The sequence below is a fragment of the Pongo abelii genome, chromosome 1 (assembly GCF_028885655.2).
Source record: "Pongo abelii isolate AG06213 chromosome 1, NHGRI_mPonAbe1-v2.0_pri, whole genome shotgun sequence".
NCBI lineage: Eukaryota > Metazoa > Chordata > Mammalia > Primates > Hominidae > Pongo > Pongo abelii.
The window spans coordinates 117353444-117425532 of record NC_071985.2 but is presented as its reverse complement, the minus strand read 5'-3'; the positions used below and the strand labels follow the sequence as shown (position 1 = coordinate 117425532).

The 72089-nt window shown below is 44.4% G+C and overlaps 1 protein-coding gene across 5 annotated transcripts; it reads right to left on the bottom strand.

Annotated features, from left to right (window-relative positions):
* Positions 1 to 13381: 13381 nt before the first annotated feature.
* Positions 13382 to 65946, bottom strand: NGF (nerve growth factor). 5 transcript variants are annotated; one of them, XM_002810389.6, is made up of 3 exons: positions 65656 to 65946; positions 21076 to 21199; positions 13382 to 14272 (listed from the first exon to the last, which is right to left on the bottom strand). In XM_002810389.6, the coding sequence occupies exon 3, from the start codon at positions 14258 to 14260 to the stop codon at positions 13535 to 13537; it is 726 nt and encodes a 241-aa protein (XP_002810435.4). In that variant the 5' UTR covers positions 14261 to 14272; positions 21076 to 21199; positions 65656 to 65946; the 3' UTR covers positions 13382 to 13534. The 5 variants fall into 5 exon arrangements, with proteins under 5 accessions (XP_002810435.4, XP_024109876.2, XP_024109877.2 ...); XM_024254108.3 differs by lacking the exon at positions 21076 to 21199 and adding an exon at positions 62593 to 62707 and having other exon boundaries at positions 65656 to 65711; XM_024254109.3 differs by lacking the exon at positions 65656 to 65946 and adding an exon at positions 62593 to 62709.
* Positions 65947 to 72089: the final 6143 nt, after the last annotated feature.

The following is a 72089-nucleotide window of genomic DNA, read 5'->3' as shown; positions in this document are numbered from 1 at the left end:
TAGTGTTGGAAGTTCTGGCCAGGGCAATTAGGCAGGAGAAGGAAATCAAGGGTATTCAATTAGGAAAAGAGGAAGTCAAATTGTCCCTGTTTGCAGATGACATGATTGTATATCTAGAAAACCCCATTGTCTCAGCCCAAAATCTCCTTAAGCTGATAAGCAACTTCAGCAAAGTCTCAGGATACAAAATCAATGTACAAAAATCACAAGCATTCTTATACACCAATAACAGACAAACAGAGAGCCAAATCATGAGTGAACTCCCATTCACAATTGCTTCAAAGAGAATAAAATACCTAGGAATCCAACTTACAAGGGATGTGAAGGACCTCTTCAAGGAGAACTACAAACCACTGCTCAAGGAAATCAAAGAGGATACAAACAAATGGAAGACCATTCCATGCTCATGGGTAGGAATAATCAATGTCGTGAAAATGGCCATCCTTCCCAAGGTAATTTACAGATTCAATGCCATCTCCATCAAGCTACCAATGACTTTCTTCACAGAATTGGAAAAAACTACTTTAAAGTTCATATGGAACCAAAAAAGAGCCCGCATCACCAAGTCAATCCTAAGCCAAAAGAACAAAGCTGGAGGCATCACACTACCTGACTTCAAACTATACTACAAGGCTACAGTAACCAAAACAGCATGGTACTGGTACCAAAACAGAGATATAGATCAATGGAACAGAACAGAGCCCTCAGAAATAATGCCACATATCTACAACTATCTGATCTTTGACAAACCTGAGAAAAACAAGCAATGGGGAAAGGATTCCCTATTTAATAAATGGTGCTGGGAAAACTGGCTAGCCATATGTAGAAAGCTGAAACTGGATCCCTTCCTTACACCTTATACAAAAATCAATTCAAGATGGATTAAAGACTTAAATGTTAGACCTAAAACCATAAAAACCCTAGAAGAAAACCTAGGCATTACCATTCAGGACATAGGCACGGGCAAGGACTTCATGTCTAAAACACCAAAAGCAATGGCAACAAAAGCCAAAATTGACAAATGGGATCTAATTAAACTAAAGAGCTTCTGCACAGCAAAAGAAACTACCATCAGAGTGAACAGGCAACCTACAAAATGGGAGAAAATTTTCGCAACCTACTCATCTGACAAAGGGCTAATATCCAGAATCTACAATGAAATCCAGCAAATTTACAAGAAAAAAACAAACAACCCCATCAAAAAGTGGGCAAAGGACATGAACAGACAATTCTCAAAAGAAAACATTTATGCAGCCAAAAAACACATGAAAAAATGCTCACCATCACTGGCCATCAGAGAAATGCAAATCAAAACCACAATGAGATACCATCTTAGGTCAGTTAGAATGGCAATCATTAAAAAGTCAGGAAACAGCAGGTGCTGGAGAGGATGTGGAGAAATAGGAACACTTTTACACTGTTGGTGGGACTGTAAACTAGTTCAACCCTTGTGGAAGTCAGTGTGGTGATTCCTCAGGGATATAGAACTAGAAATTCCATTCGACCCAGCCATCCCATTGCTGGGTATATACCCAAAGGACTATAAATCATGCTGCTATAAAGACACATGCACACGTATGTTTATTGCGGCATTATTCACAATAGCAAAGACTTGGAACCAACCCAAATGTCCAACAATGATAGACTGGATTAAGAAAATGTGGCACATATACACCATGGAATACTATGCAGCCATAAAAAATGATGAGTTCATGTCCTTTGTAGGGACTTGGATGAAATTGGAAATCATCATTCTCAGTAAACTATCGCAAGGACAAAAAACCAAACACCGCATATTCTCACTCATAGGTCGGAATTGAACAATGAGAACACATGGACACAGGAAGGGGAACATCACACTTTGGGGACTGTTGTGGGGTGGGGGGAGGGGGGAGGGATAGCATTAGGAGATATACCTAATGCTAGATGACGAGTTAGTGGGTGCAGCGCACCAGCATGGCAGATGTATACATATGTAACTTACCTGCACATTGCGCACATGTACCATAAAACCTGAAGTATAAAAAAAAAAAAAAAAAAAAAAAAAAACCAGGGAAAGTAGAGATAAAAAAAAAAAGAGTTATGTGACAGTCATGCTCAAAAGTCATGGGTCATGGGTCAGAGTTAATCTGGAGGCAGGTCTTGGTGACAAGCCAAGCAGCTCTCTTCTGTAGCCTTATCTCCCTGTGAGCTTCCTCTCTGCATTCTGTTCTAGCCATGCTGGCCTCTTTTCAGCTTCTGGTACTTGCTGGGCTCCCTTATGTACCAGTTTTTTTTGCAGAAGGCCATTTCTTCTACTTGGAAATTGCTTCACTTCAGTCCCGTCCTTAACTAGCTGATCGTGTTCATTTCTCATCTCACACATCACTTTCTCCTCCTCAATAAGGTCAGAACCCCCTATCGTGGTGCTCAGGACCCTATGTGCTTCTTTTGGCTACAACTTCTCTTATTGTGGGTTGTTTTCCTCTTTCACTAGATTATAATTCCCATGTCTGATTTTTCTTTCTAGTGTATTCCCAGCGCCTATGCAGCCCTTGACTTGGATGACCAAGTGAATGAATAATAAATCTGAAGTCCAAGTTAAGCAAATGCAAAGCCTGGAAGTGTGTGGGAGGCTTCCTGGGGTCCAAAGCTGACAGGAGCAAGCAAACAAGGTAAGGAAGTTCATGTTCAGGCAAAATGAGTTTGCAGTGACTTCCTTGGACCAAGGTCACATGCAATAGTATTTCATTTAGAAGCCCCAGGTTGGCCAAATCCTTCTTAAACTCACAATTATCTGATAGTTGAGAGGATTGATCAGTATGTTGGAATACTAGATTAAGATTCAGAAAGAATACAACATCAGTGATCATTTAAGTACTGAACATCTCTTATTAGTCCCATACTCTAACCTCTAGGGGGAGCTCAAGGACTCCCCCCTCCTCACAAAATGCCCCAAATTGAAGTGGTAGAGTTCTTGGTGGGAAGGACAGGCAAATAGACATGGAGCTGGACTGAGCAAACAGTCTTTTATTCATCCCCTGTTTTAGATTTGCTTTTTTCCTTTCCTCTTCCTTCCCTGTTGAGTTTGCCATCATATAGGCTTATTCAAATAAGGGCATAAAAGTCCTACAAAGATGCTCTACTCTGAGTTGCCAGGGTGGGAGATATCATAGGGATTTGGGGCTAATGCTAGAATTAGGAGTAAAGATTGAGCTTCTGCCTGGTACATTCTTTGTGCCTTTATTCCTTAAGCTGTCATCATGATGGGAGGCAAGAGGTAGAAGATACGGCTACCACATGGATAAGCCAGGCAATGTGCTAGACTTGGGAATGCCATGATGAGCTAGACATAGTTCCTGCCCACAAAGACCTTAACTCTCACCATTTAGTCAGCCAGATTTCTGTGTTTAAGCTAAATAATTACTGGCAAGATGCAAGATAGAAGAGTCCTGGTTAAATAATACAGTAGTAAAAAATAAACACAACGCAACAAAACAAAAAACCAAGGGGCTATAATTTACCATCATCTCAAAATGAAAACGTAGTGTGATGTGGCTACCGAAAAAGTTTGTGTAATTTTAGGCTCCATTAATAGAAATATACTCTGTGGATCAAAGGAGTTAATAGTCCCATTGTAATTAGTGTTTGGTCAGTCCACATCTAGAGTATTGTGTTTCCTTCTGGACACCACATTTTAAGAGGAACATGGAGAAATTAGAGTGTGTCCAGAGAAGGCTGGCCATGATGGGAAGGGGCCTGAAAACTCCATCATCCAGGGATAATCGAAGGACTCAGGAATGCTTAGCCTGGGAAATAAAACACTTAGGTGGGGACATAATAGCTATTTTCAAAGATTTGTCACATAGAAAAGGGCATGAGCCAACTCCATGTATTGTTCCAGAAACAGCACTTTGGGTGAAAGGTGGAAATGTTGAGGAAAGATGTTTATTTCAGCATGAGGAAAAACTCACTGTAGCATCCAGGGTGTCCAACAGTGAGCCAAGATGGTCTCTTCTCTTAGCACTTTGCTTTCTGGTCTCCTTTTCTACCTCTCCTTCTTGGGGTTGGAACTTGTGATCCATAGGTTACCTTTCCTTTCTCTAGTTCTTCTTGGTTTCCTTAATGGAATGAAGCCATAGAGTTAACTTCTGTGTGAGAGAAAGGTAATGTTGTCAACTAACAATATTCTGGGCACTTTACAGAGATGATATTAAACCCTGAGGCAAAGGGTCATCTCCATTTTACAGATAAAGAAGCACAGCTTAGGTAACTTGCTCTGGGCCACATAGTTATTAATTAGGGGAGCTAGGATTTGAACCAAGGAATTCTGCTCTTGTATCTTATTCTCCTAATCTCTCTGCCATACTTACCTCTCCCCCACCAAAATATAAATTCATAAAAATTCAAAAAACAACAAACAGGTGAATTTGTAGTTTGAGCCAATATGGCCTAATGGAGTAGATGGAATAGGATTTTTTAATTTTTTATTTTTTACCCTCAGCCAATAAGGGGCAGAAATAAATACGTAGCTTGTGTGGGTGTGTTGAGGGCCAGTAGTGCTCACTGTGTTTTCCTGAACCTGCCATTACTTGCCACCTGAACTCTGCAGTTAAAAGAAAATAGCACTGAGATTTACCCCATGCTCCAGATGGTCTGCATATGTCAATGGGTTGAGCCTGTCTTCCTCAGTGGCACAGCAAGGATTCCAATTTAAATATCACCTTCTTTTTCTGACACTCTCCCCTCATTCCACTGGAATCTGGATATTCCATTTTAATTGTGTTTTTATTGCTTTACATAAGACAAAGCTTTCATAATGAAGAAAAATATTGAAAAGCCTCTTTCTCTTAAAAACCTTTGTGACTCACCAAATACACACAAACCACAGTGAATAAAGCCATGATTAAAATCTATGTAGAATAAATCTCTCAATGAATAGAGTTTTGCTTTTTGTTACCACGAGTCATCCAAGCCCTTTGATGTATGTTGGGCCCTCTTGCTCATAGACCTCAGTCCTGTCATCACTTTCCCCAGCCATGAATCTTATCCTGTGTGATTACTCAATGGGGAAGAAGTCTTGTCTGAGAGGAGGCCGAGGGAAGGCTTCCCGGAACATGAGTAGAAAAATCAGGAAAATGACCCAAGTGAAAGGTAAGCCCAGAAGAAGAAAATCAGCAGCAAACTGATAGCTTTCCCAGCTGGAATCCCTGCCTGCACGTGCTGAATCCAGAGGCTGCTGGAGAAACTGAGCAAGACTGATTTAGGGGGAGTTTTGCCCAGATTTTGGTCTTCTGGCTCTTGCTCTGTGTAGAATCATGTTGTAAAATAAAAGTAAACAAAACAAAACAAAACAAAACAAAAAAAACTTCAAACAGTCTCTGAAACAACATATTTTCCAGAGATAAACTTATATTTACTACCTGAGGCTGCGTATCTGTGGCACCAGATACCTAAATGTAAACCAAAGAGCTTCACTGGGTGATCTGAATATGCGATTTCTGGTGTACACAGACAACATTTACTTTGATTTTATTGCTTAGAGCGACTATTAATTCAGAGAACTTGTTGGCCATCTGTTCTGATAAACTTTTGGTGGTTTGAATTCTTTGCAACATTTTTTTCCAGCTAAGCTTCTCTTGTGACAATCATAAGCCTCATTTTTATTGTGTTCATGATCTTTTGCTCAAAATAGTGATATTTTTATTTAATGGATAAAAGAGAGATTGTGATCACAGCAACAACTGTTATAGGCTGAGAAAGGAGCCAGCTTAAGAAAGAAGGAATAGAACTGGTTGTTATTTTTAAAGGACATTCTTCAAATACGACAAACTGTAAATAAACTGTATATTGCCCTTTGAGGGTAAAAGCCTGAGGTGGAAACTCCACATATGGCCATCAGGAGGCCTGGTTTGGGGTTTTCAAATGCTTCAAATGACTCCTGACATGGTTTGACTATGGAATTCATCTACTTAAAGCTGAAGGAAGACAAATTCTGAAACTGATGGGAGCTACTTGTTTTACACATTGAACTGTGACATTTTTCATTTTTACAACCATTGCTGATGTAAGTGTTATGTAAACTCTCCTGGGTGCAGTCAAAGCAGCCCCTCCGGGAAGCTTTAGGACAGTCCAAGATGTCTGACACTGAGGAGGAGGACTCTCTCTTTTGCTTTCAAGAAGAAGAAGAAACTGAGGATAAGAGAAGAGAGAACGCTTGCTCAGATTTATTTCAAGAGGGAAAAATTCCACCTCAGGCCTCCAATGCTGTGCTTTGCTTGCCACCAAGTCTTTTTTCTACAAATAGCACCAAGGCTGGTGCTATGTAGCAGGTGTCTTGCTCTTTCTGCCTCTCTGTCAAATATACCTTCAAGGTCTGACACACCCTCTCCTTCCTACCCATGTCTCCACCTCCAGCTTCCTTCTGGGATAGGTTCCTACCTTCTTGGGACTTGGTTGTCATCCACACCACGTTTTCCCCAGTATGATGTTAGCCAGACAGGCCTCTTTCTGACTTCTCCTTACCAAAGGCAGAGGTTGGAATCCCACCGGTGGAGCTCAAGCCAGGACTGCTCTGTCCAAGGCTAGTTGGCCTGAGAACCAAAGAAATGAGCCTTGTCAGAGTTCCTAAGCAAGAACAGGTCGAGACCACTGGGGAGCCACGTGTGGTGTAGGACCTCGCTGTTCAAAGTGCGGTCCCCAGAGCAGCACTGTGTACGTCATCTAAGGGTTTGTTAGACATGCAGGATCTTAGTCCCCCATCCATCACCTACTGAATCAGACCTGATTCACGTGAACCTGAAAGTTTGAGAAACACTTCCATAGAGATCCCAGGGCAGGATTACGGTTAGGGGTGCAGAGCCAGCTGAGAGTTTGGAACTCAGTAGGTTTGAGACAGGAGTGGGAGCAGGTCATCAATAAGCAGGTGGAGGCCAAGATGTGTGTGTGGGTGGGCTGGGTGATTGTTGCCTACACCAGAGGGTGTTGGGGCTGCCTCTATGTGCTGTGGGTATGTGGTCTATGGGTATATCCAGACTGAAAGTTAAAAGTAACACCCAATCCTCTATTCAGTCTCCAACTGGGATGTAAGAGCCCAGAGGACAGGGGCCCCATCTTACTCCTGTGTCTACTCTGGGCTTAGCATGGCATCTTGCACATCACAGATGTGCAGTCAGTGTCTGCTGAACTGAATAAGGTCCCCTTGGCCTATCCTGTCAATCACATAGCTTGGGGTGATTGTAGTGGAGTCACCATTGATTCTGTACTTCCCTCAGGAGTCTCCTGGTGACATAATGACATTTTGATATTTTCTTCAGGAAAAAAGCACCCTGCTGGATTAGATAGGGTCCAGCATCACAATCCTTGAGAGTCCAAACAATGCCCCCAGAGACCCAGGCCTCTGTCTGGTGTCAACTAGTCAATGTGCCATTTCTGCAAAAAGGAAAATGGACCTGCTGTTTCTTGCTGTTATTGTCTGAAAAGTCAGTGCCCAGATGCCAAGCCCAGAGCCTTGCTGTGCACTCGGGAAACCGTTATTGCCAGCCTCTGCAGACCCTCAGGAATGAGCTCTGCTTGCAACAGCCTTCTCCTGGCAAGAGTTAACACTAAGGTGCAGCTGAAGGAATGTGAAGACTGGAGAGCCAGCTTAGGGGATTGCTATTGCAATCAGAAGACAGCCCATGTCAGAGTTCCAAAGCCCTTTGAAGGGATGCCAGCTCAGACACATGTTTCCAATTATCATATGCAATCTCGAGACAGTGTGCAAGTTGCACTTTCATTATGTCAAAGTGAAAGGAATGGTGGGGGCGAGATAAAGGGGGAGAGGCTGCTAAGCTGGAGGCTGCACTTAGCTGTGGCACCAAATGTTAGCCAAGGCGCCGGGCTGGCCTCTCCAACCCAAGTCTCCCCCTGGAGCCAGGGGTGCATGGTACCTACTCTGAGAGCCTTTTTTTCTTCTTGTTTTGGGGATCGAGGAAACCCAGCTGATATGGCTGGAGGAGGCCCCATCTTCAGGAAGATATTTGATCAGCTCTTTGGTGTTTGGTCTTAACAGAGACAAGATTTTGTGAAAACCATATGGGGACTTTAACTGTGTCTTCCTACAGGATTTCACAGGGTTATTCTCTGAATTTTTCTAAGGTCTGTAATTGCAGGAGAAGCTAACTCCTCTGCCAGTTGTAGCTCAGAACGAAGTGAGAGAATAGACAGAGACTCTCACTTCTATTAGCAGTCTCTCTCATTGGGGCTGAGCAGCCTCTTGGTTGGATTTTACCTTGTTCGTAATTCTGGAGTAAGTCTCAGCACAGGACAGTAATTTCACTCAACTTATTTTCCGCAGGTAGTTTGAAGTTGTTTCCTCCAGGAAGTCTTTCCTGGCTTACTCTTTTCATTGGATTACTTCTTACTACTGTAGCCATTGTTTAGAATGTTCATTGGATGGATTTGTATGTTGCACTGTGTTTTTAAGTCAGTGGGTGGGTGCATGTGAGTGTAGAATGTGCACTTCTTGGCTGCTTCTTAGCTTCCAGGGGTTATTCACACATATACACACACACATATGCACACACACTATCCTTGTGTGTGTATATTTGTATATTGTGTCTATTTCTGTGCATATATGTATATGTAGCTGTGTGTACTGTATATTTACATATGTTTCATATACAATGATTTATTATGTACCAAACATTGGACCGAATGCCTTACAATACAATGAAATAGGTTCTCTTATTTTCACCTACATTTTACATATAAGAAAACTGCAGTGCAGAGAGAGAAGTAATTTGTCCAGTGTCACTCAGCCAAGCCATGGGTGAGGCCAGGCTTTATCCCTGATGGTCTGATCTTGCTCTTGACACCAGCCTCTGAAAATTACCCAGATGCATCACATGCCTCAGGGAGGACCCTGTTTTCAACTGAGACCATTAACGCATTTATGGCTAACACAAGGTAGGTGCAGGGGATAGGAGGAGATAGGGTGGGGATGGAGAAAAAGATGGAAACTAAGTTCTGTCTTCCCTTCCTTAGGACATTGATCGCCTGCCACATGCAAGACTGGGTCCAGGTGCTGAAGAAACACAGAAGTGCAGCATCCTTGACTTTAAGGAGCAGCCCTGGGTTGGAGGGATTCTCTGCAGGCTGCTGTGGTGGAGGGAAGATTTGCCCAACTTACTCTTGGCCCTGGACTCCCTGAGCCATCTTCACACACCCAGGTGAACTTTGGGAAGGTAACAGCTTTTTAGTTGCAAACCCAAGTGAATTAGAGCAAAACAGATACCACGTGCTTGACACGTGGAAACTTTCAGAGCCAATGGTTTGTAAACTTGCCAAGAGCTGGGGGAGTAAACACATCCCAGAGAACTGTGGAGCACTTCTCTGGCATTGATGCACATAAGCAGAAAGCACAGCCTTCCCCAACGCTTGCCTTAAGATAGTCTTTTGTTTTAGAACCCAGAGGCTTGCCTGAGCTAATCCACATAAAGTGCTTAGTGCGATGCCTTGCACATACCAAGCTCTTAATAAATGCTAAGGTCACTATTAGCATTGCTTGTCATGGAATAAACCTAGGGTACATCTATAAAACTGTCCATAATCTTTCTTGCCTTGTGGAAAGTTGTTCCGCCCTATTCCAATATCAGCTAATCTACTTTTCAAAACGAAAATTTGTTATACACTTCTTAAGTGCTAGGTAGTTTTGTATATTTATGTGTATTATCTCATTAAATTATCTCTCAGCCCTCTGAGAAAAGCACTATTATCATCCATATTTCACAGATGAAGAAATTGTCAGAGTTTCCATATGTCAATTGTCAGAGATGTCAAGCAACTTGCTTAAGGTTACACAGCCTTAGCAGAAGTATTTGTTTGACTCCAAGCCTACCACTATGCTGGAATCACTAGAATCCAGGTGGCCTATCTGAACCCGGATTCAGGCATCTGAAGCTGAATAGCTGCCATTCTTGCTTTTAACCTCCTGGTAAAAGCACGCTATGCCTGATCTATCTATCTATCTATCTATCTATCTATCTATCTATCTATCCATCTATCTATCTATCATCTATCTATCTATCATGGCCTGGCTATGCCACATCTATATTCCATGATGTTCACTGACCAGAAGGTTTCCCTTATCCAATCCATACATGTGCCAATAAACAAACATTTAGTAAGCACCAACATAGTTGCTTCTCTCCTATAATCAACACAGGAATTGTTAAGTTTGGAATAAATTACTTTTCCTAACACTTGCATAGGACTTGACTGTTTGCTTTCAAATACTTGGTTTTGCCTCATGCTCACAACTCTGGGATATAGGAATGATTATTTTCATTTCACAGCTGCAAGAACCAAGCTCAAAGAGGAACTGTTGCTTGCCAAAGTTTCACAGATAGAAATGGGGGAGCTGGGGCCAGAACCCAGCTCTGCTGACACCAAGCCCAGAGTTTGTACCATGACACTGGGCTGCTCCCTCGGCGCTGGGTTTGGCTGGTGACCTCAACTCTGAGCACCCGTTGCCTCCCACTGTTCCGTTCAGGCCTGTGCGAGAAAGACTCCCAGGCCTCTGGGTTCTCCATAGCCCACACTTCCATTCGGCTCCGCTTCTCTTGCCCAGCTGTCTCTCCTCCAAGGAGCGGACAGGGCGGACACGAGACCCGGGTGCCCTTTTGTCCTCTACTCCAGCTCTGGGCGGATCCTCCTCCCATGATGTGGATGATGCTGAGGAGAAAGTAACACTCCTGTTTCACGGAAATGAAAATAGCTGCTGGGTTGTTGCTGAAACTCTGTCCCCATGGTGGGCTTTCTATTAGCAGGGGAGGGGGTCAGGCTGGGGAGGCTGGCGCTCTGGTTGGTGGAGGGCGTCAGAGGGACAACTGAGTGTACCCCAGAGTCAGGCACCCTGCGGTCTCCCAGGCCAGGGCCTGAGCCTTGCTAGGAGGGCGGACAGCCAGGGCGGGCGCTAGTTTTCTTGGGCGTGATGGAGGACGCCTTCCACCAAAGGAAGTTGCCGAGAGGAGACGGATCTGCTCTCACCTTTTGGGCTTTTGGGGAACCCACGCAGAAAAATCTCAGTGAGGCACAGGAAGGAAAATTTTGCAATATATGTGCTGCTGCCGCTCCTCAGCAGAGTATAGTGGGCGGTTTGAAGCTGTTTTCTCGGTGTTCAAGTGGCTGGGGCCCTGGCGACCCCGGTCAGCCTTTCTGGGGCAGCCCAGGTGGGTCTGAAAGCCAGGGCTCCCCCCCGTGTGTGGGAGCAGAGCCCAGGCTGCGGAAACCACCGGGCGCGGGGTTGTTTTTGGAAGGCTCCGACTCCGATCAGCCAAACTGATATCCCTTATATTGTGTGAAAACATTGGCTCCCACGCTGGGACTCCAGTGTTTCCGCCTAAAGCAGATTTTGCCTTTGGGAAGGTGGCGGTGTTCCTGGGATGAGGGGCCCTCCTCTTACCGGACACGGAGGAGAGCAGCCCACATGGAAGTGAGGGCCTCAGCCTCTGTGCTCCCTCAGAGGGTCCTCCCTCTCGGCGGCCCAGGGGAGCCAAAGACATTTTTTAGATGTCCCAGTGTCTTGCAGTGCCGCGGGCAGCACTCCAGCACCCTCTTTGTTGGTGTAGCTGCCCAGAAGCCAACCTTCCTGATGGGGAGCTTCCTGAAGGCCTCCCTCTCCACTCCTCTCCCCACATCCCAGGCCCGAAGTCCAGTCCTAAGAGAAAAAAAGGCACCCAGAAACTTTGTAGGGGCACCTAGGACGGCTGAGACCACTGGCATTGGACCCCAGTAAAAAGTCACAGACACAGGTCACTGAGAGGGCTCCCTCCCTGAGGCCTTTATCTCACTTAGAATCTCAGCACAGAATGTTCTAGCTGGTGTTTCTTGAACATAAATCTTTATGTCAATTGCAGTGGCTCTGATAGAAAAAACAGGGCACATTTCATCATGCTTCTACACTAATCAAATGGCTCTCATGCCAAAGCTCCCTACGTTTCTAATTTGCCCTATTTGGATGGGGTTGGGGGTGGGGCTGGACAGCGAGAGTTACAGAGGGAATGAATAAGACCATTTGCTCTTTTCTCGGATGGACAATTTGGGCCTGTTCTCTTGAAAACCAGTGTAGGCATTTCATCCTTGGGGGGAGACAGGATGGATAGGAGGGGAAATTTTCTGTCTTAATATAAGTGCTCTGTCTGGGGGAATATTGTGGCTTCAGGGAAAATACAAAATGAAAGTTGCAGGGGAAGGGGTCGTGTGAGGCTGGGTGGAGCCCTGCTCCAGGCTGAACCCTGGAGTCCCTCTGTCACCTTCACTCCTGTCTAAGATGCTCTGAATGGAGTCAGTGTTTATGAGCACATTCAAAAAGCCCCACAAGAACCACCCAGATTGCTAATTTTCCTGGAGGCTGGAGAGTGCTGGTAAAGATGAGAGATCACACCTTCCTCCTCCTCCTGCTCTGTCCTCCCCTCCCCTTCTTCACATCTGCCTCTGGCCTTCTCTTTGTCATCCTTGTTTCATTTCCCCTGTTTGGGAGAAGCAGAAAGCCATTGTTCCCTGCCGGCCCACCTGTCCTCCACATCTCCAGGTTTATTTGGTTCTCACTCCATTTACTTAGTCTTTCTGCCCCACCCTCTTCTCTGCAGGTCCCACGGCCCCAGTCACCTTTGGTCACTTATGGAAATCATCCAATTAAGAATAAAAACGTTTTCAGAAGTTCTTTCCCATCTCTGGCTTCCCTGGCTGTGGGCCGATGGTGGGGCCCCTGGAAGTTGCTACTGTGGCTGTTAGTGGGTTGCAAGTGTCAGAGGCACTAATGTTTTCTTGGGGTAATGAAGTCTTTCTGCAGGAGGCTGCTGAGGGATAAAACAAGTACTAAGGCCAGCTGAACATGAAGCCAGATCTACGTTGACAGGCCTCGTGAGATTACTCTGTTACAACTCTTCCAGACAGCACATCTCCCTCTATAAATGAGCAGCTCACAGATCTTTGGTGCAAGCCTCTTCCTGTTTATCGAGTGCCCCCAGGACTGAGACTGTGCCTCCGAGGCCAGGGCAGCCCCATGCCCAGTGGTGATCTGCATCCTGATGAGACTCCACTAACTTCCCCAAGGGAGGAGACCAGGGCCCATGCTTCCAGGCTGTGGGCAGGTAATCCAATGATTAGGTAGCTTTGGCTCTGGAATGTGGAACAAAGTTGCAATCCAGTAGGCTTCCTTTGCTAATCATGCCTGGCTTAGGCTAATATCTGAAACCAGTTAGCCTTTCCTGAAGTTGCAGCACTGGCTGGGGGTGGGGTAAGGGTTACAGGTGGGCCTTAGAAGGAGCCAGGGGGTGCTTCGGACAATTCCCCCTGCATCTTCCTGAGACTTGCAGGTGATTTTACTGAGAAAAATAACCAACATCAGCACACAGGATGCTTCCAAAAATTTAATAAATAATGATTCTTTAAAACTGTATAAACTATAAATTACCATGCAGTCCTTATAATTTAAAATAATTTACAGGTTGAGGTAGGGAGGGGCCCAGGAGAGTGCAGAAGGGGCAGGGGGAGGGAGCGTGTCGGCAGGTCAGGCTCTTCTCACAGCCTTCCTGCTGAGCACACACACACAGGCCGTGTCGATCCGGATAAACCGCCAGGCAGCCTGCTTGCCATCCATGGTCAGCGCCTTGACAAAGGTGTGAGTTGTGGTACAATATGAGTTCCAGTGCTTTGAGTCAATGCCCCGGCACCCGCTGTCAACGGGATTTGGGTCCCGGCACTTGGTCTCAAAAAAGTACTGTTTGAATACACTGTTGTTAATGTTCACCTCTCCCAACACCATCACCTCCTTGCCCTTGATGTCTGTGGCGGTGGTCTTATCCCCAACCCACACGCTGACACTGTCACACACCGAGAATTCGCCCCTGTGGAAGATGGGGTGGGATGATGACCGCTTGCTCCTGTGAGTCCTGTTGAAGCGGGCAGCACCACCGACCTCGAAGTCCAGATCCTGAGTGTCTGCAGCTTCAGGTGGGGGCTGGGTGCTAAACAGCACACGGGGTGAACGGAGTCGCCGCTTTTTAAACAGCCTGGGGTCCACAGTAATGTTGCAGGTCTGCCCTGCCACACGTGCAGCTATCGCCGCTGCCGGGGTGCTGCGGGCTCTGCGAAGGGCGGTGTCAAGGGAATGCTGAAGTTTAGTCCAGTGGGCTTGGGGGATGGTGTGTCCTGCAGGGACATTGCTCTCTGAGTGTGGTTCCGCCTGTATGCCGATCAGAAAAGCTGTGATCAGAGTGTAGAACAACATGGACATTACGCTACGCACCTGGAATGAAAAAGAAATGAGGGTGACTTCATGGATTACTAAACGCAGTCAAAAGGCAGTTTCTGGGTCCCTCAGAGTTGACCTCCCAAGGGGATCACAAAGAGGTTTAATTCAAACTGGGGCACTTCTGAGAGGGAAAGGGTGTGCTAGCAATGGTTACACTGGGACAACAGGCGTAAACCGGGGCTGACTCAGGCAGTATGGATGTGTGGTCACCCCATCCGAGCTTCTCCAGGAAGTGACAGAGCCCCTGAAATTTTGCCCAGTAGTTCGATATGAGTTTGGAAACATCACTTACAGAGTCCTCTGAGTTCTCTGATGCTTAAGGTGGCTGAGGGAGGTGGTAAGTGTCCATGTGTGTACCAGGGAGGCCGGTGGGGAGAGTTTGACACCTCTCCCTGGCACTTGTGCCTTGATGTGATGGTGCTGTACTGCCCAACAGTTTTGAATCCTCTGGGAAAGCACTGGGAAGATCTGCTGGGGACATGTCTTGAAGCCTCAGCACTGGGTACCCCCTTTCAGACAGTGCACTGGGTCAGCTCTAAGATCTGGTGACTCGGAGCCCTTGTTATGAATTCATAAAGCATCATGTTTGGCAAAAACCTTGTGGCTCTGGGACCATCTTAGTCCAGGCACCTTTTCAGACACTACCCCACATATATAAATGTGGACCATATAATAGTTCCTCTTTGTGTGATGTTTTTAAAATGTGTTCACTTCTATCTTCTCATGAGTCTGTGAGTTCAATTAGGATTTATCATATTTATTTCACATATAAGGAAACTGATTCACAGAAAATGAACTAACACTAAAGCATTGAAGTCACAAATGAAAACTGAACCAGAAATAGAATCCAAAGTTGACCCCTTACTAAGCTAGTGTCCTTCCATCCACCCTTCCTTCTTTTCTCCCTCCCTTTCTCTTTCACTCTTAAGCATGTCTTTTCTTTTTATTGTTTGTTCTTATGTGACTATAGATCAAATGGTATGGATCTATCTGTCCCCAAGAGGACTCCATACTGCACTGCAGTTACCCCACAAATAATCCCCCAACTTGGTCAAGTAATTGTGGAATTAGTTCTGCTCCTGGAGGGCCTCTCACTGGCCTCTGTGGAGCTCCTGTGCATACTTGTAGATGTGTAGCAAACGTCAGCTTCCATAGATCTTCTTGGTAGGATTAGAAATATCGCCTGTAAGAGTGCTCTACAAACTTCCAATTCTATCCTTTCTCCCATCTCTCCTTCCCACTCTTATAGGTCATTCTGCTCCCTTTCCACACAGATGCCACCTAGTCCTCGAAGCCTTCTCAGATCACTCCAATCAAAAATGATCTTTTGCCATTCTGCACTTCAGAATAGCATAATTGTATGTGCATATGTGTGTGTTCATGTGAGTGTGAGTGTGTGTGTTCTCTCCTACTAAATCAGTGTAATGATAAGAACTCTGCATTGGGTCTGGGGGTTAGAAAATCTTGTTTGGATTCCTACTCCACTACTTGTTAGCAGAAGAAACCCATTTAATTTCCCAGAGCCTTAGCGTTCCCATTGATCAGAGGTGGGCAAAAAACACTATCTCCCAGAGTAGTTGTTAGGATGAAGTAGGTTCTCACAAAATTTGTGTAAATCATGAGTTATTTCTGTCTCCTTGTGGTCAAGGACTTTGTCTTTTGTGCTTTCTACTGCTGGTTTTACCTCTCTCAGACCTCCTTCAGAGCCATTTTTATTGTCTCACCCTGACTGTGAGATACTCGAGGGTGGAGCCGTGTCTCATCCACCTTCGTATCTGGGCACTGCATCCCTTGTATTCCACAGCAGTTTGTGCATAACCCTATCACCTCTCCTAGGGTTGTGGATAATCATTAACTTGTCTGTCTCCCTGAGAGTGCTTTGCAAGCTGCACAATTTGCATTTCAATATTTCCAGGGCCAGTTGCCGTGTCTGGCATGTAGTAGGTACTCAAAAAATTTAAGGAGAATGAATGAAAGAAAGAATGAATGAGAGTGGCAAGAGAAGCTTGCCATCTGCCTTCTTTCCATCACAGTGTGTGGTTTCTTTTGGCCTTTGTGCATATGGCTACACACTGCTTTTCTAATATGTTTTAAGGCAACACATTCTTCTCCTCCATACTGTGCTTTTATTCAGCTGGAAATAGACAGCTCTTTGGTGAGATACCAAGAAGGAAATCACCAAATTCTTTTCTCTGTGGTTTCTTTGAAGAATGTTTCTGTGTGCTCCAATTCTCCAGCTGACCATGCAAAGGAGGCAATGGCATATCTGGGGTTTTGACCATTACCAGATCTGTTGGCTAATGGTCTTGCAGATAAATGTCCGGTCAACTCTTAGCAGACTGAATATTCAGTTGGCAGCAAATCTAAACCTTTTACTTTTGCTCCTTTTCATGTTTCATTTCTTTGTTCTTCTCGGTACATAATATCTCTTATCAGATAGATTAAAGGAAAAGAAAGAAAACTGAAATTCATCCCCTTATATCCAAATTAGTAACACTTGTTGGAATTTCGAGAGGAAAATGAAATTAACTAAATAAAAGGGTTTCGATGGACATAAGGGACTTACCTTTCCCTATTCCCCATTACCAGAGATTCCCACTTCATTCTTGGTCTCTCCTTTGGTGGGCTCCTCCTCTTCTAAGGAGCCCATCGAAATTTCTGTGCAATTGACTCCCATACCTGGATCTCTAATCAACTAGTCTTTCGAAGCTAGTTCTGCCCTCCAGCTTCCTGAGGGCAATTCTCCATAGATACTGGCATTTTAAATGCAAGACATCCAAAACAAAAATCTTCATACTCATAATCATAATTAGGATCATCTTCTCCCCATCTTCCTTCTCTGCATACAATAGCAACAGCCCCATTTTGGACCACTTGATGATAGTTTCACAGCTACCATCTCTTTTGATCCCCTCTCCTCATTCCGTAAACACGCTTCTTCACAGTTTCCTTTTTCTGTTACTGGAACCATCATTCATTCATCCACTAGCTCCATACCTCTGCTTATCCCTCTGCTTTTTCCTCCCTGACCTCCATCCAGCCCTTTTGGTTCTGGTTTGGTAGCATTATCTTGAAACTGTATTTTCTCTTCCGTTCTCATCTCTGGGCCCCTAGTTCAGGTCATGGGAACAGTCTCCCACCTGATGTCCTGGACCCTCATCTCTCTTCTTCCAATTCCTCCTATCCCTGGCCACCCCATTTAGCTTCTTAAAGCCTGCTCTGATCATATCACCCTGCTCAAAGGAGCTGGTGCCAAGTCCCTTGTCTGTAAGCCAGTAGGGACTGCTCTGCCTGGCAATGGGATCCTGCCTCCTTCTACTCCCCTCACATAGTTTGCATTCCGAGCACACAAAACTCCTGGGGGCAGTTCCTGCTTGAGCTTCCCCACCACTGCCCTTTTCAGACTCTTCCCTTCCAGGTATGCTCCCCTACCCTCTCAGGGCCTTTTCTGCTCTCCACCTCTGCTGGTGGAATCCTTCCTGTTGTCCTTCAACAACTTCAATGCTGCCTCCCCTGGGGAGCTTTTTCTAATTCTGAGACAAACTACCTTCTCTATCTCTTTTTTTTTTTTTTTTTTTTTTGAGACAGAGTCTCACTCTGTCACCCAGGCTGAAGTGCAATGGCTTGATCTCGGCTCACTGCAGCCTTTGCCTCCTGGTTTCAAACAAGTCTCCTGCCTCAGCCTCCTGAGTAGCTGGGACTACAGGCACACGCCGCCACGTCTGGCTAATTTTTGTATTTTTTGCAGAGGCGGGGTTTCACCATGTTGGCCAGGATGGTCTTGATCTCTGACCTCATGATTCGCCCCCATCATCCTCCCAAAGTGTTGGGATTACAGGCGTGAGCCACCACGCCCGGCCCCTTCTCTATCTCTTAAAGCTTTCCCTTTATATTCTCTTAGGGCTGTTGTATTCTCTTATCCTCCCTTCTAGAGGACAAACTCCCTGTAGGCAGCAAAGTGTCCTACTCATCTTTGTTGCCTCCAGGTGACCTAGAACTCCTGGGTAACTCCACCTCTAAGAACCTGTGAGTATGTAGACAAGTCTCCTGCCTCCAGTGTTCCTTAATTCTCCATCTGCATGATGACATTAAAGGTATCTTCTAACCATTATATTCTTTCATTTCAGGCAATTATGAAGTTTTCTACCCTGCCTTGCATCTGCTGGTTTGACTGAACTGACTTCACAAAGTTCCTACACTCTAACACTACTTTTCCACTTACAGTCAAGATACCAAATGGTATCACATTTAATCACAATGGAGATTTGTATCACAGGCAGAATGTTTCATTAAGACCTGAAAATGTCTCAAATATATCTCTCATTTAGATTTTAGGTTTAAAGTTTTTTTAAAAAAATATTTAATTTACTCATGAGAGTGTGTTCCTATAAACTTTTAAGTTTTAAAAAATCTCTCTTAAAAATGATCAGTAGATAAAAGAAAAATTGAGTGCATTTTCTATTCTAGTGATATTATGCACCATTTAGAAAAGAACATTCTTTTTATTTTTGGTTGATATGAACCAGGGGAGAAGTTTTATTTATTTATTTTTTAAAAACACCCTTTGAAGCCTTTCTCCTGAACAGATGACAGCCTTCTGTCTGGCTTTACTAAGCAGAGCTCTGCAAGCTGAATGATCAGCTGGGGAGGACGCAATTAGGGGCTCACATGAATGAACATGTTCTATTTAATGTGAGAATGCTCTTTAATTGTCCTACTCCTACCTAAAATGGAAGATCCATGACTAAGAGTGGGGCAGGCCATTGGGATGCCTTTACAACCAGCCACTGATGGGCTGCCCTGTCCTCTTGCCCTCTTCTGAACCAGCGATACATTCTGTGGATTTCCAATGGTTCACACACTCCAATAATAGGATAAATTTCTTGCACTAGGTGAATGATCTTCAAAGATTCTGGCCTCACCTGAATAGGTGATGGAGCTGCTGGACAGAGCTAAGCAACTGGCCCAGATATTTGTGGTTAGGAGGGCTGATGGCACTGGGAGGCTTGGCAACCGTGCCTGGGGAGATGTGTTGTAGAAGGGAGTGAGAGAATTCCTGCCTTAGAGAGAGCCATGCCAAGAGCTGTGAGTGATTCTCGGGCTAGAGATGGCATATGTGAACCCAGGTCACTAACAGTTGGCGAGAGAGGAAATTCTTGTGGCCGAGGAAATCCAGCCTCCTCCTCCTCCATCTCATTCGCCACATTCTGAGAGTGGGCCAATGGTCATTTCTTGTTTTACGCTTGGCCTTCACTCTAAATGTTAACTGGCTGCTGTCTTCAGTTGTAAAGGCTCGAATACTCTTGGGGGTTGGAGCTGGTGTGGAGTGTGGGAGGAATTCTGTGGCTCCTCATTTCCCCAGGAAGGTACTTCAGAGGTGTCCTGGGCTGGGCTGAACAGAGAGAGGCATCGACAGAGTAAAATCCAGAGCCTCTGTTAGGATCTCCTGGACAGGATTTATTGGGAGGAGGCATGGCCTGGAAGGTACATCAGAGATTCAAGTCCAGAGGCTCTTAAACTTCAGGACATCAGAATCACCCGGAGAGTTTGTTACACTATAGACTGCTGGGCCCCATCTCCAGAATGCTCGATTCTGCAGGTCTGGTAGGAGGACACTAAGAATCTACATTTCTAGTAAGTTTCCAGATGATGCTGATGCTGTTGGTCTGGGGACCACATTTTGAGAGCCACGAGTCTAGCCTAATTCTTTAACTTTGTAGAAGACAAAAATGAGCCTTGGAGAGGCTAAGTGACTTGGGCTTTTGCAGCCAGTGAGTGGCAGGGCCAGTCTGTGGACACCTGACTTAAGCTCAGCCTTGCTATCTTTTAGAGGAGAGAGGCCTGAAGCCATATGCACACTGTAACTGATAGTGGTGAGTTTACTCATCCCCCAACATCGAAATGAAAATTCCATTCAACAGATTGTAAGTTTTACTTTCCTGATGCCACAAATCCAGATATTAGGGAATATTTAGATATTGAATTGTTTTCATATCTGCTTTGTTAGGTTTCTGGGCACCGTGTAGACTTGATCTAAAAGCACTTGAAATGCCCATGATAGAAATATGCAACCAGAAAGCACTAGCAGGTACCAGCGCCTGTGGGGTCACTGGGCTCTCGGAGGGCAGCTGTGCTGGATACATGAATGGGAACCAAATCTACTGATCTGAATTCTAAGAGACATACCTTGACATGAATGAGCTGAGATAATAGTAATTATTGTTTATTGGGTATAATTTTCTAATTAACCATTACACAAACCTGGGAGGTTGGCTGTATTATTCCTATTTTAACAATGAGAAACCAGAGATGTAGTAAGATTAAGTAATTGCATCACAGGTACACACCAAACAGAAGTGGAACTCGGAGCCAGACCTCCCGTGTGCAGATCTGGAACTCTTCCCTACCCCTCTACTCCACTGGTGAAGGGCACAAAGAGTGGCTGTGAACCTTCCATTTCGCAAGTTCCCTGCTCAGTCGGACCAGAGAGTTGTGTGGAGGGTCTGACTGACGCTGTCTATTCGGGGTCCTGTGTTCGGCAACTTTAGACCGTTAATGCAGCTCAGACTCCTGATATGACCCTGGCAGCCATGGGGCCAACCTGAGGGCACAAAAGATTTCCTTTCCTGAGTGGGCTAGGGGAGCTGCATTTGCTGCACCACTGAAAGCTTCTCCAGGCCGCTGCTGCTCAGCAGTTGGTTCTGACTTGCCCTCTCAGGTCCTGTCACTTGGGATTCCTGCTTCTGGCAGCTGCAGAGGGAGGACCTTGGCAAGGCCAAGGACCCTCAGGCACTTACCTCAGTGTGGCCAGGATAGAAAGCTGCTCCCTTGGTAAAACTGTTATTGGGTCCGGACGCTGAGCTGAGCTTGGGTCCAGCATGCCATCCAGCCCCTTGGACTGCACGACCACTGGCCAAAACTCTGTGGAGGGGGAAAGCTGGCATTAGACTGGTACCTCACCACATTCCCTGTGCCCTGCACAGTGGGGAGGCATGTGCCAATAGGACAAATTCCATTTCCTTGAGTTCTGGGATTTTACCAGCATCAAGGCCCAGGAAGGAGCCAGAATTTGGCTACCAAAATTTACCAGGGCTTGGCCTCTCATGGTCCTGTGGTGGCACCTGCCTCTCACTCTTGCGCCATACCTTTTGGTTTCAGCCTGGACACAGTCCATGGCTGATCTTGCACCTAGTGCAGGTGTTTCTAGACACATGCCAAAGTCTTGCCCCAGCAGATCCCTAATCTGGCATCAAAATGGAAATTGTTCAGTACATTACACATGCAGACGTAGCAGATCCAACTCTGAACCAGCCTAAAATACCTTATACAGACACAAAATCCCTGACAATTCAGAGCAAGTTGGTGCTTTGATAAAAATGCAGATGAGTAATGGTGACAAATAAGACAGACTGACCATTTGAGAGAGAACGTGGAGCTCTCACAGAATCAGACAGGAATCTCAGAGTACCACACTGAAAGGCAGATTTTAGGATTAGAAGCTATAGAGCTGATACAATTTTAAAAAATCAATTTTAGGCTGTAGTTTCTAGAAACAATGGAAGTTTTCTATTCTCCTCTCACTTCTATAATGTAATCTATGTGGGCACTTCATTCATTCACAATATTTTCTGGGCACCGACTATGTGCCAAGCACTGTTTTTGGTGCTGAACAGCAGTAAACAAGACAAACAAGGCCTCTGCTCTCATGGGGCTTACAGTCTTGTCTAAATAAACAAGATATCTCCAGATTCTTTATATGCCATGAAGGCAATTACAGGGTCTGATGATAGAGAGCAACTGCAGGATATATCGAGGGGCCACTGTAGACATGACGCTCAGCGAGGAGATGGCCTTCAAGTTGAGATCTGGAGGATGAGAAGGAATGAGGGAGAGAGCATTCTAGGCAGCAGGAACAAGTGCAAAGGCCCTGAGCTAGAAACAAGACAAAGGTTCTGAGCATGAAGGAACGAGACCTAGAAAGTGAGCTGGAGAGCCAGGAAGAGCCAGGTCTACAGAGACACAGCAAGGAGCTATGGTTTTATCCTCAGGATATTAGGAAGGGAGTGGAGGGCTTTGAACAGGAGGGTGATATTTATGGATAAATGAATGAATGATTATGTCTATCACAGAATTTGTTGTAGGGTGGAGATGCCCTCCCAATAAAGTTCTAGAATGACATCTTAACTTTCCTCTCCATATTCTCTTTTCAACTTCAAAAAAATCTTCTCCCTGTGATATCTTTTTCCAGCGTGGATCTCCACCACATATCTTCATCCAACTCCCTCTCAGCTTGTGCTATGAAAGCAAATGTCAGAGAAGCCACCACGGTTCCACAAACTCCAACCACGAAGAGGAGTTGGAGAACAGGGGAGGTAGCAAGGGCCTCTGAAGTGATCTTCAAGTTGCTAGAAATCATGAAATTAAGCCCTGGGATGTCTTCATTCTTCTTCCTTTCCCATCCTGCTCAAAATAGTCTTCTTGCTCCAGAAAGTACCAGAAAAACCTTTCAATACTCAATTGGGGTTGAAGGCTAGTGATGAAAATGCATACTTAGACACTCTTTAAAAGGTTACATTCTGTGACAAAGAACATTTTCATGCTCTCCCAGGGTTGGACTTAGCATGGGAGAGGGAGAATGGCATGTCCCCAGGGTAAGAAGTGGGCATTATCTGGTCCCATTACTCATGGGAAGATGGTTTCATCTAGTCCATAAACCCTTCATCTGGGTGTTTGGCTAAACCTGAATGGTTGCAGGCTGGAACCCACACACCTGCATTCTGATTCAGTTCACTCTGAGCTTTCTCCTCTATAGGAGGAGATTCAGTTCATCTTTGAGCTTTCTTCTCTATAGGATAAGAAGCTGGCACAGATGACAGCTAAGGTCCCCTTTGGCTCTGATCATCTGAGATTCCGTGACTTTGAATGTTTTCCAGGCTGCATTGCTATGAGATGCTTAACTAGTGCTTTCTCTCATCCCAAAATTGGGATTCATTTATTTCATTAATTAAACACTTAAACTTGCAGGTCCTGTGCTGGCCACTGTTTTAGGTGTTAGGTGCTAGGGACAAAAAGAAGAATAAGACATAATACTTAACTTCCTAGAGCAAGTAATCTAGAGATAGGAAAAGGCACACATATAAACAAACATTATATGTTTGTTTAAAACATATAACATATAATGTTTTATAACATATAACATATAACGTTATATGTTATATGTTAATGTTATATGTTGTTATAAAAAAAGTACAGTGTGATAAGTATGATGTATATGTGACGTGATATGAAAACACAGTGGAAGGAGAAATTGGTTTTATCTGGCTAGACCAGTTAGAGACATGTTCATAGAGGAGGTAACATCTGAGCAGGGTTCTTAAAGACGAATAGGAGCTCATTAGGGAAGAAGGGAAGGAAAGGCCCCAGAGTTCAAGAACTGGGTGGAGATCCACCATGGCACTGCAAGAGGAGTAGGGGAGGGGAGAGGAGTATAGAATGGGCCTTACAGATCAGGAGGTGCTAATAGACTTGCAGTACCCACTTCTGGGGCCTGCCCACTGAACATCTTCCTATAGGACACAAAAAGCCTCCGCTTTTAATCAGTGGAGCAACCAGAGAAGTAATAGTGACTTTCTCTGGAAATATTCTGGATATTCCACTACAAGCTAGGATGGCCTCCAATTTGGATGACTAGAAGAAGAGGGAAGTTTGGTTTAAATAAAAAATACCACAATTCCTAGGAAGATCTGCATTCTTAGGGTGTCTACTATAAGCCAACCACAATGGATTCCCTGGCCCTGTATCTGCAATTTCTGGACCAAGTCACCTTAGTGCATCCCAGGGCCAGGGTCTCCTGCCAATCTCATCTGGATGTCTGATTGCTATATTTGAAACTGTGTCCAGCATTTCCTATGCCTTTGGCCTTGTCTTATTCTGTGTTGATATAAGCAGTTTACTACTGCAGAGAGAAATTCTCTGTCCACAATAATGAAACTCTAAATGATTTTTATAGATATTGTTGTCATCGTTTTTAGTCTCATGCTGATGAAGGTTGAGGCTCTAAAATTAAATCCAATTTAAATATTACAAATTTCTAATGCAAAGGCATTGGGACAAACAACCCAAATGCATATCTATTTTTAAAACCCTGTCTGATCCATAGGGTAATCACTTAAACAGAAATCAGGTCTCACACTTTTGATAAATGCATGGAAATAAATCCCAGCTCATTTCAAGATCATGTTCTATTCTTTCTTACAGGGCACAAAGGAATCCTAATAAAGTTTGATGTACTTCTTCTAGAGCTTGTCCTGTCCTGGGTTTCATGCTTTAAAGCAGTGGTTCTCAAAGTGTGGTTCCTAGTAGTATTGTAGTAATATCTTAGAACATGTTAGAAATGCAAATTCTTGGGTTTCACCACAAACCTACTGAATCAGAAACTGGGAATGCAACACAGCGATCTGCAGTTTAACCAGCTCTGCAGGTGATTCTGATAGTCACATAAGTTTAAGAACCATTGCTTTAGGGCTTCCACCTTGTTCCTCCTCATGGGGTGAAGTATCTAGTGCAAAGACAAAGTGCCAACCCAGAGCCAGTCCACTGCTGTAGACCACCTGCTTGAATGTAACTTTCCATATAACAGTCAAAGGTATGTTGTGGGCTTCTTCCCTCTTCTGGACCATACTCCTAGGACTTATCATCTCAAAACCCATGTCCAACCAACCCCGAGCCTGGTAGAGCTAGAGGAGAGAGGGTTCTTCTTAAGACCCCTGAGGTTAATCAATAATATTTTGATCAATTTCAGCCATGAAACTTGATTAATGGTGAACTGTTCAAAATTCAATCAATGCATAGTTTAAGGAAACTGGGCCTCTGCTGATCATTTGTCAGGGACTAATGGGCCTTAGCCACAGCTATTGAAACCTGATAACTCTGTCAATCACCATCCCCCTAATCCCTCCACACTCAGACTTTGTGGGACATTCTGTCTACCTCACTGGCTCCCCCTTTCTACTGTCCCTGAATCCTCTGTAGCAGTGGTTCTCAACTTTGGTTGTAGCTTGGAGTCTTCTGGGAAGCTTTCCACACTCCTGCTGCCTGTGTTTCACCTTCCGAGATTCTGATTTCATTGACCTGGAGTGCTGCCTGGGCATCAGGAATTTGTAAAGCTCCCTAGGTGATCCCAATATAAAGCCAGGGCTGGGAGCCCTAGGTGCACAGGATGAATGGGAAGCTTGGAATTGTCTTTGATAAGCTAGTAATTAAGAGAGATTATCAATAAATTAATATATCTCAGAAAACATAAAGTTCAGGTGTGGTCACATTATAAGCCACAAGAAGGTCTGAAAATATAGTTGACAAACCCTCTGGGGAATGTTGTCCCTGTCTGTCCTGCCTGACCCATGCCCAATTGTCTAGATATAATTGACATTTGTGAATTGGAAGGTTTTTGTTTGTTTTACTCCTTGCATGCCACTTAAAATGTTCTCTGGCAATGCCCATTATTGACCATTATTAAGGCCATTACCAAGCACATCAAGTCATCTCAAAATGGCCACAGTTGATTTTTTCCCCCCAAAAGAACTCTTAGTCAGCAAACTTCATGGTTGCATTCCATACTAGAAAAGATTTCAAATTCCTTTTCCCATTGTGGACAGACTCTGAGTAAGGACTAACAGAGAGAGGGGATTCAGGGGAATAGTTACAGCCAGGAAGATCATAGCAGTCACACCAACAATCACTCTTATACCCTCAACAACATGTCCTTAATCCAAGGCATTCCTAGTGAGTTTCCCTACTCACAGAGCTCTCCTGGGCAGAAACTAGGAGAAAGGGGGCTGCAGCTGCCCTGGCATCTTTGATGTAGTGCAAGCTGCTCTTGGGACTAGCCATTGCTTTGGAGCACATGGGAGGACTGGTCCCAAAGGTTTTTTTGGCCAAGTGTCCCCAAATCTTTGGTATTCAAAATTTCAGCACATGGTCCTTGGACTTAATAATAGGTCAACCCACTATTTGGTAATAGCCAAATCGATCACTACATTGAAGATGCCAGGGTGGCTACAGCCTCCTTTCTTCTAGTTTCCACCCAGGACAGCTCTGTGAGTAAGGAAACTCACTAGGAATGTCTTAGATTAAGGATGTGTTGTTGAGGAAATAAGAATAGTTGTTGGTGTGCCTACTGTGATCTTGCTGGCTGTAGCCATTCCCCTCAATTCTCCCATCTCTTACCCTGAGCCTGTGCACAACAGGAAAAGGAATTTGAAATCTTTTCTAGTATGAAATATAATATGAGGTTTGCTGAGAAGGAGCTCTTTTTTGAGGGAAAAATCAACTTTGGCCATTTCAAGATGATTTGATGTGTTTAAGTATCTAGTGGTTTTGGCACATCCAATAGGAAAATAATACATCTGGTACCAAGGACATAGGAAGACATTAAGGTTCAGTGAAATTGCTATTCTTTTTGATGAAAAGTTTCAATGCTGACAATTCTAAAGTGCCCTGGCAATTTTCTTAAAAAAGAAATGGTCCTATGGCTCTTTGGGAAATTTGTGGGTAAATTACAAAACCCTTTCTAGCACTTCCCCGGAGAGTCAGACAGCTGTAGGTAGGAAGAAGTTGTTGTGGTTGGCTGACCTCAGCTTCAGAATCAAAGGGCACTTGCTATGAATGAGAGTGGCCTTCTATTGTGTGTGGTGAAACACAATCCGCATGTTTACCTGACTGGAGGAACTCATGAGCTGTATGACGGCCCACACCCCAGGGAGGTTTTCAAAGTATGGGTAATTACAACAACATTAATGTGGTGGAAGATAAGACATCTAAACACACAGCAGCCTTCCGTTACAGAGCTGAGGGCAGAATATTTTTGCAAGAATGTAGGGCTAAATAATAGTCCTTGTAGTATAGCCCATCAGCTTAGTAATACTAGTAATACATCTATAATCTATATTTGAGTGCCAAAAACAATCCAATAATTTTTCAAATTTTTCTGAGACCCTAAGAAAACATCTCCTTGGTTCCAACTGGCTAATCCTTAAACCACACACACAAAAATCTATTTCAGTGATGCTTTTGGACTTTCACTGCTCCTTTGTTCCTATGCTTAGGACTAATAGCAGACAGCGGTACTGGGAACAACGACTCTCACATTCACATATAATCATAACAGCACCTATGGAGTCAAGGTTCGCATATAATCATAACAGCACCTATGGAGTCTCCAGGCTACTGCAGACCTTGAATGACCACCTAGCATTGAACGCGTGAAAGAAAACAAAACGGTGCCAGTGAATGTTAACACTCAGATCCAAGCCCTTTATTCTATTTGCTTTATAGGATTGAATGTCCTCGGCTCTTCTTGAGCTAGCCTTTTCCTCTCAGTGTGTGGTATGTTTTCTAAGCAATAGGTCAAGAAATGTTACAACACATAAGTCTATAATGTGATTCAGATGTAACTTCAGAAATTAAGACAAGGTAAATATTCACAGTCCTGAAAAAGACCAGGAAATATACTGGCTTAACTGACACATGGGATTCTAGTGCTTTAAAAAAGGCAGACAGTCCATCCTTCAATTAAGGAGGGATAAGGGATGAGTCATGGGACCTGAATGTAAGGATTCGAGTAAAATGCCACCCTTACTCATTAAAGTGTCCATTAGATGAGGCCATTTCTGTTTGAGCAGCTGGACTTCAGTTTCACTGCAAAAATCGCTGCACCTCAATCAACCTGCATCCAAGAAAACATGGCTCACAAGCAGTCAGCACCAAACACATCCCAGGGGAAACCCAATCTGAGGACACATCAGATACCGTCCCACTCCACACCACTCTGGAGTGACAGCTGCCATCGTGTCTTGAGCTCCCTTGCTCTTCTGCACTGACATTTCCTGGCTTGTCTGCTGACTTCACACCCAGAAAATCTGACTCAAGGCATGAAAGAGATAACTCAGCCCAGCTTTGCCCAGGCATGCAGCACATGCAAATCCTAGGTAACCTGAGGCTAAGATAAGAGCTGGAAATGAAGAATTTACTTCCATGAGTGTGTTTGTCAGGGGGCTTTGTGCTGTTTTAGCTACTTCCTGTGCATGGCTTTAACTATCTTAGTCCCATATGGGCTCCTACTATGCAGTAACACATATGACTTATGGGGAATGCTGGAATGCCATCAGGGTGGTTAACTCTAATGAAGGGCTATTTCACAAGGATTTTTGAGCTTATGTTAAGGAGTTTCATCTAGCTCTTTCATTATCTCAGGAGGAAAGGTCAGGAGAGATGAAAACCTGCTGTCCTTTCTAAAGTCACTTGATTCTCACATAATTATATTTCAGAATATTCCCAGTCTTCTAGTGTTTCTTCTTTTAAGGTTTATTTGATAATGACAACATGAACAAAATAAAAAGTCTGCATTGGGGAAATTTACTCTGGAGCTAACGAGAGACCCACAGAGAGCATCTGTCTCTAGAGACCCAGAACATTGTGGGTAATTAGAAATTCCAGAGATGAGGGCAGACAGTTTTCCTTCTCAATCACCACACAATCACCACACTTCTCAATCTTTAGCAAGAGACTTAACCTCTCTGCCCCTCAACATCTTCTCTCAAAAATCAGAACAGTTATACCCTCCATATTGGATTATTGAGAGGGTTAAATTGAATGAGCATTTAGCCCAGTGCCTGGCACCTTGTTGGTGCTACATAAATATCAGCTATTCTTATTAATATCATTAAAGACATTTGGCCAGAATCAGGCAGCTAGTTACTGGCAGATCTGGGTGCAGAAGAGAAAGTGATGCCTCCAGTTCATCCCATGCCCCCATCTGGCCCTCTCTGGCAGGCAGAAATCGCTGCTTTGTGTCCCAGTCGTGATTGGAATGGCTGGCCATGCACATGCTCAGTGGAACCGAGCAATTGTAGAACGCTCAGCCTGCAGCTGTGGGGCGATTATCTGCAATCATTTGCCAACAAAGATGCTGAGTAACAAACTGAAACGTTTGTTTTTGAAATATCCATTTTCTTCAGCCATGTCGCAGTCAGAGGGAGGAAGCTGCTCCAGCTATGGCTGTGTTCATCAGGGCGCTGCGATGTTTAGCTATCACTAAAACTTGCCAGGCACTGCAAAGTTAATAGCATCTTTGCTTAAGTAATTGCTGCCTTGCAGAACAAGTGAATCACAAGGAGAATACAACATGGATGGTATCCTCATGATCAAATTTATACTTGGTTATCCAGGGATTTGGGACAAGTTTAGGCATCTGCTGGATTAACTTCTTGAGGTCTTAGGAGTATTTCTATCCGTGGGGCTGTCCCAGTGTAGGCACTTAATGAATGTTTATTGAAAGGAATTGACGACTCTTCCCACAGCTGCGCCAGTTTATTCAACCCAAGTAAATCATTATTTCATGTTATACTGGGAAATAACAAGTGGTCCCAATTCACCTTCTTGGATAACTGGGTGAGCCTCCCTTTCACTTTGGCTATGTAGTGTTTTATTTAAGAAGGAGAGTGCCACGTTGGTGGGCTGAGAGGTGCACCGCAGAGGAACTAAGAATCTAAGACCCTTGTTCCACCTTCTTTATGAGCACGAAAAGTGTACATAGGTGTTGTGCAAAACAGACATCCTCCTTACTTCCAGCTTGTTCATTTTTCTTGTCCAGAATTTCCTTGCAGAAGGCTATGCTCCAACCCAGCCGCTGGTTATGTTGTGCAATCCACTGGGATGGCAATCACCTCATTGTTTAGTTACAACCCATGAAAAGATGAAAAAAAGAAAGAAAAAAACACAGCACACATACAGAATGAGGGTGGAGACTGCACGATGATAATGAAAACCATTTGTTAGCATTTCACTTCTTTCTTTGTGAATCAGCCGAGTTTCTGGCACCAGGCCTCTGTCTGTAAAGGAAGCTGCACCTCAAAGGCCCTCCAGGGACTCTTTCTGCCTTGTCTGGTCTAGAGAGTGTCGCCTTTTGTCCCCAGGAAGGTGGGCCCTAGACTGACTGCCCCAGCTCCCTCTGCGCCGCAGCCACCAGGCCTGGTTCCAGCTCTCACCTTTTGTCCCAGGGTCACGTACCTATCCTGTGTGGTTGCACATTGGCAGTTACTTTTAAGCTCTGCCTAAACCACAGTTTGGTCTCGTGTGTGTGAGGATGCTTTTCCCCTTTGTTATCTCCCTGTATTGTGTCCCCTCATCTGTGTCCAGCACTTTTAGCCCTGCTTTCTTTTTAGCTATTTCAACTTTTCCTTCTTTCCACAGACCTGATTCCTGTATTCTCAAAATAAGGATTCAAACTTTGGAGGAATAAAAAGCAAAAATAAATTAAAATTTAAGAAATAAAAAACCTCAACAAACAAACACCAAAAATTTCACAACCAGTAGAACACTGTGTATCTGCCTGAGCATGTATGTTTTGCCTGCACTGTCCCAAACAGAGGAATCACTTCAAAAGGCACATGTGATGCTTATGGGCAGAGACCAGTACCAATGCTCTCTGTGCACCTGTATTCATTAAGTCCCAGGACCTAAGTGCTTTCGCTCTCTGCCCACTTCTGAAATCTATCACAGCGTTTAGATAGGTCAAGTATAGAATTTAGATCCTTAGAGCATGGCAGCATTATCTTCAACAACCACCACCACCCCTACCGCCACCACTGCCTCCACTTCTTCCATTACCGTCACTACCATCACCTCTTCCAACACCATCATCACTACTACTTTCTCCATCACCATCACCACTATCATCTCCTCCGTCATCATCATCACCACCATCCTCCCCAACACTTCCTTACCACCAACATCCTATTGCCACCACCAGCATTACCACTTCCAACATGTTGCCATGGTTACCATCCCCACTATCAACACTGCCATTACTATTACTAACATCATCATCATAATCACCACCATCATCACCATCATCATCATCCCCATCACTTCCAAAGGGTTAAAGAACTTTGGAGTCATGGAAGTTTGGCCAATGTTCTCCAAGGCCTCCTCATAGGCCATCAGTAGAATCACCAGAGGCAGAAGATAGCTGAGCCTTGAGGTCATTTAGTCTCTTACAGAGTAGTTAAATGAATTGTGTAGGTCCATATAACCTCTAACTGAGTGGTGAATAGAGTTGGGTCTAGAAATCAATATTCCTGATTCCCCATATATTTCATTATACTATTTTCTAGCACTCATTCTGGGGCTGTTTTTTTCCTTTCTTTCTCCTGAGATTTTTCTTTTCTTTTGTCAGCTTTGTGTTTCCAATAATGTTGGTTATAACATTTTTCAGTTTAGACCTTGATAAATCTTAGAATTATCTCAAAAGAGCAATACCTGTAATGGTCACAAGAACATTTATATATAGATATGTGCACATACACACACAAGTATTTTTTTTTCGAGATGTAGTTTTGCTGTGTCGCCCAGGCTGTAGTGCGGTGGCATGATCTCAGTTCACTGCAACCTCCACCTCCTGGGTTCAAGCAATTCTCCTGCCTCAGCCTCCTGAGTAGCTGGGATTACAGGAGTGCGCCACCATGCCTGGCTCATTTTTTTTTTTTTTTTTTTTGTATTTTTAGTAGAGATGAGGTTTCACCATGTTGGCCAGGCTGGTCTCGAACTGCTGACCTCAGGTGATCCGCCCACCTCGGCCTCCCAAATTGCTGGGATTATAGGCATGAGCCACCGTGCCTGGCCATATTTTTAAAACCAGGTAAGGAGTTATGTACCTTGGTCCTCCAAAATGAGGCAGACTCTTTCATTTGCCTGATGCAATCTATTAAAGGTAGGTGCACAATTTTTCCAGACCATGTTGAGTTTTTCAATTTCTTCACATCTGAAGACAAGTGGACTTTGTGCTTAGGCCTCCAAAAGAAGGGAACGCCCTTTCTGACCTCTCCTCTCAGCCTCCAGAAGGAGGCACTCCTCTGGCTAGTCCAATTCCATGGCAGCAACGACTCCCACTTGTAAGAGAGGAGTTCTGGGAGTTAAAGCCCAGGCCCTGAGCATGGCTGTCTCCTGGCCCTTCCACCCCAGCGGGAGAAGTGGCAGGACAGCTGTCTGAGGAGAAGGCCTAGACAGCTTCTTTTTTCCTCAGCCACCAGTTCAGACTGAGTGGGGAGCTCCTAGTGACTGCTGGGTCACTAGGGTGAGTATGCCAAAATTGTGAGTTTGAGTTTGGGTTTGTGGGAACAAAAGGCAGGGATAGGATAGAAATCCCCAAGAGTCCTCTTCAGCCTCCACCTTAGGCTGTATTAGAAGTATTAATAAGGGTAGAATGACCTATATTTTATGTATGAAATCAGTAACATAATATTGTGTGTTAAAATACGTTAATTACTCCATTAGCATAAACTGTGGGTTAGAAAAGAATACAACTACTACCACTAATACTCAATAACATGTATTATGTATTATGTACCAGACACTATACTAAGCACTTCATATATATTTGTTTCCTTTTAAAATACTCATTAAAAATCTTTCAAGGTTAGTATCCTCTTCATTTGACAGATAAGGAAACTTTACCTCAGTAGTGCTGTGGGGAAGTAGAAGGTCACAGTGTTGAGTGGGTGGCATGATGGACAACAGCTCAGGTCCCTTACTCTGCAATTCACTCCTTTTTAACCCTACTCTGCACTGCTCAAAAAACTGACCAATTCAAGGGAGCAACAGTTCCATCCTCTGGGTTTTGTTCTGAGTGTTGATTTTCGCTTCCATGATATGGATAATGTATAGGTGGGATTCTGTGCATCTTCTATGCTTGAATATACCTGATTGCTTTTAAAAAATCAGCACACCCTTTTGAGTTTGTAAAATATCTTGGCTTCTCTACTTATCTGTCATGACATTCTCTTTGTTTATACCCTTGAGGGAGCTCCCTCCTCATGAAGTAATCTAACCACCAAGGAACAGATTTTGGAAGGACCCACTAATCTGATATAAATGTAGCCATAAAAGATAGATGCTTAGAAATGTGAAGTTGTTCCTTACCGAGAACTTTATAGAAATAGAACGTGGCTATTCCATTTAATTTTATGCATTTTGGATAAGACTTACTCTTAATTCTGAGACTGTGAAGAAAAACTGCAGGCAAGACAGAAACTTCACTCTGGGCTGAGGATGTGATTCTCTGTTGATTGGTTTTTTGGGTGTGAATACCAAGCCAGAGGCCGATGGAGCCAAGTGGAGACTGTTAATATTTCCATTCATGGACATGCAATAGCAAACCATCTCATACATTTACAGGAAAGCATCAAATATAATATCTTTGTTGAGCTTAATCAAAACCAGAGTAAAATTCCAGTCGACAAGAATAGAAACTTACCCTAATGATTTCATTTTTAGTCCAAAACATACAGTGTTTTCTCTGCTTGGTCTGTTTGTCACTTTCTAAAACAAGAAATTACCAAGCAAAGACTTTGGTTTGAGGGACGAGTGGAAAGCAATAAACATTGAGCAGAAATGCAAAGAGATCGAATGTCAAGAGTCCTTGGTGGATGAACATTCAGAAGTGGATTCAATTTGTGAATTGTTGACTTTATTTCCCAGAATTCATGTGAGTTGCTCAATCAGGATCCAATTGTCCAGGCTTCATGCTCTCAGCAGTGAGCGTTTCATATAACAGAAGTAAATCACAAGGCAAAAAAGAGGAGGTTGAGTTACCATCAGTGGTATGCTGTTTATTTGTTTGTTTTAGGCAAGACATTTGCTTTCATTTTTAGCAGGTAAAATGGTCTTTTCCTAGAATAATAAAAATCTCACGCTACAAAAAACATAGCCAGAAGAGAAAGAACCATCTTCTGATTTGCCATAGTGAGTTGAGTAGATAGCTTAATATTAGGAATTATGTTGCTATGTATACAGCAAATTGGTGGTTTTCATTGCAAGCACTGGGTGCAACTCTGGAAGTTGCTCTAACCCGCCAGCCCACTGCCTCTAGAAACTCTCTTTAAAAGAGATAAAGCCACCATATTCTTTTAGCTTCTCAAGAATAGTGAGTATGATGGTGCAAATTAGAGGAAGGATCTTCATCAGTGAACAATGGCTGTCACCTACAGGGTAACAGTGACATTTTGCAGACACATCAGAAGGGCACACCATGGCCATTAATTATGCAGTTTGGCCCCATCACCACTGGGCACTATGGGATACCTGACAATATTGGTACCAATGATTGATGGCCCTGGCCCTGATGCTGGATCTGCTGATTCCAGTTAGGAGCCATCCTGGGGCTAAGCCCAGGTCAGGGACAGAGGGAGAAATGGCTGTGTCATTTTCCATCAGCTTGGAGCTTGTTGAGTGTGGTCGCATGAATGGATGAGTCCTGAACAGATGGAATGAGACCACCCCAACACCTGTAGGCACTGGAACAAACTAAGTGAGCTGGGATTTGTCTTACCCTTAGGAAACCTGATGCTACTGTAGAGAAAACTGAAATAGTAGAAAGAGAATGTTGGAGATATAGTGGGATGCAACTGAGAGAGGAGGGGAGTAAGAGAATTAGAGCAAAGAGTAAATGAGAAGTGAGGGAAGCAGGAAAACAACAGAGGGGAGTGGAGAAAGCAAAGGAGGGTGTGGAGGGAGATCCAGAGGGCAAAGGAGCAATGTCAGCAAGAGAGAGTGAAGACCAGAGAAAGAGACAGAGACTGAGAAAAGACTTTGAAGATAATCTCAACCTCCGCTCTGGTAAGGAGGAAGAAATCACTGCACAAATCACAAGCAGACTTACAGTACTCAGCTCATGCTGGTGAGATGTGATTCCTGAATTTCCCTAGAGAAAAAGTCCAATAGGTAATCTTAGCCATTTTATAATAAGCAACAACTCTACCAAAAGAACCCAAATTTCACTGAACTGGCTTCTGGTAGTCTTACAAGATTATTCATGCTGATGTTTCAATTTAGTCTATTAGAATATGATTTCTGCTGGAAAAATTTCAAATATAAGCTCAAACCCAGTGATAACATTGCCTTGGCAGAATGATACAGTGATTTCATCTCATAGGTTAGGATAAGGTCATTTCCAAGGGCTCAGAGCATCTCCAACACAAAAGTCCTTCATTGCAGGGCCACTGGGCTGGGTGTGCCAGACTGTCTCTTAAAATAAATGAGATTGTATGACCTCACCATTATCAGATTCAGAGAAAATGCCTTGGAAAAGAAATTGTGAGTAGAAAGGACACAAGGATAACATTAGGAGAATTGGGGTTTCCCATTGATGCTTGGAACCAGCTGGAGTTAGTTACAGTATAAACTTTGTTTAATCACATTCTCTGTCATTAATAAAACCCCAAACCAAATACAGAGATAGATGATGATGTACTTGGATTTCACATTGAGTTTGCATCATTGCTTTACCAGGTGCCATCCATAAATCTGGGATGTAGGCTGCTGGAGCTGGGGCTGCAGAGAGGCTGTCTCAGGGATGTGCTTCCACTATTCCTCTGTGCCACTGCCATGCCCCTGTCACTGCTGTGCAGTTAGTCAGTGAACAGGCCGATGAAAGCTATAAGCTCTGCCCAAGACCCACAGTCATTCTCTTCCCAGAGTGGCAGGTGTTAAAGGCAAACCAGGAAGGTGAGGCACCTGAAAAACCACACCATAACAAAAATGGGTTGGATGAAGTAGGGATGTTAGAACTTCAGGAAGGCTTTCACAGGGAGTCTGAGAAGAGCTGCTCTCCATCATTACAGGAAACACAATGGGCAGAACTGGAAGAGAGGCAAGTGCTACTTCAACATGTTTCTAATGATATTCAACTAAAAAAATGGGCTGCCAGTTGTGGTGGAATTCTCTGTCATGAGCAGTGTTCAATTCAGTATGAATGACTGTCATGGCCTTTTGTTATAAGAGGATTAAACTTGTGTAGATTCAATTATATGTAATCAGAAAAAAATAAAAAGAAAGAGAGAAAAAGGAAGCAATGAAAGAAGTAAAGAAGAAAGGAAAGAAGGGAGGAAAGAAGACAGAAAGTGAGAGAAAGAAAGAGTGAAAATGAAGAACCACTTAAATAGTAAGGGTGATTCTTAGTGTCATTCCGCAAAGACTTGAATATACCATTTTTCAGTCAGAGTTGGTTCCCATTCAACTTTCATTCTTCATGATATTGGTGTTAAAGATTTGTGTTTTTAAAACAATATGGCCCCTTGTAAGCCAACTACTTCGTCTTGTGCTCAACCCAAGAAAGAGCTACTAGTTCCCACTGGAGGAATAACTAGCTGGTTGGACTTATTGAGAGGCACTAATGGTTCTCCAACATGGGTCCCTCCTCAGGGATTTTCAAAGGTAAATTTGGTTATAGTTCAAAGGCCTTTCAGACATTGATTTTAGAATGCAGCCCCTGTGTGTGATCAGTTAGGCTCCATTTAACAGGAATGCTAGACAGTCTGATTGGCAAGGAGGGAAGATAGGTGATCTTTAGCAGAATGACGTGGAGAAGGCTGCTGGGATACCTGAAGCAATCAGGTAGCCTTTGAGCTACCTGATTTTTGCACTCTAATAAGACCCCTTTGTTATGCTGGTTAGAATTACTCATCTGACTGCCTTAGGGCAGGCTAGTACCTGCTTATTTAGGAAGCCAGGACTTGGTAATATGATAATAAAACTAATTTTAGATAGACGCATATGTTAAAGACAGACACAGGGGAATAAAGACTAGAAGGAAATATAATATGTGTTAGCAGTAGTTGAATTAGGAGATTATGGGTGATTTTTGTTTTATTCTTTATACCGTTCTATATTTTATAAATATTTTGAAATAAACTATGAATAGCTTTTAAAATTATTATTATACTTTAAGTTCTGGGGTACATGTGCAGAATGGCAGTTTTGTTACATAGGTATACACGTGCCATGGTGATTTGCTGCACCCATCAACCCGTCACCTACATTAGGTATTTCTCCTAATGCTATCCCTCCCCTAGCTCCTGACCCCCTGAAAGGCCCTGGTGTGTGATGTTCCCCTCCCTGTGTCCATGTGTCCTCCTTGTTCAACTCCCACTTATGAGTGAGAACATCAATGATAGACTAGATAAAGAAAATGTGGCACATATACACCACGGAATACTATGCACCCATAAAAAAGGATGAGTACATGTTCCTTTGCAGTGACATGGATGAAGCTGAAAACCATCATTCTCAGCAAACTATGAATACCTTGTAAACAGAATCATGTATTTTAAAATAATTTGACAATATTATACTTAAAATTGTAGAAATGCCCATTGTTTTTAACCTACTAATCTCACTTTTGAGGTTTTATCCTAAGAAGATGTCCTGAGAGGGAAAAAGCTATGTTTATGACTTTTTTCCTGCTACTAAATGATTTATAATTGCAAAGTCAGAAACCAAGTGTTCCTCAATAAAGGGATAATTAATTAGTTGCTTTGTGGAAAATCTTCTGCAAGAATTTCTACGCAGTCATTAAATGTGAAAACTGTGCAGACAGTAAGAATCAAGGACAATGCTGTGATCTAGTGCAGTATGGCGGCAAAACAGGTTAAGAAGAATATGCATGAAATTGTTGCAGCCAAGGGAAATCACATGTATGTGGGAACCAGGCCTGGAAGTAAATATGTAAAATGAAAACAGTTGTATTGAGTGCTAGAACTTTGGGTGATCTCCTTCCTCTCTTTCCCAATTTCCAAATGGCGGGTAATGTTGTTATAATGCCTTTATAATGAACATAAGGTCCATAAGCCCTTCCATGTGTCCTTTCTGTAAATCCTTCAGGTTTAGGACTATACCAGATACATTTTCATGTTACTGTTCCCACCATGGTGCCGAGCCTGGGCCTTTTCAGGGGCAATCAGTGTTGCTCCAGTCAGTGTTGCTGAGAAAGAAACCAGGTCTATTGGATGGCTTGGGGGTGTGGGTAAGAAACACGGTCAACCCATGAGCAGGCCCTTTGTTTGGTCAAGTTACAGTCTTACCATGTTGGATAGAGAATAATAAACTGATAAATTCATCCAATGTGTGTGGACATATTCCCTGTAATTGGAAGTTCTTGGGCATGAAATGCTAAGGGTTGAGAACTCAGATTCTCCTTTATTTATTGTTGACTCAGGCTGTTCTGTTCTCCAAAGCTCACATAAGGTTTGTATATATGACAGCTTTTGATTATCTGTGCTATGGAAAGAAAAATAGGAAAGAATCCACCAAGCATATATATTGGTTGTGTTTATCCCAGGCATTGGGGCAAGGGGTGTGGGGTGTGGGGAACAGTCATGGGAGGAGTAACAGGCGGAGTGGGAGGAGGAGGAAGGGGACCACAAATATTTAATACATGCCTGGTACTTGCCAGGCATTATACTAGAAGCTTTTCAGTGTATGGCTCACTTATGCTTGAGACCACATGCAAAGTAGGTATTCTATTTTGGGCAAACAAGGGAGTTGAGATTGAGAGGCTAGATAACTTGTCCCAAGCCACATAGGCTAGAAAGAAGACAGATTTATCTAGTTCCAAAGCACAAAAGGCATTGATTTTAATTCTCTGGGAACATACTAACTGATAATCCACAAAATTGAAAATTCACTTACCATTAGTCTTAAAACTGACTTTAGTCAGCAGGAGTTCTTTTATTATCAGTGGCTCTCAACCAGGAAAGACTTCTCCCACTCCCACTCTTCCCTTCATAAATTTCAGATTTAAACTTGGAGTTGTCATCCAGATCTTATGCACATTTATTTGATTTACATATGCTGAGTGGCTCTTAAACGTATGCTCAGTAAACAGACAGCATCTCTGATGCTTTATGTATTTGAGAATTCTTCAGAGCCACAGAAATTTAATTTCTGCCACTCCTCCCACAAGGGACATTTGGCGATGTCTAGAGACATTTTTGGTAAGGGGGTAGGAGGGGTGCCACTGGCATCCAGTGGGTAGAGGCTAAGGATGATGCACACTTGCTATAATGCACAGGACTGCCTCCCACAGAACAGAATCATCTGGCCCAATATGCCAGTAGTACAGAGGTTGAGAAATCCTGCCATATCATAATAAAGCCTAATGTAATTTATCCTCACTAAATTCACTTCCTTGTTTACTTATGAAATTAAGTTTCTGTGGCTCTGAAGAATTCTCAAATACATAGAGCATCAGAGGTGCTGTCTGTTTACTGAGCATACAGTTAGGAGCCACTCAGCATATGTAAATCAAATAAATGTGCATAAGATCTGGATGACAACACTAAGCTTGAATCTGAAATTTATGAAGGGAAGTTACAATGAAATTGCCAGCAAGAAATTAACAACTCCCCAAGTGTTACCAATTGTGGCTAACCCTAATCTGTATTAAATTCTACAATGAATAGCTAAATGTTCACTTGATTCCCAGGATTCCCATATGTAAAATCAGAACTTGACTGTTCTCTGATTACAAGGTCAAATCACTAAATTTTAAGTTCTAACACTTAAGTTGTGTCTATAAGTAGAGAGTAAATTGCTTTAGTTTGCTGTTGCTTGTCTATTTGGTGGGGCAGCATGCATTAATTTTGTGACTTTTGAGGCATTAAGACATCTCTTGGTAAACTAGAGCTAATGAATTATTCAATACTTTTGTGGTTCACCGTAATTTTGTAGGCACAAGATTGTACCAATATTTGAAAAAGACTCTTAGAACTGCAAAATTGAAAAGGACTCAAGTGATTATCTAGTTTGGTCCTTAATCGGTCAATCAACCAGAATTCATTGGATGACCTACTGTGTGTCCAATCCCATGCTAGGTACCTGAGAGTATACTAGACAAGTATAAGGCATGAGCTTTGTTTTTAAGTAATAAACAATATAGCGGAAGAGACACGACAAAGGCATAGGAAATATTTAGTGAACAACTTGGGATATAAATTGTGCTGTACATACTGTCAGCAATGAAGGGGTCACAGAAGCCTGTATCACATGAAAATGCTGATATTTATGTACATCTTTGTCTTTTGCTTTATCTTGACAGATACCAGAGTTGCTGGATCTTAGCACTTTCTTTTTATTTGCCTTGGTGTCTAGGTAGAGAGCCTGGCCTGTATAAGTCAACTAACAAAATGTCTACTTAATAGGTGAATGAATGATCTCAATAGGAAATAGACCTTAATCTTGACCTTGAAGTCACAGAAATGTTTAAATCAGTGTTTCCCACCCCTGGGATGTCAAAAGGGGTTAGTAAAAAGAAGATTCCATGGTCAAACATATTTGGGAACTGTTGGATTAGAAACAGCTTTCTTTACTCAGAGCTCTCCATATGCATTGGGAATCTCTAAGATTTCATTTGTTTGAGATCATACTTATTTCACCATGGAAACATTTTTTACTGAGGATTTGGTAACATTTATTTGAATCAATATACCAAAAATGTATTGAGAATCATCTAAACCATCCAAAGAAAATGGCATTTTGAGTTGACCAATGCTTTGAAAATCGGTATAATAGAGCCCATAAAACTGTGGTTTGGGAATTTCATAGAGAGAGGAAAAAGAAAGTTCTGTCCCTCTAAGCCAGTCGTGTGTGAAGGAAAGACCTGAATACTTTTGATGTCTCACATAGTAGCTTTCATAAGTGGCCGTTTTGCAGCTCTGGTTTAGAGAGTACTGCTTTGGTCTGTTGTAATGGTTTGAGCCTTGGATGCACATCTTTGAAAATCTTTGGATGTGTCTTTTCTTAATATTCCCAAGGGGCTTGTACTTTTATTTTTTTAAATGTCTTTTGCCTTGAACTGCTCAATTGGGCTTGATGAATTCTCAGCAGGCTGCTGGCCCAGACCTTTAGATGAACTGGGACAGCTGTTGTTTGTTTTTCTGTAAATCTGCACTTGCTTTAATTTTGGAGGGTTTCCTGGCATAGTTTGCAATGACAAGGATCACTTATGGGCACCAACCCACTAAAAAGGTAAAAGTGAAATACTCATCATAGTAAGTTTCTTTATTAAAAGCTTTTTCTTTTTTAGTTTCATAAATCTTTGAAACGCGTAATTGTTTGTTTGTTTTCTGATCAGCTTTTTAAACAAATCTTTCAGATACTAAAGAGTTTTTAGAAAAAGGCAAAGCAGTTTAAAAATAATTGATAGTGACCTGGGGAGTTGAGTAACATTTTATTGCCATGAGGATAAAATATAAGCAGACAGTGACATATTTTGCGAATTATTTCTATTTAAACATTTGAGCCTGAGGAAACAGTTGAGGGCAGAGCTAAATCCATTTTTGCAAGTAGCTTTGATTTTAAGATAAATTTATAAAATAATTCCTAGTACACTGTGTCATGTTCTAGCCCCACTTATAACCCTGAAATTTGTATAACTCAGGCTGCACCTGAACTCCTTCCAAAAGAGCCAGTTATTAAAAAGACCACATTATAGCACAGCCTATACCAGGACTTCAGGATGCGGGTCCTGAGGGTGGCATGGTGGAAGACCCCAGTCCATTACCTTAAACAAATGGACATGATTCCAAAGTCAAGGAACCAAGTGGTTTGATTCTGTAGAAGTGTAGCAGAAATAAACAGGAGCAAAAATCTTGGTGTGTCTGACTTGCTGTAGTTTGTCTACATGGTTCTGTGACACATGGCATACCCTTCCCCTCCAAGACAGACTCTACGACCTTTTGGCTCGGATCCAATCGACCCTTCTGTTGCTCTCCCCAGAGCTTGGCTTTGCATGCTCAGGCCTGGCAAAGGGTTGCTGCTAACAGCTCTGACTGGGATTGCACCTCCCTGTTTTCCCCATCACACAAAGCTCTATTTGTGCAGCTACTTCTTCCCAGAGCTGCTGCCTAAGTTCTAATGAAACATTGGGACTATCTCTCAGAAAAATTAACAAACCCTTTGGGCATGTTTCTTGTAGATGATATGAACTGGATTTAAGTCACAAAATCTGTGGCTAGTGCTCGGTAATTGCTCAACTTAATTCAACACACACTTAATGAGCACCTGTTCTGTGCAGGTGCATCATGCCTGGAACTGCATGAATTACAGGTGAATAAGACCTGCCTAGTAGGGGTAATAGATAAGCACACAAACAACTAAGCTGAAATACAGAATGAAAGTTTATTGTTGATTCACTCGTTTAGCAACTAGATATTGAGCAACTATTATGCACCAAAGCACTATTCTAGATACTGGGGATATAGTTGTGAACAGAACAGAAAAATTCTTGCTCTCAGAGAGCTTAAATTCTCATGGAGGTGGACAGAAGACAAATAACAAATTACCAGGAAATGTCCATTGGTGATAAGTGCTGGAAGAAATAAAGCACAGTAAGTGTTTTGGAATTATAAGTTGAAGCGCTAGTTTGGTCAGGAAAGGTCTTTCTGATGAGGCAATGTTTACAAAGAGACCTGAATGAAGTGCAGGAGAAAGCTGTGCAGAAATGTGGGAAGGACATTCCAGGCAGAGTGGATGGCCAGTGTGAGGTCCTGAGGCAAGAACCTGCTTGGCTGAAAACAGCAAACCTGCCCCTGTGGCTGGGGCAGAGTGTTAGGAGATGACAGCTGAGGGGCAACTGGAACCAGCTTTTGTAGGGCTTTATGGACCCTGGTGAGTTTGGACTTTATTTCTAAGGAGATGGGAAGCCATTAGAAGATTTTTAGCAGAAAGCAACATGACTGGATATATTTTAAGAGGAACACTGTAGCTGAGCACACATGATGGGGACCAAGAAAATAAACCGGAAGGTCAGTTAGGCAGCTCCTGCAATTATCCAGGCGGGAGGTGATGGTCTGGGGCCTCATGGAAATGTAGGGGAGGTGAGAAGACAATGGAAGTGGGATGTATTGGAGGAATAGGGTCAAAAGGACTTCCTGACAGACTGTGATGTGCAGGAGTGAGGGAACAGGGGGATCGAGGATGACGCCAAGCTTTTTGGCACCCAGCTGAAAGGAGGTGAGATTTACTGAGATGGAGAACACTGAAGGAGGAGCAGGACTGAAGGCAGAATCAAGAGTTTAGGTTTGAAAGTGTCAAATTTGAGATACCTATATACTGAGATAGCTATATTTGAGATACCTTATATTGGACATACACATGGAAAATTTGAATAGGCAGTTGATACAGACATGTAGAGTTAGGGGAGAAGTCAAGGGCTATAAATGTACATTTGGTAAATATGTAGTAGCATTGGGACTTGTCTGGCATAGGGAGTACGAAGAACGAGCTCGCTGAGGTTCATTATGTGATTCGACTTCTGACTCTCATTGTCCTGTCGAGGAAGTTAAACAAATCTCCCCTTTCTAAGACCCCCTCGTCCCCTGCTGTGACTTTCCTTGTCAGTCTCTTGAAGCTTCCTGAGGGATTCTGTCTTATTTGACTTCCTGTCTCTTAGATTGTCAAGCATACACTTCGCACATTGGCAGATTAAGCAAATCATTCATCAGGTACCTACTATGCACCCAGGGCTGTGCTATGTGCTGTGTGATATCACAATGTAGTAAAAGGCAATAGCGGGAGTCAATGTCATTATATATCAACCAGAGAGACTATCTGTCGGAGTGAAAAGAGGAGCACTCAGGGCCCTAGAGTCTTGTCTTTGCTGCTTTGTGACATGGGGAAGTCATCACCCATTGGGCTCAATCTCACCATCTGTAAAATGACCCAGACTGGTTATCTCTAAGTTCTCTTCTAGTCCTAAACTCCTGCCACACCAAATTAAGCATTCATTACCTCTAGGGCTGGCTGGGAAGAGATCTAAGAGCCAATGTGGGCTGGAGGACTTGAGTAGGGGCCCTGGATATTTGTTTTACACTCACATCTATTCAGAAAATAAGCCAATTGATATCTCCTTGTTGATTGTCCACTTGTTTTTTTGCAGAAATTGGTGTCATCTTTAAAAGAAAAATGAAAATTATATAGCTAATGATAGCTACAATTTCTTATATATCTTGTATAGTCAGGTATTGTGGTAAATACTTTAAGTGGATGATCTCACTTAATGCTCATAATAGCCCTATTAATAGAGCTGTTTAATTTTTGCACAGAGGAGGAAACTGAAGCTATATATACATGTTTGCTTATGTAAATATCCAAAATCAACCAACAAGCTTACTTTAACTTAATGTTTTACTCAGATTACATAGTTTTAACCTAGAAATTCTCAAAGAAATTCAGTATAATTTAGATTAAACTTAAAATTTAGACCAATTGAAATAGTTGCTTATCTAGAATTTTAAGATAAAATTTTGTTAAGGGATATTGCATACTAAAAAAGAATTTCCAAACAATCTCAGAATTTGTTTCTGACAAGTTGAATACTATTTGGGAATTGGGTGTGATTTTCTCAAAGAAGTGTGTACAAGTCCAGATATGCCATGCTGCTTTTTAATTCCAATTCCCTCCTACTCAGAGATAATGAATGTTAATATTTAGGGTACATCCTTCCAGAATTGTCCATGGTATTTAAATTTTCATATTACTTTAGCGATCTAGGAGTGCTATATTTCACAAGGGCCTGGCCCCTCAGAGTGGATGTATGGAGAAGAGAAGGACTTTCTCTTACCCAGTTGGTAAAAAAAAAAAATGCAGTTTTGCGTGGTAGAGAGGGGATGGAGTCATGGCCCTTGTAATTTTCCAATGTGATGGCACTTGCGTGGAGCCACCATCTGTTTGCAGGGCAGCTCGAGTGTTGTGCATCTGATTTCAGTAAGCTGGGCGAGCAGTTCCATCCTACAGCGCATTAGCAGGCAGGCACATCTGCTCTGTCTCCATGCTCCAGAAGCCAACGGAAAGTTAGTCTGGAGGAGCCCACGGTCTAGCTTGACAACAGAAGACAGTAGTTGCTGTTGGACCCTCTCCAATTCCTATGGAGGTCAGGTTTTGACCCAGAGCCTTTTGGAGCTTAAAAGCCAGGCTGGTATTGTTCTTTATCATTAGTTGTGTTGTCTCAATTAGAAAAAAGAAATCTATGAAGTCTGGATGCAGAATTCTCAAGTCTGGAATTCCTCCCACACATGGAAAACAAGACTCAGTCAAGGAAACAATGCCTCTGTGTTTGTCACCCACGTATTTGGGGATCTGACCACAGAGAATAATTTGCTGTTTATCAGAGTGCTCTTCACCTGGGATTGATGAGAAGTTGCGGCCAAGCTACAGTCAGGAGACCTTAGTCAAGTGACTCTGGCAGCAAAGCAAACACCATGCTCATTGTGTAACTTGAAATGCATCCCTGCCGCTGGCAGGAGTCCCATGTTTACTGTAATATTTGGAAAATTATCAGCAATAATATGTTTTATTGAACAATGTTTAGACAATGAGCATAATAACATAAACAAGTTAATTATTTCAATGTTAATAAGGAAAACATCCCTTCATCTTCAGACCACAAGCATTTCAGTGTAGTAAAATGATAGCCCCTGGCTAGCTCTCGGTGACTTGTAAAGTGGCTAATATTGGTCTTCACCTTTCCCTGTTCCAAAGGCTGCCCCCTCCACTGGGACCCCACTGTATATGCTCTCTCTCATTTTCTGGCCTTTCCATTCTCTCCTGGGGCCTCCCTTCCATGGCCTGCAGGGGCTCCCAGAATGGGGGCTGAAGCTAAGTCCAAGGAAGCTTCATGTGAATTAGAAGAAATGCCCCTTTCTCAGGCAGAGGCCTTGGTTTGGTGAGCTAAGCCCCAGCTCATCCCCTTAGCTAGATGCCCTAGACAGGACACAACCTGTACAGCTTTAATGGTGACTGCCCACAGTCCCTCTACCGAGAACTGGACAGTGCTTCCTCTCCAGGCTTTCTCACTGACTCTCACCGTCTGGGCCAGGACCCTCAAATTATACTTTGCCAGTGGTGGGGATGGAGTCAATGGATAACCCCAGGCTCCAAGGCAGTGTCAGGAAAAGGAGTAGCATGAGAGCTGTGCCGACAGGCCACAGCATAGGGCGAAGGAGGAAGCAAGACCTGGGAGGGGGCAAAGCTTCTCTGCAAAGCAGCCAAGGGCCATCTTCATGTCCACCCACCCTCCAACAGTCTGTCTGCTCACCCGGCACCAGCCTCCACCCCTATATACTCTGTGATCTCCAGCCACCTCTCTTCTTTGCTGTTACCTCTCTACTCTATGCAGAGCCTTCAAATAGCAACTTTCTGCATCACCACATCCCCACCTCCCTGGCAGCCCACCTGCTTGTCCCTACTCTCCCAACAGTATGCCCTTCCGAGAGCCTTTCCCCTGAGCCCACTCCTACCTGCTCCCCACTCCCAAACATGCAGCTGACAATCAGAATGAATTCAAGACTAGCCATCAACAGCTGGCAATGCTACCCGAATCACTTCTCATTCTTGCTTTTGGGTGGAAGCCTCCTGGAGACACACTGTTGGCCCAAGTGTAGCTTACAGCAGGGCTATGGACAGATGCTGTTGAATGGCTTCATGAGACTCCCCATATTCAAACTCTGTACGTTCCTGCCTGGCTCTCACTAGAGTCCTGGTGGGGGGACATACAGGTCTTATCCAGCATTTAAGTCTGACTAAAGGTCAGCATAGTAAATGGTTGTGTTCCACAATGCAGGGGGTGTCTTCTCCAGCATGGGCCAAGAATGAGAGTCACTCACTCCCTTCTGGAGCTAAGAGATGACCAGAGGGAAGGAAATTCTGTCCATCCAGGATGCCTGGTTTCTTTTCTTAACCAGACCCGGTGACTGACCTTCTTCTTCAAGATTCTCCATCTCATAGCCTTGTCTGGCTGCTTCCTTCGCACCCTGCACCACTGCACAGACACTGTTGCTCTCCACATTCTGTATGCACTGCAGACACACACCCACAAACACATGCTTATACACACACAAGCACACACACATGTGTACATGTACTCACACACACACGTACTCGGGTACACACCTGTACACACACAGTTTGGAAACAAAGACACTGCTACTGCAAAACCCTCGCCTCTGGGATGGCTGCTTATCCTTGCTTCCTAACAGATTTAGTAAGAACTCAAAACTCACCTTTTCTTTTGACAAATTTCTTTGGGGAAGTGGAATGGTAGTGGGGGTACAAGGGTGGTAGCATCAGTTGTTTTTAAAACTTGACCAAATCATACATAGTATGAACTCTAACCCCTACTCACCTGGCATTTCTGGTGCCTAGAAACAAACACAAAATTGCAGCAGTACCATCTCCTATATCATGCCCTCAGCTGGGCACCCAGCCCTCGTTCTTGTGCCCCCAGTGGCCTGAGTTCTTCCTTATATTAAGGAAGAACAATGTCAGCCTAGCAGCCTCAGCCAGGCCCTGAATTCCTGAGGGGTCAAAGCCTGACTTGAGATCTGCCTGGCCAAGTGTCTTATACAGCACTGGGCAGGCGTGGGTGGTTGATAAATATCATTAGATGGCAAGGGGGTGGCGAAGACCAAAAGAACAGGCTCTTTCTTAGCTGCCTGGTATTAACTCGTGGGGATGTTCTGGATCCTGGGAGAAGCCAGATGGCCCAGGGTCTGAAATAAACAGCCCCAAGGTCCAAGTCACTTGTTGACAGTGCCTTTCTGGGAATAGGCATTCGGTAGAGTTTTTGCAGGAGCAGGACCAGGCCTTTGGTGGCTTAAAGGGCAGTGTTTGTGTCACCCTCAGCCTGAAAACAGGTGGAATACAATAGTTGCTCTTTATCCACAGGGGATATGTTCCAAGACCCCCAGTGTAAATAGTGCCAAATCCTATATACACTATGTTTTTTTCCCAAACCTACATAACCTATGATAAAATTTAATTCACACATTAGGCACAGTAAGAGATAAAAAACAATAACAATAAAATAGAACAATTATAAGAAAATGCCAGCATCCCTACTCTTGTGCTTTGGGGCCATTATCAAGTAAAATAAGGTCTACTTGAATGCAAGTACTGCCATACTGAAACAGTCCATCTGATAACCAAACCAGCGACTAAGTGGGTAATGAGTGACAGTCAATCTGACAACCAAGCAGGCTACTAAGTGACTAAGGGGCAGGTAGCCTAGAGAGCAGACAAAGGGATGATTCACGTTCCAGGCAGAAAAAGTGGGATGGCGCAATATATCATCACACTATTCAGAATGGTGCACAATTTAAAACATAAACTGTTTATTTCTGAAATTTACCATTTAATATTTTTGGACCACAACTGATCCCAGGTAACTGAAACTTTGGAAAGTGAAACCACAGCTAAGGGGGGGACCACTGTATATGAAGCCCATGAAGTGTTCGTAAAAAATGGCTCTACAAAGCAGAAGGAGGTGGAAGCCCTAATTTAGAGCATCTGCTACTTTCTGCCGTGTGATTATCCCTAGTGTGGCCAATTCCAGGCTAGAAGTGTGGCCTCACTGGGAGTGGAACTGGGAAGAGAAGCTTACGGTGGAGCAGGGGTGAGCCTGTGTGAGCTGGCTGCAGCCCGCCACTATGTGAGACATTTTCCTGGAGGACTTCTCTTTATCTTTGGAGCATCCTTCCTCTCCTTCTCCTGCCCACTTTTCAGACCTCAGATGAATCATCCCTTCTTCCAGGAAGCCTGCTCTGCCCACTAAGATGCAGTATGGACCAGCACGTGGAACTCTCCTTCATGGCACTTAGCACATGGAAATGGTCATTTCTTTGCGTGGTGACTGATTATCTTCCTGGCTAGTCTGTAAGCCCCGTCAGGAGGGAGAGAACCATGTATGGCTTTTTCCACTGTTGTATCACCAGTGGCTAGCACAGCTCCTGGTACAATGTTGGTGCTTCATAAATAGTTGATGAAAGAATGGAAGGAAGAAATGCACAGAGCCCTGGGCTGGGTGGGCTGTTACTAACACTGTGATTTTTAATCAAGGAACTTCATCCACCAGCTTTTTGGTTTTTTTTCCTTCTTTTTTTGCATTTATTATAAACAAAATGACTGAATTATTTCCCATTATTCTTTCAACACTAGGATTCTATGGATTTTTGAGTCCGAAAGGATTGCAGTTCTTTATGTTTGCCGTTGCCTCAGAAATGGCTCCACTTTTGCATGATGTGTGTGTGGGATGTGTGTGTGTGTCACAGCCAAGGGCAGATGGTAGAGCATGCAGGAGGGGAGAAGAAACCTTATAATGAAATGTTTTCATTTCCTTTTCATGTCCAAGGCCACAGGGTCATAAAAGAATCTGCCTGACAGCCAGCCCTGTAGTATTAGATTCATCCTAGTGATTCTTTTCCCAAAAGGCTAAAGTCTTCCTTGTAATTAAAACTGAAATAAGAAGCACCAAACAGATGGCAAGCCCCTTATGGGCAGGTGTAAGTCTTAAATGTTCTTACAGCCCCCAAAAGCCCAGAGTAGTGCATGCTCTACAGTGAGGACGCAGTCATACTTGCTGCATAATTAGCTTGAGATAGATGTGGCCCTTGCAGTAAGAGTTCATCCTAACTACCAATTTTGGTGGACCCAAAATGTTTCTCCATTTTTCTGTTTGCTTAGGAACACAGAGAAAATATCCTCATGGCATTTTATAAAGTTTTGGTACCTTTGATCATAAATGAGACAACCCTACAATTTACTTCTCCCCAAGTCCAAGGACACTAGAGAAACCTTGTCTCTGGAATTTCTTTTCTGTCCCTGCCCAGCACTTTCTGGCAGGGCCCATGGCAAAAGCTAAGTCTGGGCGCCTTGCCCTTTGCTGAATAAATTCCTTTCAGGGGGTACAGATCCCTTGCTTTCATGACCATCCCAGGAATGAAGGGTGACAGCCAGGTGGGACCAACTCCAGGCCCATGGTAAGAAAGGAAAGGGGCTGATCCCTTTCTGTGCATAGCATGACATTGCCTTTACATGTGACAAAGCCACCTGGAGGCTACGAGGAGTGGGCCCCAGAAATCTGTGGGAGTGATTTTTGGAGGCCATAAATGCCCTCTGACACTAAGAGACCTTTGGGGTGGGGGCTGCACTGTCCCCCCCTAAATTGTGAAATAGTGCCTTAGGAACCCAGGTTGGACCTGTCTAAATAGTGGCTTGACCAGCATAAAGAGATGATTGAGGAGCTAGCAAAGGAAGACTGGTTGTGATAACAACAACTCTAAATTTTTTGAGGCTTGTGTGCCTGGAGCTATGTTAACCATTTTATAAGCATTGCTATATTCAATAATTATAGCAACATTTTTATTACCCCTATTTTGCAGCTGGCTTAATGGGGCTTAGCCCACAAATGAGTGGTCAGTCACCATGATGCCATGGCAACGACCTTCTGCATTCCTTGCATGGGGATTTCCTCCCCATGTTTTAGGCTCCACTCTCCTGCCCTCTCACTTTGCAAAGACCTCAAGCTCTAAAACATTTCCATGAGTCATTGACTGATGTCTGAAATCTTACTTCCCAAGATTTTAATAATATAATGAGGATAGCTACCATTTGTTGAACAGCTTTTATGTGCCAAACACAGTGCTAAGTGTTACATATGTTCTCTTCTTACAACCACTACTTTATAAGGGAGTATTATTATTATTCTGGTTTTACAGTTCAGGAAGCTGAGATTCAGAGGGAGTTTGTACAAGTTATTGAAAGTCACATTGCTAGCAAGAAGGAAGGACCAGGTCCAGGCTTTTGCTTGTTCCATTGTTGCTGAGTGGGGTTTATTACCTTTCCAACTGAGAGAACTTGACAGCTGCTTAGAATCTGCCCCTGGGATGAGTATGGGTCTGAGCCTTCATCAGCCCTGTATTTCTTAGTAGGAATGAACATCCAGAGATCATGTTTCAATGGAGCAGAAGTTTGAGAGTATCAAATCTGTGTCTACTAAGAAGAGGACCTAATGATGGAAGGGGATCCCAAAGACCAGTTGGCAGATGGGTTTTGTGAATGAAAAGACAAAGTGGCCTGTCAGCAGCTCTCTGAGGACGCAGGAAGGGATGGTCAGCACAGGCTGTTTTATCACTTCTGAGGCTGTGGGACAGGCAACCTTATCATAGCCTCAGCCCTGCAAAGCACACAGTGCCCAGGCAGCTATGAGACTACATCTGTGGGAAAATCCATATTTCTGTGGACTGAGTCAGGCTAAATTAAACATGAGGGTAATTTGACACATCTGAATTTCATCACCATTATATCACACTGTAGACCTTGTAAATTTTCATAATGACATTTTTGCTAGGTTGGAGTAAGCTGTCTGCATCTTAGGTGTGTTACTTTAAAACTTTAAAACAGACTAATAAAATGAGGTGTTGGCCAGCTAATCACATGTAGTCATCTCCACAGAAGGATCCAGGCAGCAAAATGAACCAGAGTTATGAGTAAGTGTCCTGAGGTGGCCCTGAGGGCACAGACCCTGACCATACCCTTTCTCTTGGAAACAATGCCAGGATGGCCAGAGCTGTGTACACGCCACCAGGCATCCCTCTCCTGTGAGAGACTGTGTGATCTGCAAATCCCAGAATTTGTATAACCTGGAATCCTGGGACCTTGGAAATATGATCTATGACCTGCCCTGCTCACTTCATCTCCCTTAAGAACTGGACATCAATATCATTATTTTGAGATGGTACAAGGGGCTCACCTGGATGGAGGTGAACACCCACCCATCACCTGGCATTGCTAAGCACTGTTACATGTGGTGTTACTGTCATGACTTTCTAAAAGTGAAGGACGAGATCAATGTTTGATGACGGGTCAGAGCATTTGGAATCGAGACTGTCCTGGAACTAACTGTGTGTGTCATAATGTCATGTTTCTCATGTGGTACAGGCTCTATATGGGTCACTATGTCTAAACAGGACTCTGTCTCTGCCAGGCTATATGAAAGGTTTGATTTTGTCCCTTATCTGCCTTCCAGTTCATAGCTTCCTCAATTGGCTCCTCACCCCAGGATGAGCCAACCCAGAGATTTTCTTCTGGAGCTGTCCTTCCCTGGCCCCTCCCTTCCCTGTATACTGGGCTCCATTCCTGACCTGAGCCAACCTGAGCTTCGGCTTCTCTTTCCTGGCCCTGCTTCTCTCCTACTCACTTTCTTTCCTGATTCCTCTCTTCCATCAGAGCCTAGACCCCTGAGCCCTAAAGCTTGGGTTTCTGTCCTATCACAGGTTAAAATCCACAGCTGTCTCTACAAGAAGGCTACAGGGGATGCATATATGCTTGAGAGGAAGCCCTTCTCCATTTTAGGGCTAGGTCATCTGGAGAGGCGGGGTACTCCGGAAACTCACAGGGCAGCCCATGGCTGGCCTACTCCAGAAAGCATTCCCTGAAATGCTAGATACCTCTGATCTCTTCTCCTAACATTCTGTCATAGGCCATGTCTGCTATCCTTGTCAATTATTTGTTGAATTACTCATTTGACAAAGAGTTATAGAGCTCCTACTACATGACGAATGGATCCCTCAATAAACACAGCAAAGTTCCTGCCCTCATTCATATGTTCTTGTGGAGGAGACAGATAATAAAATAACGAAACAAATCATAAAATTAAGTATTGAAAAATAAGTAAGGCAGGGTGGGGGAATAGAGTGGCAGGACTTGGTGGGGGTAGGATAGATATTTTAGATTAGGATGATCAAGAGGTGATAGCAGACCTAAAAATGTTGATCAGAAGCTAACCATGTGAAGATCTGTGGGTAGAAGTGTCCCAAATAGAGCAAACAGTGAGTGCAAAGGCCCCAAGACAGTAACAAGGTTGGCATGTTGAAGACATTGCAAAAAGGTCAGTGTGGTCACCACACAACCACAAGGGGAGGAGCGATTAAGATGCTGGAGACGGTCAGGGTCCAGATCGTATGAGGCAGATTTCCTCCACCCCAGAACTATCAACATTTTGGGTCAGATGATTTTTTTGTTGCAGGTGCTTGTCCTGTGCATGTTGTTTTGCTGCACCCCTGGCCTCTACCCACTGGCTGCCAGTAACACCCCTGAGGCCTCCACCACCCCCTTTAAGACCACAGAAATGAGGTGGTCATAGATATTGCCAAATGTCCCCTAGGAGAAAAATCACCTTCATTTAAGAACCACTGAACAAAAGCCATGGCAAGATAATTTTAGTCTACATATAGTGGAAATCCATGGGAGGCTCAGAGCTGGGAAAAACCATTGCAATTTACATTTTTAAAGGGCACTCTGGCTGCTGTTGGCCTAAAAGAAAAACAACAGCAGAGGCAGGAGATGCAGGAAGAGGTCTACGTGAGAGGTGACCCTGGCTCAGATTAAAGAGGGAGCAGTGGACTGTAAGAAGTGATTGGATTCTGACTACATTTTGAGGGTGAAGCCAACAAACTTGCTGGTGAATTGGATATAAAAGGTGAGAGGGAAGGCAGAATCAAGTATGGTTTCTAGATTATTCTGTGGGAATAATTATGTCATTATCTAAAGTAGAGAAGACTAGGAGAATAGTAGTTTGGGGGTTAAAAATATTCTAAATTTGAGATGTCCTTTAGACATCCAAGTGGACACGCCAGTAGAATATAAGAGTCTGGGGCCCAGGGGAGAGATCCAGGCTGGAAATGAACATCCGGAAGTTGTAGATCGTAGCTCATGCCTGGGGAGGATGAGATCATCCAGGAAGCGGGCAATCTAGAAAGGAAAGCTAAGCTCTAGGGCACTCCATATTTAGAGGTTCAGAGAATAAGGAGAAGCCAGCAAAGGAGGCCAGGGAGGAGGACTAATGAGGGAGAAGGGACATTAGGAGAAGAGACAGGGACATGTGTATTCCTGAGGCGTCCTGGCACTGTTGTTACATCTGCCTTAGACTGAGTAGTTGGGGAGCTCCTCAGGCACTCGTTTGTGTTCAATGGTGGCGGCAATGGTACTGAACTACTATAAGGTACTATATCCAAGTTTTAGACAACCAAATGATTGAGCAAAAGCCACCTTGGTTAATCTTTAAGAAATAAGTGCTACTGATCCCACTTTACAGTTGAAGAAACTGAAAATCAGAGCACTATAGCAACTCGCTTTCCATCACATGTACTTTAAGCACGACTCCTGGGACTGGAACCTTGGAAAGCCTGTTTCCACATTCATGCTTTTTCTGTGGTGTTCTTGGCCTCTGCCTCACAAGGTTTCGCTCAATGCCTGGCACAGGCCTCCATTCCGACCATGGCAGGAATACCTCATCTCTGCCCAAGTTTATGTGAGTGCATCTACATCTGCTACTGCGTTTGGAATGGACCAGGAGGAGCCAGAACTGCTCAATGCCAGGGCGAGTGACTGTCAAGATCCCTCATGCTATTAAGGCCAGAACCAGCACAAGCACCTGGAGTTTCACACTCCTGGTCCAGGCTTTCGCATCTTACCTTCTGTGTCTACAACCAGGATGTTTCCTCATCCATCAACCATATCCAATGCAACAGCCCTAATAGATATGCAGGGGAAGTAGCATTATTCTCATTTTCCAGATTAAGAAACAGAGGCTCAGAGAGGTTCTGTAATTTGCCTAAATTATACCACTAGTAAGATTCTGAATCAGGAATAAATTCCTCATCTCCTAAATCTAGGTATTACTGAGCTGAAATAATCTACCCCTGACTTAGCCATTAGTTTTTATTTCTTACATAATAACTTTCCCAAACCATAAAAGAAAGAAGATACGGACAGATTTTTCTAAACACCAGTATTGCCAGTCAGAATTCTGTAATAGGTTCATAGTCATTTAAGAAGTCAAAATGACTGGAAGATGAACATTTTGTGCACCATGTCAACTTAAAATTATTATTTTTTGGCTTAATCATAAAGACGCATTAAAAAGAACCTTTGAAACATATTTGTGTTGCTTTATTAAGCTCTCTGCTTTCTGACATCTCCTGTTCTTTTTTGGAAAAGTTCAAAAACAACAGCACTTGAAAACCCCACCCCCAAAATATTTTCTTTCATTTCCAAGACACAGAGATGCTGACACATGGGCATGAAATCTGAAGTCAAGCTTTGGAGTCTGACCTCTTCAAAATAGAAAATGAAAACCTTTCTAGTGTTCACACTTTCCCTGTGAAAACACAAGCACAACACTCTTGAACCCAGGTGAAAAGAAAGGTAATTAGTTTCATGCGTAAGAAACATTCTTAGTGGTGTGTCATTTCAGGGGCAATTGATTCCATTTGTCATTGCAATTTTCAGAAAGGGTGGAAATACATTCTCCCCACCACCTTTTCAGCACAAAAAAAGTAAGTCAGCATTTGCTTTTTCCTCTTAAAACAGGTGCAATGGCAATGAATTTAAACATCTCTCTGCTGGCTTGTTTGCAGTCCACTCCAGCTCCCTGGTGCTTGGCTCAATATCATCCACCTGCTTGGGAGGTGGGGGCAGGGCATGATGTGACAAATGTCTCTCTTCTGCTATAAATATTATTTAAAATGTGCAACTGGCTAGGCGACATTAATTTTATAGGCAATAGTGGAATAAGCGGTGGAGAGAAGAGGATACACTTAAAAAGATGAACATTATCCCTAGAAGCAGGTCTCTTTTCTCGCCTTCTGTCCCACTACCTTGCAACCTCAAATAGAGATATCTTAGCTGCCTAAAAAGCAGCATGAAATCTTTGGTCTGGACAGGAATTCAGCATTTGAGAGGAGATGTCACTAATAATCCTCTATGAGTACTAGCGGTGAAAACGGGGCCCAGTGGGAGGGCATTTTACTAGGAGAGAGTTGGAATGAGCCCTGGGGGAACAAGGGTGAATACAGAATGGGGCAGGCTAAGCTTCCATGAGAACTAAGAGGTAGGCAGTTTGTCACCACTGATCTGTCCTCAGAGGCTACATTAGACAGGCTCTCAAGAAAATTGGGACATGTCACCTTTGTGGCCCTAAGGTAGAATCTTGGTGTGGGTCACTCTTTCACGTGCCCTCCACTGGGAACCAAAGGTCCGAGGTCAGTGATAGATTGCCCATTGGGTTGAGGGCTGGAGTTAGGATCAGGGTTTATCTGAAGGTGTCAGCTCCAGCATTCACATTAAGAGCCTTTAAACTGTTTATACCGGGGAGAAATTGAAACCCTCCACATTGTGGCAGCCTGGAGCCTCGCTCAGGAGAAAATGTTAGACTCTCTGCTCTGGGCAGAAACTTCTTTAGAATTTTGACAATATCAACATTTTAATGGTATCTTAGCCCTGTTGTTCTTATAAAAATATACTGAAGTGGAAGGATATGATTTTGTGGGATCAGAAGCTCCTTCCAAAGTCACTGAACCCACACTAGGACCAAAGCGTTTACCCCAGAGGCAAGGCCAGGAAAGGCCATGCTACCCACTGTCAGTGCCCAGTGACAGGGAGGAGGATGTCCTGTGCCCCTTGGACAATTACTGTTATGGTCATGCTTGGGGAAGAGAATCACAGAAAGATGGTTTTGCAAGCATCAAATGGGAGAAAGACGGTGCAGAAGATGGGGCCAAAGACAAGATATGATTATTGTTGCTTCTTTGCTGTGTTTGCCAGAGAAAAAGCAAACCTTAGGGTTAAAAACATTGTCAATAGTTCTGATAATGTTGAGTAGTTACAAAGAAGATAAGAAAGAGGGAAGAGGAAGAGGTAGAAGAGGAAAAGAAGAGAAGAAGGAAGTAGAAAGATGAAGAGGTGAAGGGAAAAGAAGAGGAGGAGGAAGAGGAAGATAAGGAGAGGAAGAAGAGAAGGAGGAGGAATGGGCAAGGGGAAGGCAGATGATGACTTGGTGGCATCCTTGGTGGCAGGCACAGAACTTCATAGTATGTACTTCATACATCTATGTATGTACTTCACAGATGTACTTCATACACTTTGTCACTTAATCTACACAACAGCTATACAAGGGAGAAACTAGTCTCACCTTACAGATGAGGACACTGATGCTTAGAGAATGAAAGTTACCAAAGATCACACAACTGCAAATCACAGAGTTGGGACTTAACCCCAAGCTTGCCTGGCTTCAGAGCCATCCGCTGTTCAAAATCATGCTGTTGTCTATGCCAGTGGCTTTCACACTTTTTTTGACTATGACTTATAGTAAAAAAATGCATTTTCCATCATGAGCCAGTTTGCATATATATGTAAATGTACATAGATACAGTACAACTAAAACAAAAGTTTCATAAAAATTTTCCCTTGCTATATGCAATGCATATTAATTTTTGAAAATGTTACTCTATTCTCTTTCATTTTTTTCCCTAATGAGAGTTGCAGACTAAGTTGATTTCACAACCTGTATTTTGTTTTCTTTTTTCTTTCTCTCTTTCTTTCTTTCTTTTTTTTTTTTTTTGGAGGCAGGGTCTCACTTATGTTGCCCAGGCTAGAGTGCAGTGGTATGATCATGGCTCACTGCAGCCTGAACCTTCTGGGCTCAAGTGATTCTCCCACCTGAACCCGCTTAGTAGCTAGGACTACAGGTATATGTCACCATGCCTGGCTAATTTTTTTATTTTTATTTTTGTACAGATGGGGTCTCACTTTGTTGCTCAGGATGGCCTTAAACTCCTGTCCTCAAGTGATCCTCCCGCCTCAGCCCCCTAAGTGCTGGGATTACAGGCATGGGCCACACACCCGGCCTTCAACTTGTAAAAACATTTTCTTTTCTCTGCTCTATGGCAGTTGATTAGAAGTGTCCTTGAACTCCTGCTTGATCTTAGTGGATGCTGGGCAGCATCTCGCTTCTGAGGCATGCAGCTAATTGTGTACTCTGGACCATCCCTCTGGCAAGAGGACATCATTAATAAAATATTTCAGAAATTACAAATATCTGACAAAGCCATTTGCTTGGAAAAGAGTCAGTCCAGGAAACCATCCAGAATATATAATCACTCATCTCAGGCACTGACTGCTAATATTTTAGGCAATTGATATATGCTTTAGCAAAAGAAACTATTTTCTCTGTTTTCAGAACCTAAAGAACTCATCTGTTCTGAAAGGCTACACACAGTCGCCATCTAACAATAAATGGTAAAAGAAAAGAAACATGCAAGGTGTTGTGGTGACTCTATCAATCCACCCTCCAGAGTAGTGCTGTCTTTCTCAATTTGGGGTGAATACAACCAGGATCTGAAATTAGATTGCTTTTCAGAGGAGCATGTACATCTCCACCCTGGTTTAGGATTTCAGGGATGATTTTGTTTCAGCAGCTAGGGGCAGTGGCAGGGTTGGTTGAATCACATTTAGGTCATGGAAAGTGAAGTCTGATCAGGTGGCTCAGCTCGAGTCAGCCCTAATGGGCTGTGGACTCGGTGAGTTCACTCCAAGCAATGTGCACGCTAATTGAGAAAACATGTTCCTGTGATGGCCTCATGCAAAAATCCAGATTTACGAATTTTTTTTTTATTCCTAAGAATTCCTTAAATATTTGCCGTGCGTGTCTATACAGCCTCCTGGAGTACTTCTCCTTACTGAGTAGGGTTGTGTTTTTCTGCTGTGGCCCAGGTCAGGTTTTTAAAGGGTGGGATTCTGACAAACGGCAACTGGGCAAGCAGCCACAGGCCTCGGGGAGAAGAAAGAAGAGGGCAGGAGAAGAGAAAAATAACCCAGACCTCCTGTGCTTTTCCTGGGGCAGAAAAAGCAATTCAAAATCCTTGAAAAGCAATTGTCTGCAATGTCAATGAGGGGGTCCACATCGGGAAGGGGGCCTCAGCTTACTGGGCATTGGCTATATTCCGGACTCTGCGGTAAGAACTTTCCAGCACTCTCTCCTTTCCCCTTCACAATTGCCCTCAAAAATCAGTTGGCATCATGATTTCCTTTTACAGATGAAGAAACTGAGGCTTACAGGGGTTAAGTAATGTGCTCACAGAGCTAATGAGAAGTGAACTTGGACCTAAATCCAGTTCTGTCTGACTGTGTGCCAGGACTCCTGTAAAATCCTACCTGCCTATGGGACAGCCCCTCACTGCCCTCCGAGGAGCCTCCCTGAAAGTCTTCTTGACATCCAGACCTGTCCCTCTTGGAGGTCATATATTCACGGAATTAGTACTTCCACTAGTTCCAGTTTTGATACTGCTTGCAATTGCTCCATGTGTTAATTTACATAAGAAGATTAAAAAGCCTGCAGACAAGTTTTGTTTGGTCTGTACCCATGTGTGGAAAGTGAAGAAATTTCGAAGTTTTGGCTTTTCAGTCTCAAAGTTTTGGCTTTTCTTGAAAAGTTCTTGAAGAGATCTGTATTGGACCTATAATCCTTTATAGCAATGGTTGGCCTGTCCCTTAACAATGAGGCATAGCCTCTCTAGTTTTTCACAGCCCCAGCAATCTCTGGCCTCAGCTCATTTATATTCTCTGATGAGCCACTAAGCCTTTTAGTTATGACTCCTGAGCAAGCTCCTTGGGGCAGGATCATGATTTATATTTATTTTGAGTCCCCACAGTGCCCAGTGTCCCAGGTAGCATATTAATAAGGATGCTAATTGAGAGAAGAAAATCTATCCAGTAGCCTGATACCTGGTGGGCCCCCTCCCCTGTGGGGCAAGGACTATCTTCCCCTTTAACCGCAGGTTCTATGTAATTCAGCAACAGCTGCTTAACCCTTGGCTCTTGGTCTGGGAGAACAGAAATGCCCCACTGCCATAGCAAAATTCACTTTCTCTTTCTTTTCTTGTAAACTTGAAGAATTCCTAAGACATTTAAAATCCTAAAGACACAGAGGAGTTGTTACGTGGAGTAAGGAAGCAAAACATTCTTAAAGCTGCCAGCAAACATGGTCATTCTCAAGAAATGCCTTATTTAGAGAGCATTGCATAACATTTCTGAAATAAAAGTCTGAGGAGAAGTTTGTCTCTGAAAGAAAATTACAGGAGAACCTCCGTGAGTCTTCTCTTACCCAGACATTACGAGGCGAAGATAATTCGCAAGATGAAATGTTTGGTTAAAATTCTATCAAAATGAGAATGTTAATTACAGAAGGTCAAAATATCAGTGAGTAAATTCCTAGAGAAGTCTTCAATGCAACCAAAAAGATTTCTCCTCCCAATACAGAAAAGCTTTATATGCACAAATACATTAAAAACATACAAAAAAGATGTTATCCTACCTGAAATAAAAAAAAAAACAACAACAACCATGAAGTGGGGGCTCCCCTCAGATCAGCCCTTCCAAGGGAGAACGTGAGGGGAGGAAGCTCATGTTCGTTGGTGCCCACCTTATGCCAGGCCTGTGCTGCTCTTCTGCCTACGACTTCCCACTTAATGTGCACAACAGCCAGATGACAGCATAGCTACTACTACGATCTTTGTTTTACAGATGAGAAAACTTAGGGACAGGAGAGGCCCTCCTATGTCTCCACTTTCCTGGAGTGCTCTGTCCTTCCCCCTGCTTATCTAGTCCAGCACCTCTCAGGCAGCTATAAACAGTGTGACTTCTTTTTCTGAAAGTGTTCTCCATAATCCAAAGGGAGCCTGTCCCACTTGGCATCACTCATACACAATGGGGGTTCAATACATAGTTATCCATAGTGATGAGGCAGTACCTCAATCTGTTGACCTCTCAGCCAGGTCTGCTCAGATCCAAAAATGGGTTGGCATTTCACTAGACTGAGCAAGTGAGACATGCAAGTCACTCTATTACTAATGAGGGTTGTAATCCATCTGTAATGATGAAGAACTGAAGTCAGGACAGTCTCCCCCACCCCCTAACCTGGGCAACGGCTGAGCTCTTGAGACCATCCTCCCTGGGCTCACTTAGCAACTGCACACAGAGGGGAGGTGACCTATACCACCAACTCTGACTACTGAAGGAGCAGCCAAATCAGCCCATCTGTACTGATAACAAATACTTCGTGGTTATTGGGAAACTACTGTAGTAGTGGATTGAAATTGCCCAATGTGGAATGGCTTCTGTGTGAAACTTGGGCGGTTCATTCCCACTGACTTCATAGCCAGCTTCTTTCATTTGCAGGGCTCTCCACCTGCAGAAGCCACCACAGGCGGTGCCAAAAGTGCCAAAACATCTCAATCTGCTTAGCCCAGTGGTGGATTTTCAGGGAAATCCTGACTGTCTGACTCTGACTAATAGTACTACTAAAAAAAAAAAAGACTTCCCGCACGTGAATGCGTTGGCTACATTCTTAGGCAATTCAAAAGCATTGTTGCTAGTTCCACCTGACAGATTTCATCATCAGATCAACCTCATTTGGGGAGGGAGCTTCTTAAGACTCTTTCTTTCTTTCTTCCTTCCTTCCTTCCTCCCTCCCTCTCCCCTCTTTCTTTCTTCCTTCCTTCCTTCCTTTCTCTTTCTTTCTCTCTTCTCTCTTTCTCTCTTTCTCTCTTTCTTTTCTTTTCTTTCTTTTTTTTTCCTCATTTGAAATCAGCGCCAAGCTCTGCAGTTCCTTTTCACTCCTACTTGTAATGAGCTGGGCATGAGTAGAAAGCATGTGTTCCTATAATACCCTCCTACCCTCTGAAGACATTATTCATTTTAACCCTATGTACTATAAATAAACAAATAGTTCTATTTTCTGTCCCCCAATGAGACCTTGAGGCAGAGGTGAGAATAATGAGCTATTCTACTTGAGAATAAACCCAGTGCCACAAGCACCATCCCTCAAGTGTAGTGTTGCTAGCCTACTTTTTTTTCAATGAAATGTCACATTATCAATTCTCATTTATTTTCACAGCTTGGGCACAGTTGTATTAATTCGATGTCAACGTGCACTCATGTTGCATTAAGTGCGGTCAATGCTGCGGGCTTCTGCTTCAGGGAAGGAAACTCCTGATGCCAGAGTGTGATCCACTTAGCAAAGGAGGGAAGGATTTCCTCCCAGTGCTGCAGACTCCACAGGCATGCAGTCTGCCTGTGTTTTTAATAACATATGGCAGAGTAGGAAGCTGCCATGCTCTAATAGCACCTGTCCCTTCACCTTACTCTTTCTGGTTTTCTTTTCCCATGGGTCATTTGTAGTCCACTTCACTCACAAAAGGCAAAGGATGACACCTGGTGGGACTACAGCACTGAAGTCCCTGCCGATGGTGGCCTAGAGTCTGATTTGCTGGCTCTTGGAGGATGAAGCCCAGGGATCGACTTCTGGAGCCCCAATTTGATCATTAACCACAGAAACCCCAACAATAGGGCCCTTATTGGTAATTTCCAAAAGACTTCTCAACTGGGAGCAGCATTATCTTTGAATACACTTAGCCCTCTATGAGGGGCATTTGGGGTTGTCACTATGACTTCTGACATTTAGGAGGTAAGGCAGGAATACTAAACTATCTGCACTGTGCAGATTGGTCACACTTAACCAAGAATTGTCCCAAAATGCTGACAGCTCCATTCAGAAAAAATATCAATCCAATATACTTGCCTAATGAGTTGGGAAAGTGAGGCCTGAGAAGTTTAGCGACTTGCTCAAGGTCACAAAGCTACTTCCCTTCCTTTCTCACAAGTGAGGAAACTATAACAGGAAGTTTACCCAAAATATAGGAGAAGAATATCAAGGGATCATCCTAACATTTTAATCTGATTCCTACTGTGTCCTAGTCTGAGGCCTCAAAAGCATGTAAAGTAGCCCAGAGAGGAGCAATGAAAACATCACGAACCACCAGAAAGTCTTCTCCATTGCATGTTTTCATTCTTCTGGTCTTCACTAAACTTTGTGGCTGAAGGTTTATTCTCCTTGGCTCAAATAGTGACGTTTCCATGCTTCTGCACAGCCTAATAAAAGACCAAGGGCCCCAAAGCCTCAGTTTCTCCATTCACATATCAGCCTCACGATCATCCTGGCCTCACTGCTATCTGGAGTTAGGATCTTAACTGTTTCCCCACTGTTGTCAAGCGATGTCTCATGGGAATGGATTGGGGAAGGGTCTTTCATCCTCATTTATTTACCTGATGCCACTGTACACTGTTTTCTCAAAATGGTCCACCACAGAATTGACTTCTCAGAACTGGCTAAGCCTGAGAGCTGATGGTTTGTGAGATCAGAGGTGCTAGTGAAAGAAACACACAGGAACTCTTTCTGTGCCACAGAAAGGTGTTTTCTGGGAGCATGGGTTGTTTGCACACAGATATCCAGAGATTTTATGCAAGCCGTCAGCAAACCTTCCACTGCTTCCTGAGAGCAGAGAATCTGCTGCCAGCAAAGGTCTCTAAGGCTTGCTCTAGACTCTGAAGTCAGTGAAAGTTCTTACTTGGAAAAGGTAAATGGCTGGGCTTCTGCTCCCAGGTCTGGCACTGACATCTGCTTGGGGATCTGGGCCTTGGCCCTACTCCATGCCCAATAGAGAAGAGCAGTGGTTGAATCTCTGTGTAGTTTCCCTGCTGCTCTCATGCAGGGTACTGCAGTAAAGCACTCCATCAATGAGCAGCAGGAGTGCTCAGCACTCTTTAAAAAGTAAAGTTGTGTGATTTTTTTCATCAGTTTAATCTCGGTAATGATGAGAAACTTCCCTCGGGCTCCAGCCCTGCCCTGCCCTACCCTACTCTCCCTGCTGATGTCGGCAGCCAGGGCCCCCTTCTTGTCCAAGGCACAGATTTCTCCCTGAAAGAGAATGAGAGTGTGAAGCCTCATTCCTTGCTCCCACTGGCCCTTGGGGCAGGAGAGTTGTGGGGTGGGCAATAGGAGAAGGCAAGAACCTCATTCCTTGGTACAGGTTAAAAGTAGGGAAAGAGTCACCAATACCAGGATGACTGCCCTGAGTGGGCCCAGTTCATTTCTCTGGTGGGCCTGGGCTGCTGTCGGAAATGCAGTGGTGCCAGCAGCTGGTTCTAAAATCCTCTGAGGTGCTCCTATACTTCTGTCAAATTAATATTCTCATGCCCCTGTGATCTTGGCTTTCCATTTTTGGTGCTTCCTTTTTCCCTTCACCTGCATAGAGATGTTGGGGAAAGAGTGGGGTAGGAGTTTGGTAACATGTGGCATTAACCCTATCCCCCTTCAACAAGAGGAATGTTCGCTTTTTGTGTGAGTCAATTCCAGCTAGGCCAGTCTCAGCCCCCAGACCCGCCCGTCTCCTCTGACCCTCTGGAAACACTGCCCATCATGAATTGACATTTGGGTCGCTCAGGTTGACATATGACTTATTCAACAAAAGAGACCCATCAGGTTTGATACAGCCTTTCTTCTGTGACTCTGCAGAGGGAGAAAGTTTCAGACATTCAGGAGGAAACCGTAAACACAGGATAAGAAGGGCTGGCAGGGGCCAATGCCTGCTGCCCTTCTGCACTGCCTCGAGAAGGGGAAAGATTCCCCTCCAGCAGACTTAACTGACAGCTTCAAGAGTTTGAGGACCCTGGAGAGAAGTTACTGATGGGGCCTCCACTGTCATTTCTGCATTTGCAGAGTGCAGCTGGCTATGCATGGACTGGGGAGGAGGGGACTGGCATTGGCAGTGGGTGTGCCCAGAGGATGGAGCCAGGACAATTAATCAAGTGCCTTTTCTACAGGATTTCCATTGGCCTTGGATGACAGATGGGGCAGAGGCACCCAGGAGAGCACTATTTTGGTTTCCAGCTGGGAACGTGCACTAAGTTTTCCTTAATACCCACAGCACCCAAAAGGCTTTGCTGTAATACACTTTAATGCATGAAACACTCATAAATTATCCTTCGAACTGTTACAACTTCCAACCTGGAACAACTTGGAAAAACCAGCCTAGCAAGCAGGCTCTTTTTTAATCTCTCAAATCACAAGACAAGAAAAAGTTCAAGCACGAAACACCTTCCTTAAGAATCTCGGAGTGTTTTTTTTTTTTTTTTTTTTTTTAGAAGGAGGTTTGTAATTAGAGGGAGCTAAGCTGCTTGTTTCTGCTGGCTCAAAGTTGCAGCTCCCTGACCCCTGAGTCCTCTTTCCCTCCCCTAGATCCTCCTCGCCTGAACTCAAGGCGCTCCCCGCCCCAACCTTCCACGCCCGCTTCTCCCACACCTGGCAGCAGACAGCTGGAGATGAAGCGTGTGACCCAAGTGGCAGGGCTGAACCTTGGCGACCTCGACCTGAGGTTGTCCAACGCGGCTCCGTGGAGGGCCCCGGTACGCCGGACGGACCCCGGCGTTGGCTCGCAGACTTCCTGCGTTAACCCCCGGGGCCCTCAGTCACGACTCCCTGCCCTTCGGAGACGCGCTGAGGGAACTGCCCCAGGTCTAGCGCGCCCCGTTCCGCTCGTTCCCCTACCTGGGGGCCGCGCAGCACTTTCCCGACTCGGCGCTCACCTCAGCCCGCGCGCTCTGCACTCCCCCCGCGGTGCTGGCGGCCACTCCACCCGCCCCGGCGCGCCAGCTGCCGGCGCATCCCTCTCCGCGCCCATTCGCTCTCCCTCACTTGCGCATTATCCACTTCTAGCCCTCGAGCTAGACCCTGGCATGGCCTTGGGCTTCTGCAGGCGCCAGGGCTGCTCCCTGGACTGCAGGCCATCCCGGGACTAGGAACTTCACGACCAGAACGAACGCTGTTCCCTCGGTCCGACTCGTCCTCCCGCGAGGGTCCCGCGCCCCCACACCCACTCGGGACATTTCTCAGGGCTGCTCTTCGGCCTGCGGGAGCCTCGGGGGTAACCAGAGAGCTCGCCAGACCGGTATCCTTGCAAACTCTCCGGCGAAGCCCAGCCACCCCTGCCCGCGCCCGCGCTGCGCCCCTCTCGGGATCGGCTCGGGGCAGCCTGACTCACCGCTGCGCTCCCCTCCGGCTCCCAGCGCTCTCTGCTGTGCCGGAGCGCCGAGCTGCTCTCACACAGGCTTCTTGAATTCTTAGCCCCTCCTCCCGTACTCCTGAGTCACACGCTCCAAATCCTGGCCCCCATCCCTCCCCTCCCCACCACCAGCCCCGCACCTGCTGTGGCTGGGCAGTGGTGCTCGGCTGGAGGGGGTCCTGGGGACTAGAGACGGATCGCTCCTGGAGGGCTGGCCAGACCCAGCCAGAGAAGGACTTTAAACCTTCAGAGGTCAAAGGGAAACCCACTGGGGTCTGAGGGGCCGCGCGCGCAAAGCCGGGAGGGGGATTTTCTGGGGCACCGGCAGGGGTCGTTGGGCGGACTGGCTGGGGCTGGGCGGAGTTGCTCGCAGCTTCCCTCACCTCTCCGCCCTGCCCCCGCGCGTTGCCCTTTGCCAGTGCCTCCCTGGTCTGCCCGGCGTCGCCCTAGGTGCCCCAGGCATCGGCTGCTCCCTGCGCCGTCTAAGGGATGTTTTCTTCGGGGCGCCTTTCCTTACTCCAGGATAGGTGAGCACCCAGGGGGAGCTCCGCGAAGGGCAGGTGCCCAAGCTCCTCTGACAGGGGAAGGCGGCTGCAGAACCAGCTAGAAGGCCCCCAGGCCCGGCGAGTCCAGCATGGGGACAAGGGGTAGAGGACTTCAGGAGTCAGGATCTAGACCTGGGACCTTAACTTAAGGCCCTGGGTTCCAGGAACTTCCCGGAGTCCTTGGCCCCTCTGAAACTGTAGGCTGATTTGCGCGACTGTGTGCAATGCTAGTATTCTTTTCTGAGCTGAAGGTCCGCAACTTTCATCAGTTTTGCAAGAGGCCTGTGACCCCAGACTGACATAGCCAGCAAACCTTCTGCCTAGGCCCCCATGCCCCCCTCTCCACACTCCAGGCCCCACACAAATTCTTCCTGACCCTTCAAAATTTCTTGAGTTCCCTGGATTCAGCCTGACAGGGGAGCTGGCCTGACTTTCCCCCGCCCCTCTGCCAGGGCTGTTCCCACCCCGGCATAAAATGAGCAAGGGAGAAATACCCCTGAAGTCAAATTTGTCACCAAATGTGCATCATTAATTGTAGCATTCCAGGGGATTCATAGCTCTTTGGAAATTTACAGCCCCACTCCCTCCTGTGTTGAGCTTGTCTGTGCCTTCACTTCTTCCTTTAGCAAAGGTGGGTTGGACCCCTACCCTGTATGGATGCCACAGAGGAGAAGTGAGAGTGGGGATAGTAACAGAGAGGGAAGGTGGGACACAGAAGCTCCCTATTGCTGGTAACACCAGCCAGTGCAACTCAGCAGAAGGGCACTCTCCAGGGAACTGGGATTTAGTGAAGCAGATGATTCCTGTCCTAAGTCCGGGAGTGGTCCTTTACCCCAATGGATGGCACTTGAGCAAGATGAAGCCCTGACTAGGCATTTCCAACTCCCTTGACTCAGATTAGTCTTGAGGTCTTCTTTCTATTTTCACGTTTGCTCCCATAAGAAAGTTCATTCCATTTACACATGCTCTGAGAAGGATGAAGTAGGCAAAAAGCCCTGGAATTGGAAGTCAGCCTTAGCTTTGGTGTGACCTTATTGTTTCCCAGCCTTAGGCTTGTCCACTTCTGACTTGTTCAGATACAGGCTGGTGTATGAACACACTTTGGAAGTGAGGGCAAGAGGCCAGGGAACACCGTGAATGGCCCTTTCTACAAAAGTAGTATCATAGTCGGGGTGATCCATTAGGAAATTTATCATCGTCAATTAAACAAAAGAATTTCCAGATAACAGGATGCGTTCATCCATCAATCATGTCATGTATAAACTTGTTTGGAAAGCACTAGCCCCAAGCCTTACATAATAGCTGCCTGAGAATTTGGGTATGAAATTAAACTTTTAGAATAACAGAGAATTTGGTTGTTGAATGCAGAGCTTTTGTATGTGTTCTTGTGGCATCATTCAGAAGGACAAAAGGATTTGGGGCACTTGTGGTTCTTTTCCATGTGGTATGTAAGGGGGAAATTTTAAGTGATGTAAGCAGAGTATAAGTTTGCTTATATGCTCCATCCTCACCCCCTAAATTGTTGGTCATATTCTTATTGCACATGTTGGTTTAATAAGAGCTCCTTTCTGCCCCTAACTACCTCTGTTTCTGTCCCTGGACTTCAAGGATCTTGAGTAAATAAGAACATGTGAAAAACAAACACAAAAAAACTCCAAAGATTATTGATTGAGAGCCTACCATATGCCAGGCACTGTGTGTTGGCAGTGGTACCGGCTCTCAGAGAGCTTATGTTCTAGTGGGGGCTTGATTATCTGTCCCTGGCCATGTTTATCACCGTTTCCCTAGGTCCTAGCATAGGACCTGGCCTATAGTAGGTGCTCAGTTAATACTTGTTGAATCCAACAACGGTCAGAGTCATTTGTGACAGTGAAACCACTGGATTGGTTTCCAGCAGGTTCCAGATCAGCCTGCCTTTGGCACAGAGACCACAGCCAGGTGCCTTTTCCCCTGCCTCTTCCACTTTCAAGAAGGTTCAAACAGAAATGTTCTTCTCTTGGGTCATTGAGAGAAGGACTTCTAGGCCTGGACCAGCTACATTCACAGGAATGAAAAACAGCTGAGAGGGCAGCGGCCAGAGGAATGGTGCAGACAAGCAGAGGGTAAGAATGTTTTTCTGTACTAGATTTTCTCGAAAGAGCCTTTTATCCAGGGTATCAAAATAACCAGCAGCTGATGCATTTGCTGACTTGGAGGAGAGATTGTGGCGTGTACAGTAATTGTTGTTATTTCTGAAGATCTAGAAGCCTGCAGCCATTGAGTGCCTCATCAACAGCAACAGTCAGCTAGCACAAACCCCTGGCCTCTCCCTTGCTTCATTCCAGGAGGCCAGGACAAAGTGCATGTGCTATTTAAAACACCAGCAGGCTCAGCAGAGATCTGCCAGCAAGGATGGAATCACTGGATCTGCTAGTTCTTCATGTGAAACACAGAAATATTGTCCCAATTGCTGGAGGAAGTGATAGCTTCCGTTTAAAGATTCTTTTTCCTCTTCCTTCTAATCAGAGTGAAGAAGAACTTCAGAAGAGGAAATGTTTCATAATGCTTAGTGAGATGACATGGCCACAGAATCACAGAAATGATCAAGCCAGCCACCTTATTTATGGATGAAGAAACAAGGGCTCAGGAAGGACAAAGCTCAGCCAAATACACATGGCCAGTGTCCGGCTTTTTGACTTCTAAGCAAGCCTTCTTTTTACTACACTCCCTGAAAGAGGCTGGGAGAAAAACTGACCAATTCAGGCTACAGGAAAAAGCTGGTAAAGGAACTAAAGTAGGCCAGGGTGCAGAGAGGGCCAGGGGTGCCCCCTTCTCCTCTGGGCCATCCCTGCCTACTCCTGTGGCCTGCTCCTGGCTTTTGCTGTTTCTCCCTGAGATCTCCAGTTCTCCCATCTCTACTAGTTCCCTCGCTTTTGCTTGTGAACATTCACTTACCTTTTCTCTCTTAAAGAAACTGCTAGCCCAAACTCTGGATTTCTTAACTTCCATTCACTACCAAATTCCTCAGCAAAGTAATCTATACCCATCATTTCCTTGGCACCCCCCGCCAAACTTTCTGCAACCGAGTTCCCATCTTCCTCCCCTTCCTTTCCTTTCTGCCTACTGAACTGATAATTTTTTTTTAAAGGTCATTAGTTGCAAGAACACCACCAACACCAGCACAATCTCAGCAGCATTTATCTAGTGCTTGCCTTATTTCAAGTACTGGGCAAGGCATTTTTCCTAGCCTTATTAATTGGTCCTATTGATTTGTAGATAAGATGAAACTCTGAGAGGTCAGTCACTTCCCAGGTCTCATAGCTAGCCAAACGGCTGAGTAGAGAATTGAACCCAATCCCTTGCTGTTAAATGCCATACCTCCTCCTCCTTTCAGCCAAGCTCAGCTGACTTTGCCAGTCCTAGTCCACTCTATTCATGACCTCCTTTGTCTACAACTTTCCTTTCAGAACTCCTGTGACCGTACTATCCTGGCTTACTAGCCACCTCTCTGATTTCATCTGCCCTCTGCACTCATGGGCCTCCCACAGCTCAGTCCTGGGGCTTTACATTCTCCTCCACTCTTGTTCTTCCAGGTGTTTTTTCTACTAATTTTATAATTCCAAGCATGGTTTCAACTCTGGCCTCTCCTTTAATCACCAACACTTTGAGTGTTATGTGCAAAGCACTACCTAGGTTCTTGTTTCAGCAAATCTGCACAGGCCCTGGCAAGGACTGTGTTTCTGTCTGTCCTCTGACTCTCAGCTCCTCCATCCAAAGCCCTTGCTCTTAACTCAGCCAGGCAGCTGCCCCACAGATCCCATTCTTGAAAGGTCAGGAAATCCACGTGGGCCCAGGACAGTTCAACTCTTTTCCTGCAGCCCAGGAAAGTCACCAGTTTGGAACTGGCAAGATTTAGCCCATCTGTCCTCTTAGGTGGTGTGTCCTTAGGAGAAAGATTGACCCTCCTTGAGCCGTAATAATAATAATTACTTTTCATTATATGGAGTGAATATGTTAAACAATTTTCAAGCACCTGCTACGTGCCAGCCCCATTCTAGGTGCTGGGGATTCAGCAAATGAACAAAACAGCCTATAAACACATAGAATTTTTTATTTTTAAAATTTTTTTAATAATTTCAACTTTTATTTTAGATTCAGGGGGCACACATGCAGATTTGTTACAGGGGTATATTGCCTGATGCTGAGATTTGGGATATGATTGATCTCATCACCTAGGTAGTGAGCATAGTCCCAACAGTTAGTTTTTCAACCCTTGCCCCACTTCCTTCCTCCCCACTTTAGTAGTCCCCAGTAGACACATGGAATTTAAATTATATTAATTTGCTTCACCTATTTAATAAATGTGCATTATTTAATGTATATTATATGCCAGGCCCGTAAAAGTCAGTTGTGATTTTGGTGAGCTTGCAGGACAGGTGAGTGAGACAGATGCAGAGACAGGCAGTGCCAATCAAGTCAATGATCTCCTTAGGTGCAAGGAGAGTCAGGTGAGCCCTCTGGGGACTGGATCCTCTCCTCTGCTGTCCCGATTCAAACAGCTGTGAGCCTCCACCTTTTCAGACTGGTCTGACTCCAGTCTCCACAAGAACTGGTCTCCACAAAAACCCCTGGTGACCCTGTGGCTTTCACTGGTGCTTTCTTCAGAGTCCCCTGAGGCTCTCTCACTCCTCTCCCACTGAGGCAAACCCTCAGTGTCCCTCACGAGCCTACAGCCAAGGCAAGTGTGCCTCCATCCGGGTCCTCACTATACAACCCTCCCTGGCCCTGGAGTTGGTACATTCCTATTGGGGCCACCCAAGAGATACCTCTGGGGCAGGATTCCCCAGTGATCAAGTTTGCCTGCATAGCATCACAGCTGCTCCTTCCTGTCACGTGGTATCATGTTGACAATTAAGGTTTTGTGGTGCTCAGGCAGGCAAGAACCCCACACTTTCATTTGTGATGCTCCTATGCAGGAGTCTGGGATAGATGGGTTCTGCCACATCCTGGGTAGATCTCTGTCCCCTCAGTGGTGACACTAAGCTCACTGCATTTATTAAAATCCTATCCTGGGGTAGAATCTGAGTTAAGTATAAGGAAACAAAGATCAAGAAGAAATGATTACTGCTATATAGGAACCTCCTATCCAATGGGGCACCAGACACATAAACTGATAAGAAATCTGTAAGGGAGGAGCTAGAAGCTGGGGAGATGGGAAATTCAGCCAAGTTAGAGCTTTGCCTTTGTTGTCATCCCATTGCATTTTGCATAAATTCCATATTCTTTGAAGAGACTTATGAGGCTCTGTGTCATCTGGCTCCTCCAGCCCCTTCATCCTCCTTTCTTGCTACTTTCTTTTCTTTGCTCTAGCCTCTGCCGTGGTGAATTTACTTCAGTTCATTTCACAAGCAGCGCCAGCCCCACAGGTCCTATATGGTGTTTCCAGTACTTCAAAAACTTTTAGCCTTCCTCCCACTCCTTCACCTGTCCATTTCCTCTTCCTTTGAAACTCAGCTCTGAGAATCTTCAATGACATTTCTAGTCAGGTGCTTTCCCTGATCCCCCAAGTCAAGACTGAGTGCCCTTTCTAGATGCTTCTGCAGCCCTCCATATTGCACAAAACACATGCTCAGTAAATCATTTAAAATGAGATATTGCCTGAGATAAGCTTTCAAGCATGCATAGGAGCCAGAAGAAGAATGCCGGGAAGGACATCATTTGAGACAGAGGGAACACTTTGAATCAAGGTGTGCAAGTGTGAGACAGTATGTTGCGTGCGGGAAACCGCAGCTGATTCAGAACTGGTGGGACATGACGTGGTAGGAGATACTGCTGGATCAGTCACTGGGAAGGTCGAGGAAGGCATGGATAATGAAGGGTGAAACCAAA

Bases quoted from the DNA above. Each gene is read 5' to 3' on its own strand.
- NGF (XM_063728103.1), bottom strand. From the start codon at position 27,943: ATGGCCTCATCTAATGGACACTTTAATGA. The intron at 21,200-27,914 runs GTAAGGGTGGCA...CCCCCTCCACAG, and splicing joins TCTAATGGACACTTTAATGA to AGTTTTGGCCAGTGGTCGTG. The intron at 14,273-21,075 runs GTAAGTGCCTGA...TTTTCATTCCAG, and splicing joins TCTATCCTGGCCACACTGAG to GTGCGTAGCGTAATGTCCAT.